General features: G+C 38.2%; 1 protein-coding gene across 1 annotated transcript; it reads right to left on the bottom strand.

Annotated features, from left to right (window-relative positions):
* Positions 1 to 1,534: 1,534 nt before the first annotated feature.
* LOC309824578 (FRAS1-related extracellular matrix protein 1-like) lies at positions 1,535 to 40,925 on the bottom strand (the record flags this gene model as incomplete). The annotated part of the gene is made up of 11 exons (XM_082657537.1): positions 1,535 to 1,544; positions 3,360 to 3,445; positions 12,569 to 12,697; positions 12,877 to 13,041; positions 13,315 to 13,362; positions 14,052 to 14,290; positions 22,311 to 22,383; positions 24,949 to 25,078; positions 33,784 to 33,928; positions 34,646 to 34,847; positions 40,461 to 40,925. 11 exons carry the CDS (start codon positions 40,923 to 40,925, stop codon positions 1,535 to 1,537), a joined length of 1,692 nt encoding a protein of 563 aa, XP_082513663.1.
* Positions 40,926 to 72,089: the final 31,164 nt, after the last annotated feature.

Raw genomic sequence — 72,089 nt, forward strand, 5'->3', positions numbered from 1 at the left:
GACTGAATTTCTTCAGTCACTTTTAGTTTCTCTCAGGGTATTTTTATAATAAAACCTGCACCAAAACTTTGGTCCACTTAATAACTCCATTTTGATTCTGAAGTGACCCTGGTGCTCATATAGCAAGTCACATGTGGCATAACCATATTTTTCAGGGATTATGAAAAGAGGAAAATTTTGAGTAAATGGTTTAGAAATTAATTTTTAATTTCCTGTAATTAAACCTTGATTTCAGAAGGGAGTCCTTGCAAGGCTGCAACATGCATCACTGCTACAAAATGTTTCACTCAGCAGCCATTATAAATTAATAAGGTACCTTTTCATTAGAGAATCAGGTTAACATGGCATTTCTACAAATATTAAATATTTAAGGGCTCAAAATTGTATCAAAATCCTTTCTGAGAAGATAGGCTTTCAAGAGCTCTGTTTTCAGTATTACTTTTCTTTGTTCATCAGCACAGTTCATTGGGACACTTTTGAGAAAGTCATATTTTTCTTCCATATGTTAATCATCATTCATATATGCTTTTTATTCCAAATGTCCTTGAGAAATGCCTGTCAGTACTATAAACATGAATGAAGAGAAAGGCTCATGTTACTTCAAATTTCTCATGACCCTGTAAAGCTGGGGAAACCCAATCATTTACTTTGGAATGGTGCACCATTCTTATTAGAAAAGGAGATCTGTCTTGTGAGTAGTGATGGGTAGACCTCTGAAGGACAGGTAGCCCCTGAATTCTTACCTGAACTAGAGCTTTGCAGATGAGTTTCCATCTGCCAGATTCTTCCATCTAAAGCCTTCCTTTTTCACCACAGAGAATTCTCCTTTTTATCCACAGCCTCTCAGCTTTCACATGTGAAAGGGCTCCAAAGGGACAAAGCAACCCTTTGCAGTTCAACCTTGATTTAATGAACTGGCAGGGTGAGCTTCCCTCAGATTGAAGTAGTAGAAGCACCTGCAATATAGATTTCAGAATGGACTCATTTGAGGTATTGGGACCAAAAACATCCAAGGACCATGAAAATCGTATTGACTGAAATATGGAGTGAGGTCTCCGGAATAATCAAATCTTGTGCCATATAATACTTGGGGTTTTATTTTGGAAGGTATTGAGATGCAAAAATTTTATCTCTTCCTATAAGTAACATTCATTTATCAATCTTCCCGGAACTATTTAACTGTGTTTCTTCTTTACTAGATAGAATCCTTCAAACACTATGATTAAAAAAAAAAAAAATGTACCCGTCAGTCATGACACCCTGTTTTCTATTGAGCCATGTGCACAAATCCTGGAAATAAATAGGTAAGAAATCCCAAGTGGGCACCTGTAGGGCCAGGTACATTTAGAGTTTCCTGGAGCACATATAATTGTGAGATCTGCCCTTCTTACAGTCCTTTGTTTGCCATTTTCCTTGTCTTTGAACCAAAACACAGTTCTTGCCAGGCTTTGAACGTTGAGGAGGCCCTCTCCTCCAGTTGGTGAAGGTCACAGGTTCACCGCCGATCCACTCCCAGTGGCCAGCATGCACTTGGTCATTCAAACCTAATGTGAACCAAAGAAGTGCGTCATAGGATTTTATTACATTTACAATTGGACAGCATATCAACCTGTTATTCGAAGTTAAGTAATCACATACAAATGTAGGCCTACGTTCTAAAACAAGGACTAGGACCTGGGAATCCTATGAGACACAAGTGAGAACACAAGGCTTTGGGGTCAGGCAGACTGGAATCCAAATCCTAGCTCCACCACTTGCTAGTTGAACATCTTTGGGCAGGTTATTTAACCTCTCTGAGTTCTCTGAGTTTTAGTTTTCTCAACTCAGAAGTGTATATCTAAATATATCCAAGCCTGTTTTGAGGATTAAAACAGATAACTCATATAAAGCTCATGACATGTAAGTGTTTAATAAATAGCAATTATTATTCATAGTATCCTACAGGCAGAACTCCTATCACACTCTTGTCTATTCTTCTCCCTCACGATTTAAATGTCTCGGTTTTTATATTTGAAAGTAGCTTACTAAGTATTATTTTTAGTCTGGAGCTTAAGGTTTTTTCAATCTGCTACAGTTCTAATAAAAAGCAGCTTTTCTCAACTTGTCTCTCTACTCCCACTGGCAGTTTTTTGAAAATTACACTTCAATGTTGTAAAGCTCTTGTAATTTTTCTTAAAGAAGCATTCCTCCTCCTGTCTTTCAGAATAGAAATAAAAATAATAGCATGAGAAAAGAATCCTCTGCAATAGGATGGCCTGGCAGCTCCCAAACCAAATTTGACCATGAAAACAGTCTTTGTTACATAGCATGTAACCCTCTCCCCACTGGTTCTCATTCTATATTTTGGGGTAGAATAAAATGAAGTATTTTTGGTTGGGAATGACTGTCTCCTCTGGACTGTTTCTTTGAATTATTGATCAGGTGATGCTATGCCCAAGGACTTTTTGGGGATAGAGCCTTGACATCAGTCATTGTGGACATAGAGAAAATTTATCTTCCAGCCTTAATTTAATACTCTCAGATGAGTTCAGAATTAGACGCTCACTGAGTATCACAGAGATTTTGAGAAGCCAAGAGTGCATTTATTGTAATTCCCTGAAATACCATACCTTTAAGGAGAGATGGTAAGAATAGTAACTTCAGTGCACCCTGAGAATTCTATTTCTAAACTGGCTTGAAAAGATTTGTATTACTGTTAAAACTGTAGAAAATATTAAAACTTCAGAAAACAAAGGATAAAATTAAGATCTATAATTCTTAACTGGAGATACAAAATAAATTTCTAACTTTTTGGCTTATTTCTTTTTGTGTCTATACATATAAGTATATATGTATGTATATCACACATACATACACTTCTTTTTTATTCTAAATTATTTCATGCTTCATATGGCTGTAGACAGTGCTTTTTCACTTAGCACCTTGCCACAAATGCAGTGCATTACATATTTTATATGCAATATGCATTCAACATTGAATGAATTCATAAACATAAGGTATTTTGTCATGTCTTTAATATTTGATGCCTTACAAAAGCATTAAATATTAAATATTCTTTCATATGGCTACACTGTAATTTATTTCACCATCTCCTATTTACAACTGTTTCTAATTTTTTACTTTTAGAAATAACATTTTAAAAATTCTCTTACTTATAAATTGAATCACATTCCACATTATTTCTTGGAGCTAGATGCCTATAAATGAAAGTATTATGTAATTAAGATGAGTTTTAAAAGACAGACTGTCCAACTGTCTAACCATTGCTTATTATTGTAAACCACAATTATTTGGCCTAAGGAAGGGAGACGTTCTCTTCGCGTTCTTGCCTTCCCCCTCAGGGCAGCGCGGATACTTGCCTATCCAAAAGGGCTTTCTTCCACTGATGTCCCAAAGCCATTGCATATGCTGCCTGGAGAGGACAGTTACAAGGCTGCCCAGGTGACTAGGTGCAAACACACGAAAATGAGAGTGTCAGTGACAAGGAATTCAACATTTCTGCTGATGTGAAATGCATAATGCAAATCAAAGATAGTTTAAAATAGAAAAAAAGCTATGTATGTAGAAAGAACCTTCCAAGATTTTAATACTCTATTTTTTTACATTAATGAGTATCTGCAGGGTGGGGTAGGTGACAGCAAAGAAAGTGATATTGTGTAATAATATCTGGGCTTTAAAGCACAAATTCAATGGGTTTTAAACGTCTTTTGAGAAAATCAACAACTGCTTACTTATATAGATTAATTACTTAATGCCAAAAAATGACTCTTCTCATGGGAAGTTTATCTCTAAATGGCATAAATTTTGCAATTTCCCAGTTAATTTGGCCAGTAAGGTAACCCAAACTATTCGGATAAAATTACTTGAAGCCGACATTTTGAGCTTTGCATGTTTAGTCAAATACCCCAATATTTGTGACTCTTTCATCCCACCCAGAGAAACAGGCTCAGCCTCACTGTCAAACCTTCGTATGTTGTGCAGAAGTTAAAGCACCTGTTCTTACAAATATGTATAAACATTTTCCCCAAAATATAATTCTATTTTTAATAAGTTTAAGGTATACAGCATAATGACTTGACTTACATATATAGTGAACTTTGATTACCACGATATGTTTAGTTAACACCCATCATTTCATAGTTACAAAAAAAAAAAAGGAAAGAAAAGAAAAAAATGCTTTTCTCCTTGTGATGAGAACTCTTGGAATTTACTCTCTAAACAACTTTCAAATCTACCACACAGCAGTGTTAACAATAGTCATCATGTTATACATTACATCCCCTGTATTTACTTATAACTGGAAGTTTATGTCTTTTGATTACCTTCATCTAACTCTCCCACCTCACATCCCTCACCTCTGGTAACCACAAATCTGATCTCTTTTTCTATGACTTTTTGTTTTTAGATTCCACATGTAAGTGAGATCATATAGTATTTGTCTTTCTCTGTCTGACTTATTTCACTTAGCATAATGCCCTCAAGGTCTACTCGTGTTGTCCCAATTGGCAGGATTTCCTTATTTTTATGGCTGAATAATATCGTGTGTGTGTGTGTGTGTGCGCACGCGTGCGTGTACCACAATTTCTTTATCTGTTCCTCTGTTGATGGACACCTGGGTCATTTCCATGTCTTGGCTATTGTAAAAAATGCTGTTATAAACATGGGGGTGCAGATACATCTTCGACATAGTATTTCCATTCCCTTCAGACATATTCCCAGAAGAGGAAATGCTAGGTCATATGGTAGTTCAATTTTTAACTTTTGAGGGGCCTCAATACTGTTTTCCATAGTGGCTTCACCATTTTACAATCCTACCAACAGTTTACAAAGGTTTCCTTTTCTCCACATCCTTGCCAGTGTTTGTTCTCTCTTGTCTTTCTGATGACAGACACTCTTAACAGGCATAAGAATTCCTTATGAATTATTTTCTCAGCTAGCTGAATTATTCCTATAAGCAATATTTGATTCTATCTAATTCCCCAACAGTGTTCATTAAAAGCTCTTTAAAATGCTTTAAGTAAAAAGCCAATAAATAATTATTTTTTTTCTTTTCTTCTTTTTCTAATACAGAAAGTCTCAAAAAAAAAAAAAAAAAAGAAACAAACAAAATCACCTTGATCTTCTTGCCTGGTTAATATCTACTGATATTTTAAAAAGCAGGAAACATCATTAGTAATACATACTTGTCACAAGTTTAGACTGTTGATTTTTTTTTCATTTTGCCTATATCTTTCCAAACTTTAGATTCATTTCTCTGCTTTTCCAGATCATGTAGAGTGAACATAATCTAACCTGTCTCTTAATGATTTTTTTCCTACTAGTACAGTAGTTTAGTTTTGTATGATGCAGTGGTGACTTCAGGGCCTTCTGAGATAGGTAGGCTCTTCCCCACTTTTCTGAATGTCCTTGGGCTGCCGGATTTCGGTTGTGTGACTTGGTTCTGACTTTACTACTTACTGTCAGCTCCTATCTGACAGTTACAGCAGATATGATAGCCAATTTTTCTCCCCTCTCTCTCACATCCAATATGGTAATTCTGAGGTGCTGCGGGTTTAGAACATAGAATATGAAATGTGTATAAAATATAGACTGAGGGAGGGCTTGAGGGGCTGCTTCAGTCAATGTGGTGTATTAGACAGAACATGGGACACCTGGGTTCCACTTCCTGCTCTGTCCCCAATTTCCTTATGGATGCAACTTCTGCCTCAATGTCTTTATCAGGAAGGAACAGGTTTTATTCAAGGATATTAACATCTCCTCCTGCTTTAAGATCCTTGAAACTGTCTTTAAAAGATACTTTGTAAAATCCATTTTAGCTGGTCAAGTACAAGTTTGATTTCCTTTTTGATGCTATGAGAAGCAAAAAGTCCCAAAAGAGCAAGAGAGGAAAACAGCTGTGTTTAGGCTACGTAAAATGTTAGACCATAGTTATTTACAAAAAAAATATTTAGGCATTTGTATGTTGATTATTTTATAAAAATACCATTCATTTTCTTTTATACTCATATACAAATAAAATAGAGAATATTAACTATATAGATATGTATATATTATAGAGATATAAAAATAAAATATAGAGACACACACAAATAAAAATCTTTTGACAGCTCTGAAAGTTGAAAGCATTCAAAGTGTAGTATTAAAAACAGAAACCTTAATTTTTTCAGCTACAGAAATAAACATCTACTTCTTTGAAACTTTTTGATTAAATATAGATGTATTTTAGACTAAATCTTTAAGGATAGGTCAGCAGGGGTTCCAGACATTCCTGTGGGAAAGCAAAATGGTTTCATAGATAACGATCTATAATAATAGAATTACCAAATGTACAATGACTGCCTAAGGAAATGAGCAGATGAGATTACAGTATGTAAATTCAAGAAATACCTAATCTAGAAGTCTGGCTCCTCTGGGCTAGAAAAATAATAAAACACCAATGGGGAGCAAAGGAGATTGGAGATAAAGATTGGGTTGAGTTAGCAATCTGATTAAGGACAAAGGATAGAGTAAAATTTGCTGTTCTTCTTGAAACACGGGTGCTGTAAATGACCATATGTAAAGGACCATCAGGTAGCAAGGAAGCCTGAGGAAACATAACCGAGAATTGAAAAATGGTCCCTGAGACCAAACAAAAACACTCTAGATGCATATTAATTCTAATTATAGAATCTAAAACCATCTCCTAAAAATATTCATGAGAAGGTAAATAGCCAGGTTATAAAATGTTGAAACTATTAATTTTACATCACAGAAGGAATCGATAATTCCCAGAGGAATATTTATTTTTCAAGAGAAAGAGGTTGGAGAAGAGGACTAAATGAACCTGAAAAGTAATGGGTGAAGGGAAGCAGAGAGGCCCATAGAATGAATGAAAACATGTTGAATGACAGGGGAGGTCTTGGGGTTCAGAGAAAAATATACTGAGGAGGTGGCCTTGTCATCCAAAAGTGTTCCTCTTAAAATGACTGATCCAAAAGAACGTGCAGATCTTTTATTTTTGTTTTAGTTTGCTTTTAATCTGCTGCTAGGCATTTGCTGGAATGCCTGTAACTAGTATTAACTGTTCTTGGGATCATCATTCTTATTGTCCTTTTGAAATAAAATGCATATTGAAGTATCATACAAAAGCCATCAGGTCAAATATTCATACCCATTTTTCACTTAAAATTTGAAAATTAGAAGCTTTTTATGATATTTTTAAAATCTCGGGCTTCCCTGGTGGCGCACTGGTTGAGAATCTGCCTGCCAATGCAGGGACACGGGTTCGAGCCCTGGTCTGGGAAGATCCCACATGCCGCAGAGCAACTGGGCCCGTTAGCCACAACTACTGAGCCTGCGCGTCTGGAGCCTGTGCTCCGCAACAAGAGAGGCCGCGATAGTGAGAGGCCCACGTACCACGATGAAGAGTGGCCCCCGCACCGCAATGAAGAGTGGCCCACACTTACCACAACTAGAGAAAGCCCTCGCACAGAAATGAAGACCCAACACAGCCAAAAATAAATAAATAAATTTATTTAAAAAAAAAAAAAGAACAATCTGCCTAACAATAAACTGATTAATTTAGGAAAAAAAAATAAAAATCTCACACCAAATATATTTTATCTCTTACACACCCTAGAATACCGTCAGAAATGGTATGCTTTAATTTCTGGACCAATATGGTAAATACATAATATGTAAGTCAAAATAGTTTATATTACTGATAGATACATAATGTCACTCTCTAAAATATGATGGAAAAACTCCAGTTGCCCCCTGAAAACTTTCTCTTGTTCTGAAAGCTGTCTCAGTTTTACATCTAAAAAAAGGTCTCAGTACTACAGTTAAAACAATTCCCTGAAACCAGAGGTTTATAAAATTAACTTCACAATGATATGAAAAAGTTAGTTCTGAAACTGCTTATAACATAATGTTTGATCTGCTATATACGATCACTAATCCTCTTGAATTAATAGGGGAGATAGAAAATTTCCATCACTATTATACTGGATTTTATAATAGTTTACTGCAGAACAAAATACCTATTTATGTATTTCTTAATACCATTATTCTGAGATTATGATCTTCTAGGTTTTTGGTGTCAAAAAACATTTCTTGTGAAATAATGGCAATTTAAGGTAATATTGTTGATGTCTTCATTTTGACAACCCTGTATTAGTCGCCCAATATCTTTTTTATTTTATTGATCCACCTAATTACCCAAATCTGTTGTATTTCTATACAATAACAACAAAATATCAGAAAGAGAAGCTAAGGCAATAATCCCATTTATTACTGCATCAAAAAGAATAAAATACTTAGGAATACCTAATGAGGCAAAAGACCTGTACTTCGAGAACTATAAGATGGTGATGAAAGAAACTGAAGATGACAAACAGATGGAAACTTATACTGTGTTCTTGGATTGGAAGAATCAATATTGTTAAAATGACCATACTACCCAAGACAATCTACAGATTCAGTGCAATCCGTACCAAATTACTGATGGTATCTTTCACAGAACTGGAACAAAAAAAAAAATTTAATTTGTATGGAAACAAAAAACACTCTGAATAGCCAAAACAATCTTGAGAAAGAAGAATGGAGCTCGAGGAATCACACTTCCTAACTTCAGGCTATACTGCAAAGCTATAGTAATCAAAAGACTATGGTACTGGCACAAAAACAGACACATAGATCAATGCAACAGGATAGAAAGCCCAGAAATAAACCCACGCACTTATGGTCAATTAATCTATGACAAATGAGACAAGAATATACAGTGGAGAAAAGACAGTCTCTTCAATAAGTGGTGCTGGGAAAATCAGACAGCTACCTGTAAAAGAATGAAATTAGAACATTCTCTAACACCATATACAAAAATAAACTCAAAATGGATTAAATATCTAAATGTAAGACTGGATACTACAAAACTCCTAGAGAAAAACAGAACACTCTTTCACATAAATCGCAGCAATATTTTTTTGGATCTGTCTCCTAGAATAATGGAAACAAAAGCAAAAATAAACAAATGGGACCTAATTAAACTTAAAAGCTTTTGCATGGCAAAGGAAACCATAAACAAAATGAAAAGGCAACCTATAGAATGGGAGAAAATATTTGCAAATGATGCTACTGACAGGGATTAATTTCCAAAATATATAAAGAGCTTATACAGCTCAGTATCAAAAAAAGCCAAGCAATCCAATTGAAAAATGGGCAGAAACCTAAATAGACATTTCTCCAAAGAAGACATACAGATGGCCAACAGGCACATGAAAAGATGCTCAAGATTGCTAATTATTAGAGAAATGCAAATCAAAACTACACTAAGGTATCACCTCTCACTGGTTAGAATGACCATCACCAAAAAGCTCACAAATAATAAATGCTGGAGAGGGTGGGGAAAAAAGGAACCCCTCTTATACTGTTAATGGAAATGTAAATTGGTGCAGCCACTATGGAGGTTCCTTAAAAAACTAAAAATAGAGTTACCATATAACCCAGCAATCCCACTACTGGGCATATATCTGGAAAAGACGAAAACTCTAACGTGAAAAGATTCATGCACCACGGTGTTCACAGCAGCACTATTTACAATAGCAAAGACATGGAAGCAACCTAAATGTGCATCAACAGATGAATGGATAAAGAAGAAATGGTCTATATATACAATGGAATATTACTCAGCCACATGGTGTGTGTATATATATATATATATATATATATATATATATATATATATACACATACACAATGGAATATTACTCAGCCATAATAAGGAATGAAATAGTGCCATCTGTAGCAACATGGATGCAACTAGAGATTATCATACTAAGTGAAGTAAGACAGAGAAAGACAAATATCATATGATATCACTTACATACGGAATCTGAAAAAAAATGATACAAATGAACTTATTTACAAAACAGAAATAGACTCACAGACAAAGAAAATAAACTCATGGTTACCAAAGGGGAAAAGAGGGGGGGAGGGATAAATCAGGAATTTGGGATTAACAGCTACACACTACTATATATAAAATTGATAAACAATAAGAACCTACTGTATAGCACAGGGAACTATATTCAATATTTTGTAATAACCGATAATGGACAAGAATCTGAAAAAAAGAATATAAATATATATACATATATATATGTAACTTGCTATACACCTGAAACATTGTAAATCAACTATACTTCCATAAAAAATAAATTTGTAAAATAATATTTCTATATTCTAAAGAAAAAAATTAATTTATCAAGAAAAGAAAATTTGTCTATTCCCTTTTTTTTTTTTTAACATCTTTATTGGAGTATAATTGCTTTACAATGGTATGTTAGTTTCAGCTTCACAACAAAATGAATCAGTTATATATATACATATGTTCCCATATCTCTTCCCGCTTTTGATGGAGAAAATATACACAATTCCTATAAATCAATAACAAGAAGACAAATGACCCAAACTACTGTTATCAAAAAGGTTACTAATGAAATTCTTGTAAGTGCTTTTTTTTAAACATATATTATTATTTCTCTTGGGTAAATACCTAGGAGTAGAATTGCTAGGTCACAGGGCAGATGCATGTAACTTTATAAGAAACTGCAAGACAGTTCTACAAAGAGGTTGTACCATTTTACAATTCCACCAACAATAAATGAGAATTCCATTTGCTCTACAACATAGTCTTTGTGATTTTAACTATTCTAGTGGGTGTGAAGTGGTATTTTATTGTGGTTTTAATTTGCATTTCTCTGACATCTAATGGTGGTGGGCACCTTTTTTCATGTCTTTATTGACCAACTGTCTCTCTTTACTTGTGAAATCTCAAAGTCAATTGCTATTTTTTTTTAACATCTTTATTGGAGTATAATTGCTTTACAGTGGTGTGTTAGTTTCTGCTTTATAACAAAGTGAATCAGTTATACATATACATATGTTCCCATATCTCTTCCCTCTTGCGTCTCCCTCCCTCCCACCCTCCCTATCCCACCCCTCTAGGTGGTCACAAAGCACAGAGCTGATCTCCCTGTGCTATGTGGCTGCTTCCCACTAGCTATCGGTTTTACATTTGGTAGTGTATATGGTATTTTATAAAAATCTGGTTGTCACTGATTTGTAGGAGATGTTTATATTTTCTGGATTTGAGATCTTTATCAGATACATGATTTGAGATGAGCTTTTCCCAAATGTGGTCTAACCTTTCATTTTCTTAACAGTGTCTTTAGATGAACATAACTTTTAAAATTTGATGAAGTGCAAAATCTGACTGATATCCACCAGCAATTTATCTAGTCTCAATTTCTAGCCATGGAAAATATTAGTCTAATTGAATTGCTTTGGATAATATCCAGGGAGGCAAAAAAGGAGGGTCAGAGATAGTTACATATGCATTTTTAAAGTCTGCCTCAGCTAGATAAATTTTGTTGTCATTATCTGACCACGAGTCATCTTTCATTGAGTGTTCTGTTATCCAATCACCCTTTGTCCAACTCGTCTGGTTTCATAATCATCAATGCCTCTTACATTGTTATAGGCCTGATGCCATAAGACTTTTCATTGCTATATATTTTCAAATCAGTGGGCAGGAATTACTATTTAATAAATCTAGAATCTGCAACACTGCTGACTCAGAGAATCTCCTTCTGACTTTCTCCAAAAGTTTAAGGTAGAGAGGCTAAAAAATAGAACTGTGATATGGGGATATATGTATACGTATAGCTGATTCATTTTGTTATACAGCAGAAACTAACACACCATTGTAAAGCAATGATACTCCAATAAAGATGTTAAAAAAAAATAGAACTGTGGCAATGGCACAGTTTTATCATAAAAGAGCTAAGTCAAAACACATTATTAAGGTCAGCCCAAATCCATTCTGAACTACAGAGCTCCCTCCAAAATCCTAAAACAAAGCCAGGTAGATATCAGACACTCAACGCTTGAATGAATGAAGCAACATTACAGTTCCATGAGAAAACAGAGAAACATCAGCAAAGAAACATCAATCAAATGTGAAACAGGGTTTCTTACTGTTCCCTGCAAGCTTGGGCGGCTATGATCCAGGTGCCCTTCTGCTCTGTGATCAAGGAGTGGCAGTAGCCTAAGTGATGGTGCCACCCAGCTGGGCATGATTTATCTTCCACCTGAAAAATAGTTGTCCATGTTCACATTACAATGGTCTTTACAATCTAGAGTCTGTTCTCAGCATAGAGAGTCCTATGAGTCCCCTAATGTGAGTAATTTTGTCACCAGAAAGGAGGTCAGCCTTAATCCCAATCCTCTACTTTGAGAAATGCAATGGCTTTTTATGGAACACACTGGTAAAGTCAGCAGTGTTTTAATTTTACACTTTGACATTATGATAATTGAATAAAATAAGTAAACATCTTTTCAAATTGTATTGCTTAACTAATGTGTTTTGTGATTTTTAAAATGCCAACTGGCCATCTTTTCCTCTTCACCTTCGAAGTGTAACAGAGCAGGCCGAGGTAGCAGGAGTGGACAGGGCACTCCCTCTCTCTCAGCTTATCATGGGACATGCTGCAAGTACAGGTACTTGGCTGCTCGGCCTGTGTCCCACCTTGGTGTGAGGGCTCCAAGATTTCCAGGCAATTCCATTGCACTTATACAGCTTTTGGAGGCTTTCTTCAAAGTGGAAGAGTCCCTTTAATTCCAGTGTGCAGTTCTTTGGAAATGAGGGCAAACGGTCCTATGGCAAAGAAAGGTGATTCAGACTTGATGTAAGTTGATCACACTTGTACCTCTTTTAGGTCATCCTTTGTTGAGTAGCATTTGTGTTGCATCAACTATCCCCAAGCTTGAAGGCTGTTTTATGACCCAGAACGCAGCTTGTTGTAAAGTGAATAGGAAGTGAAGAGATTTTCATACCTGTTGGGGGAAGTGTGAGCCGGTTGTGGATTCCTCCTTATCTGCTTGAGGCAGTTCTGCCACTTTGATTGTCTTTTGTGGCTGACTAACAATGGATACTTTGGCCTTACTTTTGTGAGTTGAGGAACTGTCATCCTCCAGTTTCAGGGAAATCATTCCATGATACTTGAGGAAATCAACAAACAACAATAAAGAAAAAATAAACACCAAGAGAGCAAACAAAAACATTTGTTGCAAAAATGAGCAATCCAAAAATTGGATCAAAACAAAAAGATAAAAGGTGTATTTTTTTTTCTGACCACCCAAGCTTCTAAAACAAATTTCAAAACATGTTTTTAAGAGAAATACATAAATATAACAGTTATGAAAGGTAGTTTCACTAAATATTTTGTATCCATAAATACAAGAAATTTAGCAATTCTCTCAGACTATGCTTACATTGTAGATGATGTCTGTTCCATTTCTATAAACAGAGGATGGATGGACCTGAAATCAAGAGAGAACAAAATATGAAAAAAATTGACTTGAATAATAATTAGCAGTAGGGTAAAACCCTTCCAATAAGATATTTTTAATGACTGAGAAATTTTTAAACATATATTTTTCTTAAGATTTTCCATGCCTAAATCATTGGAATTTTTATAAAATCACTGGACCTAATGGCACTTTATCAATGTTGACTCATCTATTCTTAGTCCCAGTTAGAGAGAAAAAACATCCTTATTTTTTTGGTACATCTATACTACACAGAGGTCCAAGAAAACACACACACACACACACACCCCCATGAGTGTGTGCCTGGTTAGAAAACTAGGCTGATAATGTCAAAGCCATTGTTTCCACACCCAAGTAGATCATTTAATCTCATTCTATTTCAGCGTCACTGGTCATTCCCCATCTGTCTTGATCACAAAAGGAACCAAAGCAGAAATCATATGGATGAGTCAGTACATCTATCACCTCAGTCAGTACAATAAATGAAGTAGGTCGGCATTATGATATTGGTATACAAAAGGCACTTCATGATGGTATAAGGAACCGTGAAAATCACCATGGCCCTCAGTCACTGTGAGAACCAGAACAGCTTCCACAGTGTTTCAGAATACTTATTAAGATCTTTTGATCCTTTCAGTATGCACTCCACACATCAAAACCAAAGAGGTCCCCATCCTTACTCTTTTGCCATTCCCTTGGGTCCTAAGCTTCATGACAGAAAGATCTTCAGAATCAAAGTCCCGCAGGGTGTCTCCCTTGGCGACTGCTAGCTGCTTGGAAGACGGAAGGGGTCTTCTTTCCGGATGAAAGGAACCAGAAGTGGTGCGTGAGGAAGCCCCTGGGGAGAACAGCCTCCAAATGCCCTTCTCCCATGCATTGGGCATGTTTGCATTGAAGGCATATGAAGGATGGCACTGTCCTGGAGGCGCACAAAATGGCAGGTCAGTTCATTTTACACAAACAGATAAGTGATCACATGGAGAAAGTCCCTGGAGCAGCTTGTCATTAAACTCAGACGGATGATTTTCCCACCAGATGTTGCCTTCTGCCATTTGCCAGAAACCCCTTTACTCTTCATCAGTGTTCATCCAGAAAGGCTGTGCCCTTCTGCACATCTACAGGGTGACTATAAGTCATGAAATTGATTTCACGAACCACAGATGAAAATTACTGTCGTGATTTTATAATCATCCCTTCTACCTGGGCAATAGCCTCCCTTCATATTATAGAACTCCTCCATATTATCGGGTTTACTCCCTGATCAAGTATCATTGCACAAACACTTTAAAGTGTTCATCCTTTCCCCAATCTCCTAGAGGGAGAAACTGGAATTGTTTGAAGATGTCAGTGAAATCAAGTTAACAGTTATAAAAATGAGCATTTAACTGTTACAGAAAAGATCCAGTAAATCTTAATGGAGCTCCTTTGATTAGAAATATTGCCAATTAGTATGAAAAAATGCTAAACCGAGCAGCCTCGTCTGGATACTTTACACTTCATGCGTAAAGTGTGTATTTTATGTATTTATGTACTTAATGTGACCAGAAAATTCTACTGAAAAAGAAATGAATTTGGTGAGGTAAGGTGGTATGGGAGAGATGCTATGGTAAAGGAAAGAGGATAGTGTCTGTTTTTATTATAGGATGAGAAAGAGGAGATAATAAATTTCAGGTAAGAAAAACATACAGCCTGTAGGGCGTGATGTGTCAAAATAGGAAGGTGAGACCAAGCATAGTAACTGGACACTTGTCAACTGCTAAATAGACAAGTAAAAGGTATTTGGCAGGAAAAACGTCAGAGCACCAAGACTTTGGGCTGCTTTTTATTTTATTTAGTTCACACGTTGCTCTTTAGCATATACTATCCAGGACCTATTTGGCCGTGCAACCCAAGGTTATTAATTAATATTCTCCAGCTGCTCCTGAATCCCCAAGCCAGCTGCATCTTTCACATCTATTTTTCTCCAATTCCTTCCTCTCAGAATTTTCGGGGTCACGCTACAGTGGGGACTCAGATTTTAGGCATTAAGAGCTCTCTTTAACAGAGGAAGATAATTACAGCCCTATAAACTCTGGGGGGAAAATAATTGTCGATAGATTCTCAGCGACATTGTTTCCCCCTTGGTGAGAACAACAAACGGGTGAGGAAAAAAACAACGAAGCTCTGACTTGTTGCTTTTCTCAAAACGGTCGTTCTTAGCAGGAGGAAAACCACATGAAGCAGAAACCAGAATAAAGGGCCTACATCACGACTGAGGTTGCTTTCTTGACAAGAAATTAAGCATTTTGATTTGAAGGTGTTATCAAGCACACTGGCTGTTGAAAGCAAGCAACTACAGTGCCAGGACTGCTCCTGATTTCAAGATGAGGATCAAAAGAATACCTCCTTTTGAGTCCAAAATTTTCACTGCCGTTTTTGTCTTTGTGCCAAGAACCGCATTCACGGGGGAGTTCAGAATTACTTCAAAGACCTCATCATCTTCCTCTAATCCGTCATAGGTAATTGCTATATTCCACATCTTAGTTGACATTCCTACAAGAAGTAAACATTTTAATTACTCTTTAATTGCTATTTCAATCACCTAGGTGTCAGAGAAATATATTAATTAACATGTCTACAGCTAGACTGCAGTAGCCTGAGTGAGCTATTGTACCGCTACCAACTCGCTGAAGTCGTGCTGTTCTCCTAAATAATATTAAGAGACCACATTTGTTCCTGGACAATGATGTTTCCCTTTAAATGCAAACACTGTAACAAAAAAAGCGAGCTGCATTAGGCAAGGGATGAACAGAAAATGGTGAGCAGTTGAGATCTAAGACAATTTTTTCCTGACCTGCCCCTTCTCTCCTTAAGAATAAACAAGTACTGCAATCTTTAAATCTTAATAGTTTGAAAAACCTTAAGATGTTGATGCAGACAGTCAGAAGTGATTATTGGATGGTACTTCATGCTATTCACAGAAATGATTGATTTCTAACGACAGCTGCTTCCATCGGCTGCCCTACTTCCTGAGATCCTTCTAGCCCACAAATGCTTTTTCTGATGATGTAATACTCAGGAGTTTGATATCCTCCTACAGAGAATTTATAGGCTGGGGGGGTTCTTGAAATAGACAGAGTCAATTTTTTTTTTTTCTTTCTGTCTGCCTCTGTTCATGGAGTTACAATCAAGCTTGGTTCACAGTAACTTTGCGAACTTAATGCAAAAGAGCTTTGATGTTACAAGCATATCCCCAGCTATCCTGTCACCACCAAGATGGGACACAAAGCAACCCCAAAACCACAAAATATTAAAGTGGGAAGAAACTGCTGAAATTGTCAAATCTTGACCAGTTTCCATGACGTGGATAGCAGGACATCCCCCATGGGTTTATTTAGAAGAGTTGGCAGGAAGGAAAGAAAGTATTGTTTAGGGAAGAAAGATGGCTCAGTTTTAAGGGGAAAAAGATAAACTTATGGTTTAACCTTTGAGGACTAAGTTTTGAAACTTTATTCTGTGTCATTTACTCATTGGCTATTTGAGTGATTTTATTCCCATAAACCCATCTATATAAGCAATTAAACATTTTTTTCTAGTCTTCTCATCTGAAAATCGGATTCTTTTCTCCTTGCAGGTTGTTTTCTACAGATGTATTTTGCAGGTTGTTTTCTACAGATGTATGCCTCTCAGTTGTGCTAGCTAGATGATGGCCTCCTTCTTGAAGGTATGTTGCTTATAGAGTTCATCATGGAATCTAAGTCTCATCAATCCCCGACAGAATCCAATGGAAAGAGGAAACTGTTCACTTATCCTACTCTTGCCTGCACTTAGAGAGAAAAATTAAGGGTCTTTGAAATAATTTTATTTAAAAAAAAATAGGCTGACAGGTAAGTTGTTAAGCTTTCAGTATCCACTGAGTTTTTCTTTTTTTTTGAACTTTTTTTTTTTTAATGTTTTCAAGTCTCATCCATGTTGTAACATGTATTAGTCCTTCATTGGTTTTTTTTTTTTTTTTTTGGCTGCGTTGGGTCTTTGTTGCTGCGCGCGGGCTTTCTCTGGTTGCGGCGAGCAGGGGCTGCTCTTCGTTGCGGTGCATAGGCTTCTCATGGCGGTGGCTTCTCTTGTTGCAGAGCACGGGCTCTAGGCACACAGGCTTCAGTAGTTGTGGCTCGCAGGCTCTACAGCGCAGGCTCAGTAGCTGTGGCGCACGGGCTTAGTTGCTCCACGGCATGTGGGATCTTCCCAGACCAGGGATTGAACCCATGTCCCCTGCATTGGCAGGTGGATTCTTAACCACTGCGCCACCAGGGAAGTCCCTCCACTGAGTTCTTAAATCAATTACTTTCATAGCCTTTACAAAGACAAAATTTGAAGCATTTAATATAAACTACAGAACTCCCACCTCGTGGCTGGATGAATCAGTCCATCAAAATATATATTTTGTATTATGTGCTTGCCTTTGGTGGATGCTAGGGAGAATACTAGAGGTATAACATAAGGAAGCCCTGACATAAAGGAATTTAAAACCTTCTTGAAGAGACAAGATGTAAATACCAAAAAAGTCAATTATTCCAGGTTGTGTATAAGTAGCTGCCATAAGATACAGAATAGATGGTAAATACTACGTGTATGTGGGCTCCAGACTTGGAAGGACCTGGGAGGAAATGGGAAAACAACAGAAGCAAAGTCAGTTAGATAGCAAAGCAGAGACCTTGATCAGGAGGGCTGAGCAGATTACCCGGCTGGAGTAGAGAGGTCACGCCAGGGAAGAGAGGTGGTAGGTATAGCCAGACTGTAGAGAACCCTCGACACTAGGTGGGTCAGACTCAGACTTTAAACCATAGGCAACAGGGAAGGCTCTTGAAAATGGATGTCTTAAAAACATGAACCTGAAAGTGGTATGTGGGAAGATTTAGGGGCCCAGGCAGACAAGCAGAGAGGCTAGAAGTTGGGAATCCACGTAGGCAGCTGTTGTAATAAATTGGCATGGAGAGAAAAGAGACTTGACAATGAAGAAGGTATATGAATACTAAGGTTTTAATATTCAGAGAGCTGTTTTGACTCTCAAAGCCCATAAAGTTAAGTGTTATTCAAATAAAAATCCAATACAAAAAAATTTTTTTCCCCAAGCCCCAACCATTTGCCTTCTTATTTTAAGAACTGTTTAATAAATTATAGTACCCCTTCCCCCCACTGCCCCACCCACCCCCCAAAAAACCTTAAAGTTTTTGTAAAACCTTATGAAGTAGAACCAGATGGTTAGAGAAGATCTATTCCAAGTTTCATTTAAGTACTTTTGATTGGTTTGCTGCATTTCAACTTTGTTTATATGTCTACCAGGTAGGCACACAGGACCTCCTTTTTTAGGTTAATGAGATTAGAAATCAGAACTTTCTTAGTTTTTCTTTTTCCTTCCTCTCCAGCCTTCAAGGTGCAAAGTATTTGTGAAATCACGGTGATTATAAACAATTTCAGAAGGCATGAACTGGCCCCCTGTTCCCATGAAACAAAAGGTGCTGAAGAGGAGAGAGAGGTGTCAGGTTATGCAGACATAGCCCACTTTACAGAGTGAGTTAATTCCTGGATATTTTCCTGCAAAACACATTTCACGATTGAAAGACATATTCTCAATGTTTTTCAGCAAATGCCACGTGAGAGAGCTGCTCTTTGGAAAACACTCTGACTCAGGCACAATGAAGTCTTAATTAAGAATGCAGCAAACCTCTGAAGAACATTTATTTTAAAGGAAAACAATCATTTTCTTAAGAATATTTGCACTTTGACTCAAGATTATTCACAATAGCAGAAGGCAAGGTAGTCAGGGTTAGCTTTTGGTTTGGTACAAAGCTGCAAGGCAAGCTTACTTGAGTGTAGCTCACTAGACTGAAAAGTCCCTCAGTTTCTCTTCAGCTCCCTCCAAGAGCTCTCAAACCCTATGATATTCCACTGTCTTTGATTTCTCACTCTCTGTTTCCTCACCAATCATGGAAGCTGCTGTTTTTAAAGAAATGAACAGATTGCTTTGGGTGAAAGGGGTGGGAATGGGGATGAAGACACCAGATCTGAAAGAGGCAAGGATGAACAAGATGGGAGTAAATAAGTATTTACAGGACCTGTGGACACGGGGAATTCTAACATTCTCTAAAGGAAGACATCAGCTTATGAAACAGTTTCTGGCTAATAAGTTCCAAAGTAATGAACACCCAAGTGTTGTTTCTTTTTCATTTATAAGCTATATTTATTTATTTCCTTAAAATGTCTAAATAGGGACTTCCCTGGTGGTCCAGTGGTTAAGACTGCGCTTCCATTGCAGGGGGGCACAGGTTCAATCCCTGGAAATGGAATTAAGATCCTGCATGCCGCACGGCGTGGCCAAAAAAAAAAGTCTAAATAGGGCTTCCCTGGTGGCGCAGTGGTTGAGAGTCCACCTGCCAATGCAGGGGACATGGGTTCGTGCCCCGGTCTGGGAAGATCCCACATGGCACGGAACGGCTGGGCCCGTGAGCCGTGGCTCCTGAGCCTGTGCGTCCGGAGCCTGTACTCCACAACGGGAGAGGCCACAACAGTGAGAGGCCCGCGTACCGCCAAAAAAAAAAAAAAAAAAAAAAGTCTAAATAATCTCTAAAATTATGACGATTTAGACCCTCAGAAGTCTTTAGTATCTACTGGAAGCAGCAATGTAAACTCTTGAAAGCAAATGGTCATTCCCTCACCCAGTGGGACTTGCAAGAGTTAGCTTCCAGGAGCTCCTCCAGTGTGGTATCTTCTAGTCCCTATCAATCCAAACAGAGAACCTGGTGGGCTGCTCAAAATCCACCAAAAGCCAAAATCACTCCTGATCTTGTGACAAACAGACCTCAAATAATAAAGGTGATATATGACAAGCACTCTTGCCTCTTGAAAAGAGGAAAGGCCGGACCTGCCTTAACATGAAGTACATAAAGAGCACAGAGCCAATGCATCAAATCCTTTCATCTTAGGGTTGATCAGAACCAGAGCCTGCAGCAACCCGAGGGTAAACTTCAAATACGTAACAGGAATAGCTCTTCTCCTCAAGGGTGGTCAGTCTGAGGGACAAAATTATGCAAGTCAGAAACTTAAATATCACAGGAAGGAGGCCAATAACAATATCGGGATTGTTCCATGTCAAATGTAAGGCTCTCTGTTATAGGTTGAGTTGTGTCACTCAAAAATCCCTATGTTTAAGTCCTAACTCTCAGTACCTCAGAATGTGACCTTATTTGGAAATAAAGGCATTACAGATGTAATTCAGATGGAGTCATACTAGAGTAGAGTGGACCCCTAGTCTATGATGACTGGTGTCAGTATACAAAGGGGAAATTTGGACACAGACACAAACAAGGAGAACATCCTATGGAGATAAACGCAGAGATCGGGTGATGCAACAGAAGCCAAGGAAGGCCAGAGATTCCAGCAAAGCACCAGAGCATGGAAGAGAGGCATGGAACAGATTCCCTCTCAGCCCTTAGAAGGAATCAACCCTGCCCACATCATGATCTTGAACTTCTAGCATCCAGAACCATTAGAAAAATAATTCTTGTTTTGAAGCTACCAGGTTTGTGATACTTTATTAGGGTAGCCCCAGCAAACTAATACAGTCACTAAACATCGTACAACTTGTGGTGAACTGCAGAAAGGCATTTCTTTTCTACGTTTAATGTTTTTTTTTTTTTGGTTGTGCTGGGTCTTAGTTGTGGCAGGCGAGCTCCGTAGTTGCGGCTCACCGGCTCCTTAGTTGTGGCATGCGGGCTCCTTAGTTGTGGCACGTGAACTCTTAGTCGCGGCACGCATGTAGGATCTAGTTCCCCAATGAGGGATTGAATCCAGGCCCCCGCACATTGGGAGCGTGGAGTGCTAACCACTTCGCCACCAGGGAAGTCTCCTCTACGTTTAATATTAAGGTTGTCAGTTTTGGAGTGGTAATGGTATTCAGACCATTTTGTTTTGCCTTTGCCCAAAACTTCATGTGTCAGTGGCAGACAATGGCTAAAGTCTTGATTGGATGGCCTGTTCTCAGAATGCAGAACACCTCCTCTGCAGGGGAGCAGAAAGCCACACGCCCTGGCTGCTTCTCAAGGCCTTTTCCTTTTGTCCCTGGACAGGTGATCTAGGTCCATTCCATACCAGAGGGAAAGAGAGACAACCATGCAGTGTAGTGAGGGAGAGCTACTGGTTCCCATCTACAGAAACCAGGGAAAGGGGGCATTGCTCCCGCCTTGGTACTTAAGGCACAGTTAGCCAAATGAATGTTTGTCCTGCAGTTTAAGTCCCCTTCTTCTGCTACCAACTCCCCCAGGAAGTCTTCCAGGATTTTCCTTAGCCAGAACAATGGCACATCCTTGGGGTCACAATGTACTCTATTAGTGAGTTGTTTTCATGTCTATATTTCTCACAGTATAGAACATCCTTGAGAACAGGCCCCATGCTTTTGTATTCCCTTTTGCACCTAGCAAAATTTTTCCAAACGCTTAAAACAAAACAGGTGTTATCTAATTAAATAATAATTTCCCCTGGAATCTGTTCATATCAGCCTATTCCAAGAGAGATAATTTAGAAATGACCCTTTAGGAATCCACATACTATAACATTCAAAAAATTTCCATTAAAATATGAGGCAATTACATTATTTCAGCTTTGTGTCAGACCTCTGAATAATTTTTTTAAATGGCATTTTTTTCTGGATTTTTGGATGTTTGCCTTAATATTTTATATATTTTATTTGTTACGATCTCTCTTCTCATTTTAAATAAATACTCACTAGTAATAACATAAAATATGAGGGGCAAAGCCTCAAGTACAAACTCATCTCTCTGGGAGAGGGGGTGATCCTGTGCCCTGAGGAGTTTCTAGTTGGCTGAAGTTGCATAATAGTCTGTCTTTTCCACCATCTCCAGACTTTCTTACAAAAACATGAAACAAAGTGTAGACGCAAAACGTACCTGGGTCAAACTGAATCAGCTTAGATGGAGTCATAGTGAAATCCTTTCCAGCTGTAGCTGACACTTGGTTGACCTTAAGAGGGGAAAAACAAAATCTTTTTTTTAATAAAAATAAATATTCTGTAATAGAAAAACATCTAGTCTGATCTCATACTAGACTAAACTCATGCTCTTAAATCTGTTTTTAACATTAAGTGGTTTTTTTATTCTAATACATCATTTTTGACCCATCTTCCTTAAAGTTAACTTTTTCCTAGACTAATATCAATGGAAGTAAACATAAAACTTTATTTTTTTCTTCTCCTTTATAAATGATTTGGTTATTGGAGAAAGTAATGTGAATTTTAAACAGTATATTTCTCTTTGTTGCAAATATCATTTTATTTCATGGCCTTCCCTCTACCCCAACCAGGTCCTAAAATAATGCCTTGGAGGAAAGGGAGAAGGGCAGTGAAGAGAAGGAAAAGTGGGTACTGCTGACAAACGGGGTGCTGATCTGTCAGCCAGCTTGGAGGTATCCTGCGAGCTCAGGGCACTGAAAGCCTTTAGACCAGATGAACTAAAACAAGTCTGGTCCATTTTCGCATCTGGATGAAACCATTCCTCTTCACAGACATGAATGAGGGCTCTGTGGGGATGACAGTCCTGGGGAACAGCCACACAAAGGCCATCCACACCCAGAACCAAGGGCTTCAGAAGCTCCTTCAAGTAAATTGTAAAAAAAAAAAAAAAAAAAAAAAATTGGTCCAGTCTAAAGAGACAATTGGCTGACCCCTTTTTCCCATCCCCCAGGGCTAAAGAACAGAGGTGATTTAAGGGCTCTGACATCTCGTGCCCTTAACTTCCCCCAGAGGAGCCTAAATATGTGTGAAGAACACATATTTAGTTTGAAATATGGTTGAAAAGGAGTTTGAAAAAGCAGCTTCAGCTGGTTTGAAAAAGAGGTCCTTGAATGAGATGTTCAGGAAAGTGAGTTACTCTATTCCTTCATTTTCTTACAAAGGGATGAAGGGCACAAGTAAAAACTTGCAAATTCCTATTTCTTTGGCCTCAGACATTATCTGCACTTCTAACCAAAGGCCCTAACATGTGTCAGTGGTCTGCAGTGGAAACATTTTGCTCAAGAAGAGTACTGCCTCCTAAGCTCCCATTTCTTCTTTCTCCACAATGCCAAGGCTCCTCCCCAACAACCTTTCCCTGTGGAAAGGCAGCTCATTGCACACCTGTACCCATCATATGCTGGGAGTTACATTTCCCCATGTGGTTCTTGCACGTGCAATTACCTAGTATTTACCACCACTGAGCTTACAGAATCCTACGTGGGAAAAGGAATGGGCTGAGTCAAGGTGGCTGCAGAAATGAGTCCGGTGCAGGTGTGTGATTCAAACCAGGGCAAACAACGTAGGGTAAGAGTGCTTTCTTCTCCCTCCTCCCAGCCAAGCAGCCAATAGGCTCCAGGCTAAAGCAGCAGGCTGTGCTGTAAGCAGAGTGGTCCCTGAAGGACTCGGGCTGTTTGCGAAAGGCCTGCAGACTCAGCTGGCAGCTTCACTGTGTGCACTCAGCTTAAGCAGACAAAAGGTTCCGTCACACCACGTCTGTTGTTTCTACCTGGCATGGTGAACGGTTCTGTGGCCCGAAACTCCAGACTGGAGCATATGGTGCTTTTTATGGAGGACCAGAAGAATATTAGAAAACCATCCAGGCGGGTTCTTTCTTTTTCCATAAACTATCTACTGGGAAGGTAGAGGGGATACCCAGTTATCTGATGATTTAACAATAATAAAACACCCCAGATCAGGGGAAAAGACCCTATGCCCACTAGAAAGATAAATACTGAGTCTGGATATAGTAGGATTTATGTGCACGAGGTTGTGAGGGTGATTTGAACTTATTATTGTAATTGAGACTTAACTGAGATGGCATTTTTTTCCCAGAAGCTAGTATCACTGCTTTTTTCCTTAGATTGTAGAGGGGAATCTTTCAGGCTCATTCACCAGCATTCGTATGTACAGGATTTTCATGTTCTCGTTCACGTGAAGTGCAATTTTTATAGTGACTCCTAAAAAAATCTTTCAATTCTAGAAGCCATAGGTTGTGCTTCACGGCCCATGGCAGTGTAAAGAAATAGCAGGTGACTAGTCCAAAAATAATTATTGAAAATTCCTTATATTTCAGGATGCCTGTATTGATACATGGTCTCTTAATTTTGCTTGACTTGGGTGAAGCTTACAATAGGTGTGTTCCCTGATTTTTTCATCCACTGAGACCACAGGAAATGGTCCTGGTGCATACTAAGAGAAAGCCATTTGGGGACTTACATTTGCCTACAACTCTCCTTTCCAAAGCAGAGTTTGGCCCAAGTTCACTAGGTTGGATAGATCTCCCTTGTCAAATCAAACTTCAAGAGTTAAAGACCAGATTTAAAAACTAAAAATGGGTTAGAAATATCCTATCTAGGAGCTAATGCACCTAGATAAGTGATGGAGGGACAAGGAGGTTTTGTACTTAGACTCTTGGGAATAGTGCAACACTCATGCAGTTTGAAATTTCCTTAGTTACTCTGAATTTTTCTAAGGAAATAATCAAAGGCACCAACCAGCAACCGAGGTTTTAGCTTGAAAATTGACAGACTTGTTACCTTTACACTCACAAAGGCCGAGTCCATGGAATATCCCTTTCTGGTAATTTCCAAGGGCAATACGCCCACATTCTCACAGACCTCATATTCAGTCTGTGACCACTCGATATGAGACCACTTCAGTTCCAAGCTATGCATGTAAGGAAAAGAAGAAAGAAAATCATGAGAAATGCATAATGGATGCCTGGGGGGCTCCTCTGCTGGGTAGCAAGCTGAACCACTGGTCCACACTGGGAGACAGAAGTGGTCCATCAACCTACACCAATGCTACAAGCTCCTTACACTTGTTTGGGACGTTTTAGCTCATAAAGAACTTTTACTGTCACTGTCTCATTTATTGCTCTTAACAATGCTGTGATGTAGAGCACGGATAAGAATTCCATTTATAAGTGCAGAAATAAGGTTAAAAGTCTATCAGAGGTCTTACAATTATTAGTGATAGAAAAGAGACTCCTACTTGCATCTTCAGAAGGGAAAGGAGCAGGTGTTAAGTTCAAGGAGAAGTTCATTTTTGGAAAGGACATTGATATGAAATCTTCTCTCCTATCTTTTGGCCTCCTTCATCAATACAACAAGATCATTTCCAGGCACAGGTCTTCTCTGAACTTGGGTTCAGTTTAATAACGAGATATCTTTGAGGATGTGCCTAGGAGTTAGAATGTGCATGTGTTTTAAAGCATTATCTGTCCCTTCCTCTGTGCGTATAAAAGGGCTACGTTAATATGTACCTTGGATGCAGCTATACAACTGAATAAACTTGCTAAATACAGGGTGGTCTTTTTTCCCCACGCTATATTTAGTGAGCCCGACATTTGATGGAAACTGACTTCTTTAATCCTCATGGCATGGAGAGGGACTTTTTCTTTTCTTTTCTTCAGAAAAGAACACTGAGCTTAGAGAGGTTAAATAACTACCTCGAAGGCAAAAAGCTATGACAAAGCTAACAGACAGCAGAGATGGAATCCCCAGTATAAATCTGAAACCAAATGTACTATTCCTTCTCTACCAGTCTTCTTCCCAACTGAAGTTCTTCATGACTCTTGTAGTCTGAGCTCAAGCAGGGGACTACAATTTTATCTTTACCCTGAAGTGTTTCCCTTTCTGAGGTGAGAAAACTTGAAATGTTTCACCTGAACATTTCTCTTCAAATATGTTCTTACATCCTTTACCCCCTGTAACCTTTCAGCAATAAAGACATAAGCAATCTTCACTATGATCATCTAACCCACTTCCATTGCTTGTGCTTTATTCATTTCCCTTTCATTCTCCATTCACAAAACCCTCAGTGGTTGCCTTACTATATTCCCAAACTTTCACTTAGATTCAGGCTCTTTCCTCTAGACTTTTAAAGTTACTTTACAATTTTCTTTTCCTTTCAGAACTAGAAATTCTGGGTGCTACTATGTAGAACATAGAATTCACAAATTTCACAGGGCTCTCCAGACTTTCCTGTAGATCATTCATATTAGAGAGTAAGTTTATCCTCTAATAATCACTGTATGTCCTTGTACCAGTCATGTGTCACAGTCACATCCTATAGATTAAGTTCACGAGCGAAACAAACTCAGTAGCACTGTCTCCTACTCCACCAACCCTGGGCCAGTGGGACAAGGGGGAGAGTGGGAGTGTGGAATGGATTTGTATGAATGTTTATTCAATCAATACATATGAAATTTATTATTATTGGCATGCTGGGCTTCACAAAGTTTTGACATGAAAATAGGATCCTTATATTCAATAGTATTCAAAGACCCCTCATGGGTCTTTGACGCAACTGATTTCAAATCAAGACATAAAGAAATAAGAGACTGCTTAAAGAATCACAAGATAACAAGCAACAAGGATAAATGCTATAGAAATAACATAGCATATGTTATGTTAAATATAGTTATAAATGCTAATAGAAATAACACATTGCAAAGAGTTCCTAAAGGATCCAGATAAATGAGAACGGAGAACAAAATCAGCGAGAGGGATTAGAGAAAGATAAAAGAGGAGGAAACGGGAACAATGGGAAGGGGTGAAATAGATACACAGGGATGGATTTCAGCTAACTCTCAGTAAGGTTCCAATGAGTTTCAATGTTCAACCTTCTAAGAATCCATCCATTGCTAATGCTAACCATGACCAGCAAAAATTCATCAGTGTCACTCTGCAGGTCCAGGTGACCCCAAGGCCTAAAGTGAAATGTGATTTGATTGCTGATCTAGATCCATAAGGGGACCATGCAGAGTGTTGTTCAGCTTCAAAGCATTAAGGGTCTTGGTGTCTGGGAAAGTACATACATAACCCTGATACACCATTAGAATGCTTCATAATGCTTAGAGGTTAAGATTGTCATTACACAATGTTCTACTTTATTTTCTTAAAACTGCTCCCTACAAATAATAAAGATCTATTGAAAAGCCATGAAATTTAAGCCAGGCTATATATTTTCCAGAAAAATACTTAAGTCACAAAGCACTTGCATACCTAGAGGATATGTGTGACACATGTTTTGAATGTGTTTTTTGTTTTCTGCAGTATTGTATTGAAGAAGATCTTTCTACACTGAGACTGCAGTTGCTAAAACTCTACACAAACACCTGAAAGAAAAGTAAGAGATGTAGTCAATCACTTGGGAATTCTCCCTGAAAGAAGCCACACAGACGTATGCTTGGTATCATGTAGGTAACAAGGTGCAGGACCCCATGAAAGAAATGTGGGAAGCTCTGGATTGCGAGGTGTCATGCAGACAAGAGTTGGTTCAAATCTTCACATTTTAATGATCCCTCCCTTCTATTATCACAAAGTAAAGCTCACTCTAAAGTCAGAAATTAAGTTTATAGATACACTTTCTGTGAAGCCCACAACGCAATCATTTCAAGTCACTTAGCAGGACATGAGAACTCCTTAAGGCCCTAGGTCACGGCTTCTCAAACTTGACGCTATCGACATCTGGGACCAGATGATTCTTTGTGGTGGGAGGCTGTCCTGTGCATTGCAAGAAGTTTAGCAGCATCCCTGGCCTCTACTCGTGAGATCCACCAGATTTAGCCACACCACTCCCCTCTGGTTACAACAATCAAAACTGTTTCCAGAACTTTCCAAATGTCCCTCATGGGGAAAGTCATCCCCAGGGGAGAAACGTTCCCTAAGTGACTGTGGGGACTCAAAACAATAGAACATTTTATTTAATGTATAAGCTAAATTTTGGTTCCCAACAACTATCGTGAATGAAAGACACGGGATGGAGGAGTAGAAATTAAACGGGATGGGACTTCCGGTCCCTCTCTAACTCTAAGTCAAGCACGAGAAAATCCGTTTAATCACTCGATTTAAAATTGCAATCCGTCCCCAGAATCCAGTGTCTGTGATCCCCCTTAATCTGACCAACTTTCATTTTCCAAAGTACGTATCGTGTATACCATACTATTTAATTTACTTAGGTACCAAGGAACTTAGCTAAGTATTTAGGTACTTAGCTCCAAGTAAACAGGGGTCTTTGGTTCACTGATGTATCACCAAGTCCCTTCTAGAGTGACTGAGACATAGTAAGAGCTCAATAAGTATTTGTTAAAGGAAATAATGAACCTTGTTTAGCTTCCTGTTTGAAAAGCTAAGTTGACCACTGAAACTTTTTTTCTCCCCAGCCCTATTAACGTATTTCACACAGTCTGAAAAAACAGCTAGACTAGATGATCCTCACGTGTTTTTTCTAGCCCTGACTCACTCTGGATTCCTTAGCTCCTATTGGACTAGAGAGAAAGGTGGCATTGGTAAAAGAGCATTCTATCATAAAGCATGATTTCTTGTTTTCTAAGGCCTGTGCACGCTTCTCAACATCAGACAATGTCTAGAGACAGCTTTGTTTTTCACAGTGGGAGGAGGGTGATACTGGTTATTTAGCGGGTAGAGGCCAGGGACGCTGCTAAGCATCCTTCAATGTATAGGACACCCAACTCACCCTCCACCACTGCCCCACAGCAAAGAATTGTCTGGACCAAGTAGTCAATAGTGTTGAAGTAGAGTCAAAAATATATACTTTCTGATATTTTATTCTGTGGCTACTCGGTTCATTTATATGAAGGAACAATGGACCAGAAGAACCAGTTGGGATTAAAACTCTACTTTGGGATATGGGACATTAATCCAGGTTAACAAGGGTGTGTAAAAAAAGGACTTGGCTGCTCTATGCCTCAGTTTCCTCACTTCCCGAAGCGCAATAATAATGAGTCTGTACTTCAAAGAGGTTAAATGAACCTTAATGAATACTCATTAAGTACTCTGAGCTTCTCAGTGAAAGGTTTTATAGTAGCTAAAATTGTGATTAAATTATTCTTATAACTAGATCTTCACTTATAATCAAGTAGCACATGACTTAAGAAAATAGAAATGGTAAAAAATAATTTTCCAAGTGTTCAATCTAAGACGTCAACTCAAAGGGGATGCTATTAAGCTCAGTAAAAATGCTATGAACACCTGCACTTTCATATTTGTCTTTCTCGCATGATAATGGGGAAACAGTGTTTAGCCGGGAAGCAGCACAGCTAGTACCCCAAACAAGTGCTTTGGAATCAGACACATCTCACAACCACTTATTAGTGTGTGATGATGGTCAGTTAGTCTCTCTGGACCTCAGTTTTCATTATCTTTAAAATGAGGGGAATCATATTCACGTCAAATGATGCAAATTAAAATTTGTTAATATGTATAAAGCACCTGTACACAGTGGGTGTTTAATAAGGGCTATTTCCTTTCCCTTCCTCTGTGGTTTCTTAGATCTCGTCTGGAGATAAATACTTTAACTTCTGGCTTGCAGGTAACATGAAAGCCGAACCTAACTAAGAGTTTCAAACTCTTCCCCTACAATGTGTTTCATAAAAGCTGCTAAAGCATTGCCAGGTTCGCCTGCTAGAAATTCCTTTTCTTTTTTGATTTCTTTGGCTCTTCTCTTTTAAGGCCAAGGATGAGTAACAGAACAGCTAGAATGAGGGTAGCCAAAGGCAGGAGAAGAATCAAAGTGCTTAGAATCATGAAGCAGCTACTGAGTTATGCAGAACTTCAGCAAGGGTCAACTTTTCTTTTGAAGTTCACCTTTTTGCAGTGGGCACAAGAAAGAGGTCAACCCTGAATGCATGTTAAGAAACTGGCTTGGTCAGAAGTCAGCTATATTCTGTGGTCTGCAGAGGTGTTTTACGTGGTCCTGTGTAACTGAGTTTGGGTGGTATGCAGACCACCTTGAGATTCACATCAGACTAGAGAACTGTCGTGGGCATATGAGCGAATCACGCCAAGGCGTGAGCCGATAAGATGAGCACTCACGTTGAGGTCAGGGTGCACTGTGGCCTCTGCCACTCATTCACTCAGTGACTTCTGGCCAATTACTTAAATGCTTTGAGCCTGATTTTCTTATCACCCTCAGAGGATTGTGTTTTGTAGATTAAATTGGACAACATATGTAAAAGCGCCTAGCACAGTGCCTGAAATTTTGGCACTTAACCAAATCTAAATCTTGATGCAAATTTCCATGGATTTCAGTGTTCTAAAATAACTTCTATTTACAATAAAATGTCTCCCAAATGTATCCCTTGAAAAACTTGTTTCATGAGCTATTCTGGGGTAGGGTGGTCTTGGTTCTATAGTCAAATCAGGTTGAGATATCTTGTATACTATACCCCTCTCTCGAAGATTCCCAGTGCATACAAGCATCTTCGTGACTCTAGCATTTGATGCATTAAGCAGCCCGCAAGCTAGCTAGCAATAACTTGATTACATTAAGATTTGCAAACACTATTTCTAACGGAATATCTACTGACCCTTCAGGAATGATATTCTATAGAAATGCTGCCATGGCAAAAACTTACTAGCAATCAAGATTCTGGGACAATTCCCCCTGAACATGTGTCCTTCTTGTTCTTTAAAGAGCCTCCATTTTGCTCCAGATTGCACCCACCTGTCTCTTCAGCTGTGTTATAGAAGGTCCCACCCCTTTAAACATACAGAATATTAATCTGTTAATACCGTCTAAGCCAGAAAAGAACACAAAGTTCCACAGCATTTAGCTGATTGATTAACAAGCATATGGATTATTCACTTTGTGGATCAACGCAGAGTCAATTTCTAACTAGAGATGGGCTTGAGCTGGCCACCAAATGTCTCTGGGATCCTTCTTCAGTCAATTGTTGCCCCCTTGTGAATGAACAACAATAGTAATCACCACCACAGGTCACATTTGTTAATGACTTTAAATATAGAAGATGCTTACATATGTTTTACCTCATTCGTTCCAGTGAAGAAATTGTAGTACTGCCCCCACTTTACAGATAAGATAACTAAGGTAAGTAAGCCTTGACCCGGGTCAGTGGGAGAGCCAAGGCTCAAACCCTGTTCTTTGGCTCTCAGTCCAGTGGTTTATTGTGTATTATCTGTCCCATAACCCCCAGTGCCTTAGCCATGGAGTACACACTCATATTGAAATGTAAATGTAATTTACATTTAAGGTCTTGAGGAGTAAGTATTCCCCCTTTCTTGTTGCTTTGGTGGCCAAAGACTGGAGAGAAAGAAGTGAGCTGAGTCTGTTGCTTCTTTTCCTATAGGCCGTTTCCGCACACTCATTAAAAGTGGGCAAAAAGTCCTTTAGCGCAGTGAGGAAAACCATGGACTCAAGAACCATACTTTCTGGACCTAAATCTTAGCTCCTTCACTAGCTAGGTGTATGAGCTTGGAAAAGTCACTTCCTATCTCCTTTTGCCTCAGACTCTTCACCTGTAAATTCTGGATTATGATAGTACCTAACTTAAAGATGGTTTTGACGATTAAACGAAGAGCAATGAACTAGAGCAGAAACCTACATTGTAAATGCCTGTGATTTATAATGTATGTGTAAGTAGCTTCCTGCTGGTTGTCATGGGAAGACAGACCACTATTCATAACATTTGTTTCCTGCTGGGGAAAAAAAGTTCTTCTTGTTCCAAAAAACATCTACTTACAAATGAGGTTAGGGCCAACTATATCCTTCAAAATTTATACAGATAAGCACTGAGCAGTTTCCACCTCCCCCCACCCACTCTAGAGGAGACAACTTAATATATGTCAGATCAAATCAAAGTTATTTGGGATTAACCATCAGTAGGCATATTTTACATTATATTCCACTGGTTCCAATCATTACAAGCTGAATTAGAAACAACTTCAGCGTAAGTACCTGAAAAAAGGTATCCAGTACAAGTAGGAGCCTATTTTAAAAGCCTCAAGTAAGGTTATAAATTCTGTGATTCTGCAATAAGTTTGAGGATTATTTAAAATCATAAATCATCTTCAAAACAATGCCCTTGGTAACAATGAGGACTGAAAAGGGTATGTAGGTGAAGCAGTATCAATCTAGCTCTATTTTGGGAAAAAAATTCTCTGGCACCTATGCTGTGTTCTCATGTGGAAGACCAGCAGTCAGCATTTGATGAGTAGCAAGTCTGATCAATATTCTTAGGTTTTTTAGTTGAACTATTAAAAAGCAAGTGAAATCAATTTATTAATATTTTTGGAGCAGGATTTAAAAAAAAAATTTCCTTGAAAATTGGAAGACATTTGTCTGAATTGCAAGTAGGTGGGCAGCTGTTTTACTTTTATAGGGCCATGATTGTATTTTAATGTCAGGGGACAGGACTTCCTTGCTCATACCTATTTCCGAGCTTCTTGTACTGCACACCTAGCCTATAGTAGCCGCTGGGTAAAAATCTGGACCAGGTACTGCAGGCAATAGAGGTGGGACCCTGGGAACATGTTTTGTTAAAGACGTGTTTTTCTAACAATGACTACAGAGACCTCTGCTGGCAGATATTGGGACTACAATTCAGGATTAGAAAGAAAAAGCAAGAAGGAAGGGAGCAGAGGTGAATTTCTCAATTTTTCTTTTCTTCCTTTGTCCATATTCTGTCATAAAAGCCCCGTAAAGGAGCTGTCCTCACTTATGGGACGTAGTTCGACTAGGATAAGGTAAATACTAAAACTAGGATAAATGAACAACTTTCCTTCGAGGTGACTGGGAAGGGTATCAAACTTGAAAGAAAAACACTGCAGGTGGAGAACTGGGCTATGATTAACCTTTCTGTGATCTTCTGACAGCTGGCAAGTTACTCAAGGTACACCTTCCAAAAAAGTTTAGAATAGGGACCTGGTGAGTGAAACTACTATGGTCTGTGAATATTGTTAATTTTGAGGGTTTGTTACTCTGGTTATGCTGAAAGACATACACTTTATACAAATTCTAAGTATCACTTAATATCTCCCCAAGTCTGTTTTCCTCTTTGTACTGTCTTCACCTTACCTATGGTAGGTTTACTGACTCACAAAAGCAGTCACTAGTTATTGCTTGGGTTTTTGGGAAGAGAAGATGTTTTGCTAGCATTTCCTGACTTCCTCATTCTTCCCAGTTCTAGATATTTTAGAGATTTAGATTTAGGAAACTGTGGTTACTAACACAGTCCTAGAGTGACCTCTTGCTGCATGGTTTGTACATGAGCCTACAAGCTCAGTCCTGGATGCCAGTGAATCGTCAAGACAGAAACCTCTGTGGGTGTGAAAGGATATGCATTTGTAAATGCATGCATAAAATGAATGACCCAGTTAAGTTAATGAACTTAACTTTTTAACGTTTCCATATTCTGTGAAGCTACTGGCTTTCCCATTATCAAGCAGTAATAGAAGTTTCCCTCTCCAAAATCAATTCTATGAGCTTGTGAAATAATCTATCAATTTGTCCTCTTAGATTCTGATTAAAAAATAACATTTCGCTTTCCTAATAAGATACATTCTGGACATTATATGCAGGACTATTGAATAAGCAAAAGAATTTACATTTGAGGAGTGGCAGAGTTCCCCGTGGGGTCCATGACTTGAAATTCTATGGTATCTGAATTTACTTCCAAAGATGGGTTTATGATGTAAAGAACGGTCTTACTGTTTAAGTCCTTTTGGCTAAATTTCTCATGGATAAATTCACCTACAAAAAAGAAGTAAATGAGTTTCACTGGTAATCAAACAAAATATTAGGTAAGAGCTGATACAATTTTATGGCTATTTTATTTCAAACTCCTCTTTAAAAACAGCCAAAGTATATTTTTTAAAGAAATTAATAAAATGTAACTATCTTAAAATTCAAATCCAATGAACTTAAATTAGGCTTCCAAATTACTTTGTCTCAGAAATATTGTACCTTAAATATGAAAATAGAGAGGGAGTAGGAAGATATAGTAATAAAATCTAAAATTCTGTGCCATCCTGTTTAGTGACATATTGTGATCATTGTCTTCATAAAGCAGAAATAAGATACAATCCAGAGAAAACTTACACCAAAAAAATTGTTTTTAATGAACTTACATCACCTTGGAATTCATGACAGAAAAAAATGAGTCACAAATATGAATTTGGTCCTGACAATGTGTGTTTTTGTCAATATATTACGATCTGGTTATTGAAAAAAAAGTTGTAAACAATAAACAACTGTGTATCAGTATTTAGTTCTCCCACTCAAGATGAATTTAGGAAAACTCAGCTTCAAACCCTCTTTAGCACCTATATTGATTTATAAACTGCATCTATCAGGAAGCCCTGGGGAGTGTTTACCAAATGGGCCTGCACTTAATTAAATAACTGTCTAGCATTGCCAGCCACTGGGTATTTTAAAATGAGCAATTACAAGGAGTAAGGAAGGCAGTACCTGTTGTTGTATTCTCCAGATGTCCATGTTGGGGGCCTCGTAAAATCTTAAAGATAATCTGATTGCCATCAGTGTCGGGGTCCGATGCCTTCAACACGTGGGAAGTGATGTAAATCCCATAACAACCATTTTTCAGGAGCCCCACTTGAGAAGGGGAATGCAAATGTGTGATGTGGGGGGCTGCTTTGTCCACCTGGTCCACCTGCATGATCAATAATTACACACAGTGTTATACAAAGGCTTCTCATCCCTAAGCAACACAGGGCTTTAATGGTTCAACGATGACAAACGCTCCTGAATTTCAGATTCCTTATTGGTTAATTTCTGCTGAAAACTATCTCATTCACAATATTCTCAGCAAATATCATAGTGCCTGGAAGAGAGGCCAACTTTCTACTGTAAACTTTGACCCAGCTTTATTTATTTGTCCACCGTTTTACTACCCCATTAGGACCTAAACTCCCTGAGGGCAGATACATGTCTTTTTCTCCCCAACTATTCCCTGCACCTGGCACAATGCCCAGCTATAACAGAAGCTCAAGAAATACTTGTTGAATGAATACATTAAAACTGACCCAAGAATTGTATTGCAAACTTAATATTAGTTCTACAGAAGGATTTCCCCTTTTTCCCAGTGTTTGGTGACTTACAGAAGAAAACATGTAAGGTTTTACAAATGCATTGAACATTTTTTTTTGTCGTGTCTTTGTTAAGATAGCAAAAACGTTGAGTAGAAATAAAAATACCTCAGTAAAAAAAAGTGAAAGGTGCTTATCTATAGGCACTTGCATATTTGTTTTATTGACAGTGAGAACCGGGTAAACAGGTAGACTCAATCTGTGAAGACTGTGATGGGCAACTACTCCTGAGTGAAAGAGATATATAGTTTCAAACACTACAAAGGGCCTCATTCAGGTATCCTATGGAGCTCAGTCCCTCTTCAAAATGACTCTTATAGGTTACAGAGGGAACATTTTAGGATGAATTAGCACAATTCATCACTGATACCACAAAAGAGGTACAAGGACACTGGTACTTCCCTTCACTCCTAATCATTCAAATTTTAACTTTATTTACCTCAAATGATCCTCTTGTAATTCTACCAAAGAGTGTCAATGATAAGACTATATATATTTTTGTGTATGATCACGTGATAAACTGCTATTCAGCTATTAATAAGAAAAGGAGGCAGGACAAACTAGTAACGAAAAATTCCCACAATTCAACGTTAACTGGTAAAAACCAAAAAACAAAACCCAGCGAGTTGCCGAATAGGAGACAACTACACTACCATTTTTGATCAAAACAAATACATATATATGTTCATACAGACAGAGACAAAATTCTGGGAGCATTTGCACAAACCTGTTCATTTGTCTTGGGATGAGGAAAAATTACCGCTTCTCCTTTGAGTATTTCTGTATGGAATTTTGTAACAACCAAAATTTTTTTTCCTTTTAATTCGGCAAGTTGCTTTTTGATTAAAGAACATAATCATACCTCATGTTGGTAAATGTTTGGAAAAACAGACATTTTTATATTTTGCTGGTACAAATGCAAATTAGTGAACATTTTCTGGAGATAAATTAGACGTATATGTATATTAAAAATGTGCACATACTGTGATCCAAAATTTTCAGTTTTTGAATGCATCCTACAGAAATACATATGTACGCAAATATATATATATATGGATGTTGACTAAAATATAATTTGTAATAGCAATTAACAAAAAATTCCATAAAACATAAAAGTCCAACAGGGGATTTATAAAACACCTCTGCCTGAGATTGAGTGCCATGCAGCCTTTAAAAATTGTGTTTTCAAGGAAGATTTAATGACATGAGGAAATTTTTATGAGTGGAAACAGGCAATATGCATAAAAGTACATATAATATCATCCTTTTTTTATTGCAATAAAAGAATGCAAGGAAGCCACTGACAGCAGTAGGATGACGAAGGGTTATTTTTTTGTCCTTTTCTGTAGTTTATGAACTCTTTACAACAATTATTTTATAAGCTGAAATAGCAACAAACACTTTCAAAAGTTAGTCATTCTCCTCTCCTAAAAAAGTGTGGATAGCACCCTCAGAGCTGTGAGGTTGGGTGGGAGGTGGAGGGTCAAACATTTATCATGGCCACTGGGGGAGAAGCTCCAAGGTGACTAGTAGGAAGGATGGTCAATGTCAAGAGAGGAAAAATACAAATACTTCAAGCCATGTAAGTAATACTCAAAGTTGGTAAATACTTGAGTATAGGGATTTTTTTTAATGTTATATTTTCCTTAAAAATAAAAGTATTACAAAATGAATAAACGCCTGTTGTGTTCATTTGTTTTTAAAAAATTGTTAATATCTACACGCCGGTTACATGGTCCCCTGTTGTGTCTTCAGTCCTACTTTGTGTTAAAATCTATTCTAGTCTTATTAAATTTCTAGTTTCTTCAAAAGCAGGTCTTTTGGATCAGTATAACAGAAGCATTTTAAAATATTGGAGTATAAGACATTTTTTAAAAAAGGCTACATCCTTATGATCACTTGTGTTGGATTTACTAAAAATCATCTCACACTTGCCTAAACCTTAGAAAGCAGTGATGCTGGTCCTTTCTCCCTCACCCCCACTCCCATTGTCTCCTTTTAAGAAAGATTACAGGAATCATTACACCAAGACTGCAGAATCTTAGTCAGATATCTGGACAAAACTATATTCAAAAAGAAACACGCATCACTACGTTCATAGCAGCACTATTCACAATAGCCAAGACATGGAAACAACCTAAATGTCCATTGACAGATGAATGGATAAAGAAGATGTGGTGTGTACACACACACACAATGGAATACTACTCAGTCACAAAGAAGAACGAAATAATGCCATTTGCAGCAACATGGATGCAACTAGAGATTATCATACTAAGTGAAGTAAGTCCGAAAGAGAAAGACAAATACCATATGACATCACTTATATGTGGAATCTAAAATACGACACAAATGAACCTATCTACGAAACAGAATGAGACTCACGGACATAGAGAACAGACTGGTGGTTCCCTAAGGGAGAGGGGCTGGGGGAAGGATGGAGTGGGAGGTTGGGATTAGCAGATGTAAGCTATTATATACAGAATGGATAAACAACAAGGTTCTACTGTATAGCACAGAGAACTATATTCAATATTCCATGATAAACTGTAATGGAAAAGAATATTTTAAAAAAGAAGGAATGTAAATATACACATAACTGAATCACTTTGCTGTACAGCAGTAATTAATACAACACTGTAAATCAACTATACTTCAGTTAAAAAAAAGACTGCAGAATCTTGGTCGGATAGACATGATTTCCTACAAAATGAATGTCAGATTAGTGCCTGCTGGTATCAGTTTTGTGTCTAAATCCAGTAGCTTTGCCCTCAGTTAGCCAGGTTGGGACCCTAACAGTAGTGTACCCATGCTTAGTAGACCTATTTGGACCAATTCATCCCTCAGTGGTGGTTGACGTCTTATTGTCTTGCCAGAAAAAGCTCTTAAAAGCAAGAGACTGAGGAGGTCACTCTCCTGCACTGCTGGAGGGGTGAGTCATTTCCTAAATTGTTTGACTTCTTGGCTCAGAGACACCAGGAAGTTCAGGGGAATTGTGGGAGAAAGAGGCCTTCCTTGTGAGGTTTTTTGTTCGTTTGCTTGCTTGCTTTTTAACACACAAGGCAAGGAAACCCTTGTACTTTTAATGAAAAACCTTTACAACATGTATTGAATATTTCCCTATCAGTAAATTCTACAACTTCCAAGAGATAACTCTCCTATGATAACCATGTTCTTTAAGATATTATTGGTGTTGGGAGAAACCTGATTTAAGTTCTGGTACTCTCTTCAAACTATACCCCCTTTTCCCTCTCTGTTCTGGAGTGTAGTGCGGAACTCTTATGCCTTCACTCAGAATTAGTAACTCCTATAAATCTGCAACCAAATAGACCAGAACATTATTCCAGGTTGGGCAGTACAGTGACATTTCTCTACATTGTGTGGGGGGTCAGGGGTCAAGAAAAAGATATTAACAGACTGAAGAGTGGGATGAAACTAACAACAAGTAAAACATAATTTAAAAAGAAACAGTAATTTTACTATGTACAAAGTACTTCTTACATACTGTACCAATATTACCAACACCTTCTCTTTTCTCCTAGTACATCATAATTTCACTCCACTTTCTGGACCTCCCTCATGCCAAAGATTCATCTTGTATCCACTCCATGTGATCATAACTCCCCACTTTCCTCCTCAGATCCCACCTTAGATAAAGACTGTGATGGTTAATTTGATATGTCACCTCAGCCGGGTCTGATGTCCAGTTGTTTGGTCAAACACCAGCTAGATGCTCCTGTGAAGGCATTTTTTTGTTTTTTAGATGGGACTAGTATTTCAATCAATTGCCTTTGAGTCAAGCAGATTACCCTCTATAATGTGGGTGGGCCTCACGCAATCACTTAAAGGCCTTAAGAGAAGACTGAAGTCTCTTGAAGAGGAAGGAATTCTGCCTCCAAACTGCCTTTGGACTCAAGACTGTAACATCAACTCCTGCTGGAATTTTCAGGCTGCTGGCCTGCGCTGCAGATTTTGGATGTGTCAGACCCCACAATTGCGTGAGCCAATTCCTGAACATAAATCAATTGAATCAATCTTTCCCTTTCTCTTTTTCTCCCCCTCTCTCTCTCATAATCTATATGTATATAAATTATATACATCCTCTTGGTTCTGTTTCTCTGGAGAACTCTAAGACAGAGATGAAAGAGCAAGGGAAAATTATTATTATTTTACATAATCGGAATGTATCCTGAATTAAGAGACAGATTTACATCTTTTTTTGCTGTTGGTGGAAGTGTGTAGAACAGGGTGAACTATATCCAAGGAGACTGGATTCAAGGCTTTGAGAGCCAGAACATACTTGATGTGTTTTGACTAAAAAAGAAACACACATTATGCCCTCCAAGAACCATCGTAACAGTCAACACAACTGTGGCAGCGTAGTACCACAGAAAGGACACAGTATTGGGGATCAAAAAGACTTGAGATCTTTATGTGTGTTTGACCAAACTTTTGAACTCCTGATCATCTATAAAATGGAGGTAATAAAACTTAGTTCATTGGATTTTTATAAAAATTAAATGAGATTTATGGAAAGCGGGTCCGACCTACAGTTAACACTCCAAAAATTGTAGCTGCTACCGTTATTATCCCCACCATTAATACATGTGTAATATTGATGCTGCTTCGTAAGTTTCCATGTGTTTACTTGAAAACCATTAAAATGCCAGTAGATAACACAGACCAAAAGGCATCAACATAATAGTGTAGCTAGATGTTGTTACAGTAATCACAAGAGATAGAATATCTGATATATTTCAGGCAATATGCTAGTACCTTAGACACCTAATCTTATTTAATTCTCACCATAATGTGTAAGGATTGTTTCTCAAAGAAGGCAAAGTAGAATCAGAAGAGTCAAAGAACTCTTTTAAGGTCACACAGCTATTAAAATGTTTAAAACAGAAATTCCAACCTAGGTGTGTCTGACTCCAAAGCCCATGTTCTGTGGTCCTTTCTGTACCACCACTGACTCCAAAGGCCAGTCATTAGCCCGTACACAGGGAGCACAACTGTTTTGTTCATATTAACATGCCTGGTGCCTTCCTTAGTGCCTGGCACACTGTAGACACACATTACACATTTGAATGAAAGAAGGAAGGAAATAAGGCAACAGTTCTCCTGGAAGTCGTTCTCTCCACATCTCTGGCCAAGGACCATGTATTTGTCATACTTGCCTGGATGGTGAATGAAACAGGTTCTTGCCACCTTGTCCCATCCACAAGAAAGCCTTGGTTTGTCCCATCCGTGGCCACAAAAGTAAAGCGGTCGGTGCGAGAGTGCCCTCCCGAGTGCCTGTAGGTCACATGCCCGCTGTCCACGTCCAGCTGAGTGAAACTGTGTGGAAGCTGCATTGTCCCCCGCAGGTAGAGCTGGCCGTGTCGTGGAAGCTGGGCCAAAAGGAAGGTGAGGTTCTCCGCTGGAGTGTCAGGGTCGGTCAGCTGAAGGAGGTCAGGGGAGAGGAGACCCGTGGCCCCTTCAGCCAGTCTCAGCCCCTTGTTCCTGGTCACCACGGGTAAGGCTGTGTCCACAGTCTCCAGTGTGATCTCAAACACCCCAGGCTTGGTCTGCAGTCCATTGCTCACGATGAATCTGGCAAAGAGAGGCAAGGTAGCCTTCAACATGGATTCTTGTGTCACCATCTACTGGAATGAAATGATAACAATACACACCTTTACTAAAGGATATGTCGTGTTGGGACGAAAATGAAAACTCAAGGGTGGCTCTTTCAGGAGGACACTATTCTATCCATTAAACCAATCACTAGGTAATGCACAAATGGACCATTCTAACTCCCAAAGTATTTTTTCATCAACATTGATGGTAACTCACATGATGGGGCAGAGTGTGCCAATGATATTTCTCAGGCTTGTCAGTACTTAATGTAATTCCTTGCCCCAAATAGGAATTTCACATCCTTTCAGATCCACTGCACTAGTTTGAAGAGTACACTCATTTTATATATATAGACTTTTGCAACTGTATTTTTTGGTGAGAATTTAATAAGCTAAACTTTTTTTTTAAACATCTTTATTAGAGTATAATTGCTTTACAATAGTATATTAGTTTCTGCTTTATAACAAAGTGAATCAGTTATACATATACATATACTCCATATCTCCTCCCTCTTGCGTCTCCCTCCCACCCTCCCTATCCCACCCCTCTAGGTGGTCACAAAGCACCAAGCTGATCTCCCTGTGCTATAATAAGCTAAACTCTTAAGACTGATCATTGGAAGCTCATCCAATAAAATGCTGAGTGGGCTAAATTTGGCTAATTCACTCAATTCATATACTTTTCTTTGAGCTTCCACATTTGCCCCTGACAAGATATGGGGGAGAGCCATTAGATAACGATTATTCCCCTGCTTTAAAGAAAAGAAAATTAGAGCACAAGGGTTCAGAAACGTGGCAGGAGATCATAAGGCAGGTAGGAGACAGAGCTGGGACCAGAACCCAGGTTTTCTGACCTCACACCTTTTGCTCTTACAGAGTTTTTAATAAATGCTGGTTTAGCAGTCCACTAAGAAAGAGTTGTGGTGCCTGAGTACCACTGCAGACCTACAAAGAGAAAACTGAAATGATACAAATCCAAGGTGAGCAAAATCTTTCTTACAATCGCGGGTTCTGTGATACCATAATGTGCTTCTGATTATACTGATCACTAAATCACATTCCACCCAGCACTGCCAATCTCAAAATTAAACTAATTGAAATGATCTTTAGAACATTTCAACATGTAATTTCTATTTGAAGGACAACTGAGACCATCATGGAATTAAGCCCACAGAATGCACTATTAAAACTCCAACAAGTTAGGAAATCACTACTCAAATGGAACTGACACATTCACCGTAGGCCAAAGAAATGTACTTTGAAATAATCACAGAGTTGTGTCTATTCGTTTTTCTCCATGTACCAGGTGCTTGAAATATTCATGGGGGAGAGAGATACTCTTATATTCCATGGATGTAAACATGTCTAAAACTGTTGCAGTGGCATATAACATTAAATTATATAATTTACTTAGGAGGTTCTTTTTCAAAACTAGAGAAGATATGGGGTTTATCTTTACTAATCTGACAAATGTGACTACCAAGTTTTTCATTCTTTACAAAATGTGTCTTATCCTCCAGGGTTGGAGGGTTGATGCTTTGCTTTTGAACATGAGGGAACCTGAAACCAGGTTGTGTGGGCGTCATGTAGCAACCAGCCTGCCTGAGGCGAAGGACTCAGGGAAAAAAAGCAGCTGAACAAAACGTAAAAGATGAGTTTGGCTGATACAGATTTTGCTTTGAAGGCTAGGCTAAAAATTTTGAGCTTTCAAATTATCTAGTTGATAAGACTGCCTACAAGGAAAACAGGATGTGATGCATAGAAATTCTTGTCTAAAAAGTTAAAACTGCTAAGTGAAGTACTACAGATAAAGCACATTTTTGACATTTCACACACCTTGTCTTGTAAAGGATATAACCTGGTTTTGTCCACAGCATTATTTTTACAGTTTGGAAAAGAATACTGAATTAACTTTAGAATTGTAGATTGAGCAAAATCACATAGCTTCCTTAAAACAAAACAATACATTTGGATAAATATATTCTAAGCAAAGAGGGCAATTTCATTGCTGGATCATGAAGTGTTTGCAAAATTCATTATTTTTTAAAAAAGGCAAAAAAAGCACACCTAGAAAAATATTTGTGTGTGTACTTCAACTTTTTACTTACTAGTCACCTTGACAGTTTCAAAGATCAAGCGATATACATGTTTTAGGTACAAAAATCATGGTCTGTTTCTCAGGGGCAGCTTTTCGTGGAATTATGCCTTTATTCCACTGTTTTCCTGTTAACTTTTTCATGTTTCCTCCCTGGAGCCTATCATCTGACCAGAGGTAAAATAAGGAGACTAGGCATTCCCTCAGGGCCTCCAATTTCTCCTTTTTTTCACTTAACCCCTCCAGAAACACGTTTCATGCTTCCAACTTTGCCCTCTTTCACAATAAAGTGGCTGTCTATTCCCTACCAGATCCCTATATCAACACATGCTCTTGTGGAGAGTTTTAAATTAGCTATTTAGAGTTGAGCAAAAATTTAAGCCAGAGGACATGTATTTCTAGTATTAGCATTAATTGTGGAATTCAAGTCTTTGTGCCCTGTTAAAAGCAGGTCAAATACTGGTGGAAAAGGAAGAAGAAGGAAGGGGAGAGGCAGCCCTCAGGGGCAAGGAGGTGAAGGGGGAGGCCCAGCGACTGCCACGGGCTCATCGGAGGCAGTCATTTTGAGTATCAGATTCTGACTTTCTTCCCTGGAGACTGAATTCCAAAAATGCCCAACAAGGTCCTCCAAGCTCAGTCTCGAGGCGGCCGCATTTATCCGTGTGTGTGTGACCCATGTGGGGGGCACTGAAGTTTTCTCCTGATCCAGGTGGTCCATCGCAGACTCCTCCCTGCCTCTGACGGGCATTTGACCATGTCGGAAATCGGCAGCCTGCCATCAGACAGATGGGAATGAGGGCGAGCGGGAGAGGGACCATGTAAGAGTAAGAAATATGTTTACTGAGGCCAGCGTTCCCAGCTGGGACCCCAAGGCAGCTGTCTGCACTGACTGAAAGCTAAGAAGCCAGCGGTGAAAAGGACACAATGTCTCAACAGGACTGGATCACACACATCATTCCACCTTCACCAGTAACAATGCAAACTACTCACAGGCAGAGAACATTATCAGAGAGAGAGAGACAGGGAGGATGGTCATGGTTGGCTTCCCAGTTAAAAAAAAAAAAAGTCTAGCAGAACCAGTGAGACAAGGTCAGTGCTTCGTGTCTACAAAGGTTGACCAGATGATCTTACAAATGCTGCACTACCACCCCCCTCAAAAGAAACCTTCCAAACATATTTTCAAGTTCTAAAACAATAGTGCCATTGCTGTTATGGCATCCACTCCAAGCTTAAGAAGCTGGTGGTATCGAGGGAGCAGCTCCTTCTGTGGGTCCCATTTCCTTTATTACCACCCCCCTCCCTTGAGAAGAGACATAGCCAAGATGACCACTGTCTCATGAAATTTGGGGAATGACTCTTAGATTTGTCTGGGGTGCCTGCCTGGTCTGATTTCACCATCACCATGGTGCTTTCAAGCTTTCTGCATTTCCTGGCAATAGAGTTGGCTGAAGAATCTGCCATCTGTCATGGCATTTAAAAGATAAAAATGGAATCATAAATAGAGCCAGTTCTTCAGGAAAAAAAAAAAAAAAAAAAAAAGTCCAGCCGGCATGTCAAAATGGAGGACATTAGCATGTTCTTTTAGTCCCCGGCTGCTAGCAGCTGAAGTCAGCTTGCTAATCACTTGGTGTCATCTGTCCCAGAATGCGATGCCAAATCTTTCTTCCAGGCCAGCAGCACCAAACAATACAGGAGAAATTTATGATTCACAAAATAGTTTTGCAGAAGGTAAAAATCTGACCATGAAACTCCCCCGTTTAATTAATGCTGCCATAGCTTACATTAAAAAGAGAAGGGGGAAAATTCTCTGCCGCAGAATTTATCTCTTCTACCCAGCCAAATTCCTTGCCAGATTTAACAGCAAGCAACATAAATTTAGGTGATTAGATTGGTTGCATATATTTAATTTTTAAAAAGCACCATAATCACACTTTCATTAAAACAGGCTTTCAGCTTTGGTTGAGCGCCACTTGACAAACAACACAGCAGTCGATGACTGGGTTAGTGAAATGACAAGATTAAAAGGAGGGTCTTCAGCAGATGCTAGGCCCTTCCACTATAAATATGTAAAACTGCTGGCCAAACGTCAGAATGACACATTGAGAAGGTTCCTTCCCACAAGTACAAATTGTCCACAAATTTTTGGTACAACCAGGTATAATGGAAAGACCTCTCCAAAATGAGATCTCAGCCCAAGTTCAGCTCTGATACTTACTTATGTCAATTTAGGTGACTTTCTTTGTCTCTTGGAAACTCAGTTTTCTCATCCATAAAATGGGAGCAAGACACCTCTCTCAAGGTGGTGGTGTAAGCCTTAAGGGGAATGATATACACACAAGAAAGGGTCTAGAACACTGCCTGACTCATTACAGGTGTTCAAGCAATACTAGCTTTCCTACATATAAATGAAGGGATTGGATTAAATCAATGCTTTTCAACCCTTGTTGTTTGTTTACTGTCTCTCTATGGACCTGTTCCCTAATCTTAAGTCACTCAAACACCATCATCACAATTGTTGCCATTTTCTAGTATTACCTGTACTCTTATTACCTACTGTTTTGTTTTATATCAACTCACTTTTCTGCTTAAGTAAATGTACTTGAAAAGAAACCTTTTAAATACTAAAAGCTCAAAGTTTTCACTCATAAAAACTTAATCACTACAAATACTATAAAAATAAATACAGGAAAACAAACTGGTTTTCATTCTAGCTAGATATTGTTGGCCAATGGCTTAGAGCCTGAGGCCTGTACACTCTTTGCTAAAAAGGGAAAACAGTTAATATTGAAGAGCTGCTAAGTACATATGAGCACAGGCCTAAGACTTCCTTCTAGAAACAGAAGGATAGAGAGAATTAAAAGGGAGTAGTTTCCCACTCTTGAATCCCTATTATTTATTGTCTCCTTCCTGTACCAGCCCACATCATTCTGCATCTTTGTATCATTGATGGTACTAATCACTCATTTTAGGAAATAGAACCACAGATTTTTTGCTAAAAGAAAACCTTGCCCAGAAGCTCAGTGTGCAAAACAAACTAAAAGTCAAACCACCAAAAAACTAAACCAAACAAAGTTATCTCAGAAAACTGGGATGTGAGCTGCAGAGTCCCACCAATTCAGCCCCTTCATTTTCTGTCTCTGGGAGGCCCTCAGAAGCCTCCTGTAAATCTTCAAACTCCTCAGAACATACTTGGAACAATGGACTGGACCAGACTGGAGATGGCTAGTCCCAATAGCATCAGAATCACCTAGAGAGCTTTTAAAAATACAGATTCCTGGGCCTGAAACTGGACTTACCAAAGTCGCCTCTCTGCAGTAAGGCCCAAGAATTTGAATTTTTTAAACCTCTCAGGTAAGTCTCTTCAGAATCTAGAAAGTTAGACATTCCTGGGATGAATGATTTCTAAAACACCATCTAGTAGGACTCTCTCTGCATGTGAATTAGGAAACTGTTATTGTATCACCAATCCTCACATTAGGGATTTTGTTTTTCATTTTCAGCTCATCACTACCATCTGATTAAGACCTAATTGTTATTTCTCAACATCTTTACATGTTCATTCTTTGGCTTCACCAGTAGGATCTCTGGTTTCTCCAATACAGTCATTAATGTCTTCAACAGACTCTCCCATAGGCATTGACGGGGGGAAGCAGGAATGGACAGGAACAAGAAGTCCCAGAAATGGGTATCAAACGAAAAGCCCTGAATCTGGTAGACCTAGGTTAAGTCAAGAAGCATCCACCCTCCATTTAACAAACAGGAAAAACAGAATCATCATTGCTCTTTATACCTTCTTTCCTCCAAGATTAATCGTAGTGGTGTAAAGATTGGAGAGAAAAAAATGGGGCCAAGGAAAGAATATAGTAAACAATGATAACAACAAGAATGACAACAACAATAGTAACAGTAAAAATAGAAACCAATATTTATCTTGTTCTTCCTACGTGCCATGTATTGTTTCCAGTACTTTATGTACACAAGCCCATTTAAACCCCTCAGCAACTCTCTGAGGCAGCTAACATGAGCATCATTCCTTTTCATGGAAGAGTTAATGCGAGCACAGGAGAATGTGTGACTTGACGAAAACCAGAGATGTGATGTAATGAAGGCAGGAACTGACCCCAGGCCTATGCCTTCCCAAGCCAAAGAACCAGTGGGAAAACTATTCCCCACTTCCGACGTTTCAGTTAATACTGAGCAACACTCAAGCACTGAATTCGTTATTGAGAGAGTGACCAACCAAATGATTATCTGCTTGTTAAGAACACTTGTCAAGGGAAAAAAGAAGGTATTAGTTCAAACTCCCCTGGATTTTTTTGTTTAACAGTTGAACTATCCAAATCATCTTTTCAAATCATCATTCCAAATGCCAAAAAGGGAAGCAAAATCATCTTTACTGACATTTAAACACTGTTTATCATAGCAGACATATTGAATTTAGATAGATAAGATATATGATAGAGGAAAGTGGTATTTGGACACGGGTATATCAGTGTAATTGATAGTTTATGGGAGCCGTTCAAATAACCCAGGAGTCTGCGACATTTATGTTATTTTATAGCATTCTTTTGAAGGCTGTTTTCTGACATGGTAAAAATTATACTGGAGGCCAGAAGTCCTATGTGTATGGAAAATGAATCAATGCTCTCAGGGCCTCCTTCTTTTTTTTTTTTTTTTTGGTACTTGGGCCTCTCCGGCTGTGGAGCACAGGCTCCGGACGCGCAGGCCCAGTGGCCATGGCTCACGGGCCCAGCCGCTCCGCGGCATGTGGGATCTTCCCGGACCGGGGCACAAACCCGTGTCCCCTGCATCGGCAGGCGGACTCTCAACCACTGCGCCACCAGGGAAGCCCCATGGCCTCCTTCTTAATGGTAAAATTCAGGGTTAGATGTGTACCATGGTCCCCCAAAGGCTAGTCTAAGATTTCCGGGTTCTCATCCCAACCCTGAGGTCCTTGGGGAAACTCAAGTTCAGCCAGCTTTGAAAACTGCTAAATGATAGATCCTCTGCAGTTTTTCCTGCTTTCTGTGACTGGAAACAGATTTCAGTATTTTAAATGAATGTAGACCTTCATTAATGTTGTATCTTTGCCTTTTCAACAGATTGTTATTCCTTCCAGTGATTTATTTGATACAGAATCCTTGAACAGGTGCACAGCCCCCAATTATAACACGGTTTCTATGGGGAAATACGATCCATTTTATGGCAACATGATTTATGATGTAGTTACCAGAACACATTGTGTCAAAAGGCACTGTCTGCTTATGCCAAATGTTTACTAGCAAATTCCTTTCCCTCAGATAGAAAAACATACTCAAAAAGAGGTAAATTACTTTTCTGCAGCTCTCATTAGCGGGGATCCTCAGGTCTTCACATGTCTCTTCATGGAACAGCTTGCACTGAGATCTGCTTAGGTGTTTATTTTTAAACAACGAGCCCTAATTTCTTGGCTGGCTGCTGTCATTTTAATTGTGCACCTTTCCCTTTCATCCATCGAGGGAGTGGATGAAGAGCATACTTACACCAGAGCTGGAAAAGGACCCATTTTTTCCCTCCTTTGTCTTTCTAAGCACTAATCTAAAGGAGTTCTGAAAAGTTTCCTCGGGGCTCACCTGAACGTGTCTCTGTGGGCAGCTGCCGTGCTCTTATGTACGTAGCAGACTGTCTGTCCTGCTATGTCCATCTGGCTGAAGCTTGTAATGGGGACCCCAGGATAGTGGACGTATTCGACCTGGCCATATCGCGGTGGGGAGGTGATGACGTAGAGAAGTTCCTCAGGCTTGTCTGTTCCGTCCACAGCAAGGAGGGTGGTGGTCATCAGGAAACCTCTGTCACCTTTAGACACCGAAAGTGGTTTTGCCCGGATGACAATATCACCTGCGTGGCAGAAGAGGTTGTGGTCAAGAACCAAATTTTTAAAAATAAAATGTCCAAGGTGAAGGTAAAAAGCCAAGGTCAAACTGTGCAGAAGTCAAAACTAATATGACATAGCAAGATTTCTATAACAAGGATGAATAAAAGAATTCAGCCAAAGACACGAGCAGATATCACAAAGAAGGCGTAACAGTATGGCCAACAAAGGCACAAAAGACGCTCAGTCTCATGAATAGTCACAGAAATATAAATCAAGATCACAGTAAGTTGTCCTCTTGTAACCCTCTGATCGGCAAGGATGTAGGAGCCTGATGATACCAAGTGTTGAAGAGGACGTAGAATCTTGCATATGAGTCTGGTAGGAGTGTAAACTGGTACACAATCTGGAATTATTTTGTAAAGAGTTGGATACTCACCTGTGCCTTGACCCAGGGATTACACTCCAGCTGCATGCTGGAGAGAAACACATGCACTTGTACCCAGGAGATCTGTGCTAGAATGGTCATGGCAGCACTGCTTGTAACTGAGAACAATGGAGACAACCCAAATGCCTTCTAAAAAGGTGAATGTATAAACAAACTGTGGTCTATTCATACAACTGAATTTTGTACAGTAGCAAAACAGATGCACTAGAGCTATATGCAACCACACAAGATGTAGCTTATTAACATTTATTAGCTGAGTGAGCAAGTCCTAGAAAAGTATAAACAAAAGTAAGAAAATTAACACAAAATTCAGGATGGTGGTTCTCACTGGACGTTGGAAAGAGCACATAGGTAGATGTTTGATACTGTTAATATTCCAGTCCTTGTATGTGTGGTGGCTACATAGGTGTTCTTATGTTTAAAAGACTGTATGAATGAGTGTCTGAATGAGCAAAGGAGAAGAGGATCACACACAGACAAAGGATACAGTGTTTCACAAACTAAGGATTATAATCCAATTTTGCTCACCTGAGGTTCATTAAAAAAATCACAACTAAAATACTATAGAGTTTCTACTTTGTACAGTTACAGGGTTAAGGTATTGTCATATTTCTCAGGCTATAAATGAGGAAACTAAGGTGTAGAAATGTTAACCAACTTGCTAATGATTACACAATTATGAAAGGTGGAGCTTGAATATCTGACCCAAGAGCACAAACTCAAACATTTTATTATTTTGCTTCCTTTCTTTAGTATATAAGGAATTCTTGAAAATTAACACTAAAACGGTGAATATCCAAAAGGAAATGTGTGTAAAATAAATGCCAAGTCATTTCTGAATTAAAAATACAGTCAATAAAATCTTGAAAAGATATTTAGTCCTATAAGGAAATAAAACATCAAAGAGGTATAATTTTACCCCAGTGTTTCTCAATGAGGGACAATTTTGCCCCCCAGGGGATATTTAGCAACATCTGGAGACATTTTGGTTATCCTATCTGAGACGTGCTACTGGCTTCCAGTGGGTAGAGACCAGAGATGCTGCTAAAAATCTGATAATGCACAACAAAGACTTATGCTTCCAAAATGTCAATATTGCCGAGACAGGGAAACCCTATTTCAGATGATCAAATTGGTCTTTTTTGTATACTATGCTTTTAACTCAAAATGCTATGCAACTTATGTCCAACCTAAGAATCAATGACCAACCTAATTTTAAATCAAAACCTGAGCCCCAGATTCTTCAGAGGGAGTCAAGATGAATATATCAACGAAGTAAGAAGAATGAACAAGGCTGGGGAAATAAAAATCATGCACAGGAGGTTTCACCAGGAGCAGAAGATACAGCTGAGTGGAGGAAGAGCATCTAGGTTTAGCCTGAACCCAACTTTTCAGCACTGTAATGACAGAGTATGGATCAGGGTCAACTATAGACAATGTCCTTCTCAACTTCTCTCAAAGATGTCCATGTCATTTTTGCCACTGCACATATCAGAAGACACAGCACAATGGGAAGACATAATGTTATTTACAATAGCTCCCAAATGGAAATAACCCAAGTGCTCAATATGCTAATATTAGTGTTGATTTAGTCTAACAATTCAGTATAGTTTCATTTAGAGATGAACAATTATGGCTATAAAGTTACACTGCAAACTGAGAAAACTGATGCTAAGGAAGGGAGGAGGGAGCAAGAAGGGAGGGAGGGAGGAAGGAAAGAGAGAGAGAGAGAAAGAAAAGAAGGAAGGAAGGAAGGAAGGAGGGAAGGAAGGACAGCAACAGTGAAGGAGGAGGGGAAGGAGAGAACACTGTACAGAGATAAAACACCACTATGTTTAAAAAAGAAAAGAAATTATGAACTTCTGAAAATGTTAACAGGTTAATGTATCTACCTAATGTAAGTTTTCACAAATACTTTTAGAAAATAATCACGTGTCAATTATAGCAGAGACTAGTGAGGCACTCACCAGTCTCAATGCCTTTTCTTCCTGGATGCATTGCTCCAGTTTCTACAGCCCAGACTCCTTAATGTGGCCCGTGACTGCAGTTCAGCCACAGGTACCCTAACTCCAAGCCTAGCCCATGAAATTCTCTCATTATCCTCCATATCTCACTCTCAAAGTGACTCCAAGGACTTCCGAGACAAATGATCCCCTAGCAGGAAAGAATCTCCAGGTGGCTGCTTGGAACAGAACTCTCCTCCACCATGCTAGGGAATGCATCTCGGTAAGGCAATGACAGGATAACCTGCCCTAATACATTAGGTGCATTTTATTTGTATTACGTTTTGCCTGGACAGATACTTATGATGAATGCAGTCTTACTTTTGCAGAGAGAAATAAATGTGTACAGTAACACATAGCTTATCTGAGAGTCACTTATTAGACATCTTCAAGGAAACAAGCAAATAAAATATATTATTATACAGCCCCAAAATAAACATATGAAAATCAATCAAGCTAGCTTAAAATTTTTCTTAAAAAAATTCAGAACTGTAATTTTACCATATATATGAAGTAAGACTTTTACTGTACCTAAGCATCCAATTTAATTTAGCTCTGAGCTTCCTGGCAGCCAAGGCAAAAAAAGAAAGCACTGTCAATCAAGCACATACTGAGGATCTAAGACTGTGCTTGGTCCTGGGAATATATAGATCCTGGACTATACAGATGAATGAGATAGGATCTTTACCCTCCTCACATAAGCTCTAAGGAAAAGTATGGGGTAGTGAGTGACATGTTGGGAATCAAGGGCTTACACTCTCCCTTGCTGAGATTCCTTTCCAGTATTTTTTTTTCAATCTCTTCCTTCTGCCATTTATGTGTTGCTGAGTCCTATCATGCAAATGGTCTTTAATTAATTCAAGAAGATAATTATCTTACAGCATTCTCCCTTGTCCCTGAAGAGTATTGTCAGCACTTCCAAAGTGAACAGAGAAACAACCTCCAACCTTTACAATAACAAAATTCCTTTCTATTATTTTTTTATTTTAAGACACATTTATTTGTATTTCCTTTATTATTGTTGTATTGAAAATATTTTTCCTTTCAAACTCTGTTTTCAAGTAATAACTCAATCCCTGAAGATAAAACTAGAGTCATCACATTGATTTGGTAAAATTTTACTTAAAGCTTAAAACCCTGACAGTTAAAGTAGCCTGTGCAGCCTGTGGGCAAGGCTGGGTTTTTAATAGGCTTTTTGAAATACTGAAAATAACAAATGAATTGGCTACCCTCATAAACCTCACAGATCACAGGCAAAGCAAGTGAGGAGTCAAAGGATCAAATCATAAATGATGGAATTTCAAGATAGAGGATGGAAGGAAGAAAGGAAAGGAGGGAAGGAGAAAGGGTGGGAGAGAGGGAAGGAGGGAGGGAGGGAGAGAGGAAGAGAGGAAGAGAGGGAGGGGAAAAGCTTTAAGGGCTTACACCAGCTCACTTCTGGTTGTAAAAGTTGGTTCCAATAAACCCTGACAGACATGCTTTACCTTTTCCCATATCCTTGATGGTGATGTGACAGTCAAATGCAGGGGACCTATTGTCACCGTCCCAGAGGTAAAAAGTGAAGCTGTCTCGGTTCTGGGAATCCATTGCGCCGGTGTGTGTGTATCTCAGCAAGTTCAGATCCACTTCTTCCTGAGTGCATTTCATGCCAGGATGGAGAGGGACCCAGTCCCTCCCTATCTGAAAGGTGTCAGAATTAGTCAGCTGCCCAGGGTTTTTTTCCCCCCACGTTGTGTCAGTGGACATCTTCCATATCCTCTGAAAACTTCCAATATGAATGATATTTCAGGAAAACTCTAGATTTAATCTTTTGCCATTCTGCATCATATTTTCCATTTAAAGAAATATATTAAAACAATTTCAGGCCTTGGGGAAAAAACGAGCTTTAACCAAAGGATTTTTGACAAAGTCTTGTGGCAATTCAACTGCAGTGCTATTTCCAAGGTATTTAACACAAGCAATCATAGCTGATTAAGTATTTCAATTATTGAGAGCAGGTGGGTAATCGAGCTGTTGGAATTGATTCTTTAAAAATTAAATGTGTCTCATTTGGGGTTTCCTTTTTTGTTTTTAGTTCTTATCATTGTACAACTAATAAAACCTATTATTTCATACTGGTTTGTCACTGGGCTTATCTGAAGTAGATAAAACATAAATAGAATGGGTGTATTTACTGTCCACACAGTTTTAGGCTTCCAAAAGACCAAAAATGATCAAAGTCCCTATCACTCCCTACATTTATACCCTGAGTCAGCACGAAAACAACTGCAAATATCATATATGTATTATGTATCATGCTCTTCTAATAATAAGCTGGCATTAGTTAAGCATATATTCTGTACAGAATTCAGTGCAGAAATTGTGGCATTTTCAATTAAAAGAGGTCCTTATGCTGAGGGAGAGCTGACAACTGAGACTATTCGAAAATACAATAATAATAAATCTGTCTCTGATTAATAATTCTACTGTTTTCTCTTAAAAATGCATAGCTTTCCCTAAGAAGGGCTCATAAAAGTCATTTGAGGTAATTCAAGCAAAATGTCATCTTAAAAATTTACTATATGATATTATCTTGTGCTTTTCCTGTCTGGTTTAAGAGACTATAACAGAAATTTAAACGATTTTTTAAAAATTTCCTCTGTCACATTATTCCACGTGCCTTCTCTCCCCTCACTGTATTACCACTTCCCTTTGTCATTCTATTTGATAAAGTTCCCTCCCTTTAATGCTTGTGCCCATCTGATGTTTGCACACAGGTACGTTCTGCCCCAGTGCTCACTGGGTGAAAGTTAATTATAATAATTAAGCACATTGTTTGTCTGCATCATAAGATCTGTTTGTAAATTTATTTTTTAAAACAGATTCTCTTTCAGGTTTTAAACCAAACGGCCTGCAATTCTATTTAATGTTTTTCTTTATAATCTTTTCCCAGAAAGTAAATACAGAAGATGATATCTTTTGCTCTCTGTCATCTCCATCTAATTCCCCACTTGCATTCCCAAGTGTGAGCTCTGACTTAACAAAATCATTTGCAAGCCCCCAAAGAGGAAGAAAATAAGATTCAGTCTCAAGGTGGGGAAAACACAGGAAAGTCAACCAGAAAACCAGGACGCGTGAGAAAGTCCAGGAGGCCTGGTCCCTGGTCTTGGAGAGACTTGGAAAAGCCCTAGAGAGCAGGGAGAGAACTCTGTGGCACCATATTGGGAACATGGACCCATCTGGATTTTCTCATAACCAAAACACTTCAGTTCCCATGTCACCCAAATGTGTGAGCTGTCACTGCATTTCTGCTTCATTACTCTTTGAAATGAAATAAGGACACAGCTGCACCTCAATTTAAATCTGTGATTGCTCTTCACTTTGATTCTCTATGGTGCCCACAATCTAAGACAATCAAGCTGTTCTACGCAGAATGAATCCTTGCTGCTTTTCTCAGGCTGTACCTACATTACATTAAAAGTTAAGCATTCAGTCAAATAATCACATTGGAGACGGCTGGTGGTTACTGTTGCTAGCCTTAATCCACCATTCAGACAGACATTATGATGGAATACTCAAGTGACCTTCTCAAGTGACTGATCTCTAATTCGTACTGGGTTGATTCTTGGACATCACACACACACAGTCTGAATCAGACTGGTGAGCAGCATTTGTGAAAAGACTATCTTTTCTCCATTGCATTACCTCGGCTGCTTTGTCAAAAATCAGTTGACTCCACTTGTGTGGGTCTATTTCTGGGCTCTCTATTCTGTTCCATTGATCTGTTTGTTTATTCTTGTACCAAACCAACACTGTCTGGATTACTGTAGTTGTATATTAGTCTTGAAGTCAGGTAGTGTCAGCCCTTCAATTTCATTCTTCTATATTGTGTTAGATAGTCTGGGTATTTTGCCTCTCTAGATAAACTTTAGAATCAGTTTGTTGATACCCATAACAACTGCTCTAAAAAATAAAGTCTATCAGTAACTAGATAACTTGCTTTACCCCAGTAACTCCCTATGCTCCAATTTAGGTACAGTCCCAATGGGGAAGGAGCAATGATGAACCTTAATTTTGGTTGAATTTACCCTGAATTGAGGAAGTAAATTTAGAATAGTGTGAGCTCTCCCCAAACTAGGAAAATTAAAATTTCTACCTCTGAGCAAAATATGGCTATTACAGAATAACTTCAGTTATAGGAATCTGTGCATTCAGAAAATGTATACCTGTTACATTCATTTTGAAAAATAAAAGTAAAAAGGCCACTAACCTTAAGCTGAAGTTGCCCATTTTGGGGAAGACTTTCAAATACGTAGTAAATCTTCTCCCTGGGGGAGTCTTCATCTATGGCTGAGAGAACTGCACTAGAAATAATACGAGTTTCACCCATATTCACTGTAATTTCAGCTTTCCTGTAAAAAGGAAGATGTCTGGGTTGATATAAAAAATAGAAGACATCACCTTAGGAGGGGACACTGATAATGACTATTACAGCGTTCAACCTTAAAAAATTAGGGAATGATATTCAATATCCAAAGTACTGAAAATGATGGGTCAGATTTGTAAAATATGCTTTCATTTCACCTTACATGTGAAAGTCCTAAGGACAATTAGTCAGCAACAATGAGTATGGCACGAGGTAATTACATACTTCTGTCTACTTGTATAGAACTTTATAATTTTCTGTTAAAATTTATTTTATGAACTGATTTTCTTTCCAAAATTTTATCTGATACAACAACAGCACCATGAAGTAAGTGGGCTAGGGATTATTGTTCTAATTTTACAGACAGGAACTTAAAGAAATGAAATGACTTATTCACGGGTGTTCTGGTACCCTTTATGATAGACCATTATGAATTTGGTGATATTTAGGTAATCTGTAGCCCTCTACATTACTCTCCTCCTTGGTGATGTTCTGGGTAACTAGTGTTCTCTTCACAGTAATTCATCTTTTCCAAATGCTACAGCTGCCCGGTCAGCTCCTGGCATCTTGAAGAGAAGGCTGGGACAGAGAGCAGGTGCTGCTTCTACCATAAATGCTGCTGCTATGGGTTTTGTGTCTCCTATAAAGGGCTGCTGCTTTCACAGCCAATATGGCTGTTTTCCCTGGTCCTACCAAAGGGAAGAAGAGATTTCTTTTCACCTGTGTTTCTAGCTCTTGGTTTTGGTCATCACACATGGCCTGTGTCCAACTTGACTTTGTTTCTGAGAAAAACTGGGAAGTTTCCTTGGGATTTAGATTAAGGACATTTGTGTAGCATCAACTGGTCATTCTCAACAGCCTTCCACTCCTCTGCTGACAAGCCATTGCCCAAGCACCTCAGTTCTAACCTCTTTTACTAGGTTTTTCTTGCCTACTCATAACTGACATCTTCCCTGGCCATAGGAGATGACTTTTGCCGACCTCTTTACTAGAGAATATTAATCCTATCATTTTAGAAGGCTAAAATGATGGTTTAGGGCTTATGGAGATTAGTGGTGGGCATTTTTTTTTTTTTTTTTTTGGGTCGCGCCACGTGGCTTGTGGGATCTTAATTCCCTAAACAAGGATCGAACCCGGGCCCCTGGCAGTCAGAGCATGGAGTCCTCACCACTGGACCGCAAGGGAATTCCCAGTGGTGCTTTTTTTTTTTTAAACACATGACTGTATGGAAAGGTCTCTCTCTTTTTTTTTTTTTAATATTTATTTATTTGGCTGTGCCGGGTCTTAGTGGTGGCACACGGGATCTTTGTTGCCACAGGCAGGATCTTTAGTCGCGGCATGCGGGATCTAGTTCCCTGACCAGGGATTGAACCCGGGCCCCTTGTTTTGGGAGCACAGAGTCTTAACCGCTGGACCACGAGGGAAGTCCCCCCAGTGGTGCTTTTAATATAGAAACAGATGAATCAAAACAGGAAGCCAATACAATGAAGATGATAAGGAGTCTGGTAGAAAGAAAGGGTCAGAATTAAATTTCAGAGGGTCCAAGAGAGAAGAAAGTATGTCATAGTCTGAGTTACCCTGAAAGGGACAAAGATCTTGGTGCAGGTAATTTATTTGGGAAGTGATCTCAGGAACAAGCGAGAGGGAGGGAGGAGTGAGGAAGGAAAGGAGGAAAAGGCAATGAAGGGTGTATTTACTGCTCTGGGGCTCAATCCTGCTGGGGATCCTTTGGAGAGCCATGTAGAATATGCCTCAAATTATGCTTCAGAAGGATAGGAGGCTGGGATACTTATCTTCTCCACTACCTTTCATAGGTGGAGGGTTGCCCTCAAAGTATTCTCCCCTGTGCCTGGACATGGGCTGAATGAGCCACTGCTGCTTCAGAGAAAGCCCAGAGGCAAAAAAGCAGAGCACTACAGGCACTTAGATGGGGCACAGACAGCGTGCAGGGTACGTTCTGTCATAGCTGCAACTAGAATCAGAGGTGGACTAAGGGGGTGTAACCCCAGGAGCCAAAAGCACAGCATCTAAAAGGAATATCAAAGGAATGGTGTCAGATGACCTAACAAGGTCCAGCAAGATGAGAAGAGCCATTAGATATGGTGGGAAATCCAAGGGTAACTTTTAAGGGAGGTTGGAGAGTGGGCAGGAATAGAGGAAGCAAACACAAGCTATTCCTCCAAATAGTCTGGCACTGAAATAAATGAGGGACTGGGTCATCGTTGTAGTTTTAGAATGAGAATACCTGCTTGGAATAATGCTAATAAATGACACTCATGAGAACTTAATAGGTATAGTCTCTGAAGTACCTTTACATATTTTAATTCCTTTAATCCTTTCAACAACCACATGAAGAGGATACTGCTATTATCGCCATTTACAAAGAAGTTGACAAAGAGGTAGTGAGAGGTTAAGTAACACGTTCAAGGTCACACCACCGATAAGTGGCTGAACCAAGGCAGTCTGGCTCCAGAATCTGCTCCCTCCACCACTAACTATATCCCTGTGTCTTATTAGCAGAAGGAATGAAAAGAGAGAGATGGAAGATGCGGTAGGGAAAAAATAATGGAGCAAGTTCTGGGAGAAGGCGAGAGGTGATATACCCAAGGACACATATGGAAGGGAAAGAAGAAAAGGAAAAAAGAAAAGAAAGAAGAAGGAGGAATTTCGAGGCAAAGTTAGAGGAGCTTTGGTGATTCTGTAGATGAAGCTATGCCAGGAAGTTTAATAGCAAGAACATAGCAAGAAATAGTAAATCAGATAGGACTGAATGAGTGCCTTGTTAAGTTATTTTACCTTTCTGGTCTCAGTTGTCTCAGTGAGGATAACGATACCTACTTCACACAGTTTTGGTGAGGACTTAAGGAACAGCTATATGTGAAAGGAGCCAACGTACTGCCACATAGTAAGCACTTAATAAACACCAGTTTTCACCTCTCCCTCCTTTTTAGGTAAAATGAGGTCATCAGAAAGGAGGTTTCGTAATACCACAATATCCTTCATATTTTCATTTTTATAAATCAAGATTTACCAATCCAACATTCCAGCTAGAGAATAAGGAAATAGAAATTTCTATTGAATACTCCTTGTCAAACTCATATCTGAGATGCAATCCTCCAAAAAACTATCTCCAGTATTTCCCATAATGCTTTCCAAGGGCCTTGGTGGCCCGTAGGGAACAGCAGGAGAATTGGCAGAATAAGGAAGGGATTTGTTTAAGGTCCTGTTTTCTGCAAAGCGGACGAGACTTTGGGAGTTTACACACTTCAGGAAATTGTTCGCTTCCTGATAAAGACTTGGACTGTCTACTCAATGCCCCTCACTGCTACACCATTAAAATGGTCAAAGAGGTACCAAGAAGCAGACAATTCTCTCCACCCAGCACCTGAGAAGAGTCGGACTTCCTAAAGTTCTAACCTTGGACAGTTCTGTACAGTTTCCAATAAAAAGAGAAATGGCTAGAGCTATAGAAATATAATTGATGAAGACTCTGTACCCTATGACCAAACTCTGATCAGCTACAGAGGGAGACACCGAGAAAGTCTGCAATTAATAATATCAGTACAGAATTTTTAAAAAGTGATCATTTTGACAACAGGTGGCAAGGGGGCATTGATCCCTATGGAACACAGCAGAAGACTGGAGGACAATGAAATACCAAGATGATGAAAGAAGTGTCAGTGATATATTTCCCTCAGTCACTCTTAGTTCAAAGTTTGACCAAATCCACAGTGAGGACTGTCTGCAGTTAATATTACCACACTTTAATTGAATCTATATATTAATTACACTCTGATGTGTGTGCATGCATGTATTTAAATATTTAGTACACTGTTCATTCTATATTGTATGTTTGGTTATTTTGAATTATTGACAAGTAAATAAAACTTTTAGAGGAAAATCAAATAACTGAAAGGTGGAGAAACCATAATTTTAAAAGACACATGTATCCCAGTGTTCACTGCAGCACTATTTACAATAGCCAGGACACAGAAACAACCTAAAAGTCCATTAACAGAGGAATGGATAAAGAAGATGTGGTACATATATACAATGGAATATTACTTAGCCATAAAAGAAACAAAATAGTGCCATTTGCAGAGATGTGGACAGACCTAGAAACTGTCATACAGAGTGAAGTAAGCCAGAAAGAGAAAAACAAATAACGTATAATGTCACTTATATGTGGAATCTAGAAAAATGGTACAGATGAACTTATTTGCAAAGCAGAAATAGAGACACAGATGTAGAGAACAAACTTATGGATATCAAGGAGGGAAGGGGGAGTGGGATGAATTGAGGGATTGGGATTGACATATATACACTACTATATATAAAATAGATAACTAATGAGAACCTACTGTATAGCACAGGGAACTCTACCCAATTCTCTGTGGTGACCTAAATGGGAAGGAAATCTAAAAAAGGGGGATGTATGTACACATATAACTGATTCACCTTGCTGTACAGCAGAAACACAACATTGTAAAGCAACTATACTCCAATAAAAATTAATTTTTAAAAGGCTAATTTGAGAATTGTTAAGGAGAAGTTATATTAACTAATATTTGCACCAAAGGTTCTAGGTGCCTGACTAGGTGGGGCAAGTTGTAACAGGCAGGAGCTGTCAAAGACTTGTTTCTCTCTTGAGGACACACATTCCATTTGCATCTAGTCTTCCAGACCTCAGCATTTTATACAGAATTTGAAAGGCACTCTTTTCAGGTAACTTACTTGCTCATCACTGGTTTCTCATCATTAACTGGGGTGACCTCTACAGAAATGGTTTTAAGTGTCTTATGTTTCCCATCCGACAACTGGATTGTAAAGTCATCAGCAAGGCTCTCTGAGTCATCATGCAAATACATCAACCTCATTCCTGGAAAAAGGGAAAAAAGAGAGAAAGTAAATCTTTTTTATGATCGAACCACTTCAAAGCACGTCACAGATAATTTGTTTTAACCTCCAAGGCATTGGTATTAGCATTAGCTCATTAATCAATACAATAAGGTTGCATTGATAAATGCATAAATCAAACTGTTTTATGAAGTAAGAGCACCTGTCCTCGTTCAATAAAAGTTCCTATTTAAATAAGTTAGTGTTTGATAAGGATCTTATTTACAATCAGTGAGAAAGTAAATATTATTTAGTAAACTGCAGGAGAACAATGGTGACAGAGTGTTTAAATGAAACAGAAAATTAGTTCATTACATAGAGAAATTCATAGTTAGATCCCTACCTCAAGCCAACAACCAAAATAAACTCTAGATGAATCAAAACTTAATTATAAAACTATTTTTAAAAACCTATATAACATTTATATGGAAATGCAAGAGACCCAGAATAGCTAAAACAGTCTTGGGAAAAAAAAGAACAAAGTTGGAGGACTCACATTTTCCATTTTCAAAACTTACTGCAAAGCTACAGTAATCAAGATAGGGTAGTACCGGCATAGAATAGATACAGAGGAATCTAATAAAAGAGAGCCCAGAAATTAGCTCATACGTATCTGATCGCTGATTTTCATCGAGGGCACCAAGACCATTCAATGGGGAAAGAGTAGTCTTTCAATAAATAGTGCTGGGACAACTGGACATCCATAGGCCAAAAAAATGTAATTGGATCCCTACTTCACACTATATACAAAAATTAACTCAAAATGGGTCATAGACCTAAACACCAAGAGCTAAGCTAGAAAAGCTGTTCGAAGAAAACATTTGTGACTTTGGGTTAGGCAATGGTTTTGCAGATAAGACACAAAGTACAAGTGACAAAACAAAACGACAACAAAAACATAGATAATTTGAACTCCAAAGGAAACCATCAAGGGAGCAAAATGACAACCCACAGAACTGGAGAAAATATTTACAAATCATATACCTGATAAGGGAGGATCTAGTATCCAGAATGTATTAAGAACTCTAACAACTCAATAGTAAAAGACAGCCCAGTTACAAAATGGGCAAAGGATCTGTGTAGACATTTTCCCAAAGAAGATATAAGAAGATATATAAATAGCCAAAAAACCTATGAAAAGATGCTCAACACCACTAGCTATTAGCGAAATGGAAATCAAAACCACAAGGAGATAGTACTTCACACACACACACTAGGATGGCTACAATTAAAAAGATAGACAATAACAAATGTTGGTGAGCACGTGGAGAAAATGGAATTCTTATATGTTGCCGGTAGAAATGTAAAATGATACAGCTACTTTGGAAAACAGTTTGGCAGTTCCTCAAAATGTTAAACATAGAGTGACATATGACCCAGCAATTCCACTCCTAGATATATAGCCAAGAGAAATGAATATATAGTATATACCCATATAATAAACTTGTACATGAATGTTTATAACAGCATCATTCATAATAGTCAAAAAAGTAGAAGTGACCCTAATGTCCATCAACTGATGAATGGATAAATAAATTGTGGTATGTCCATACAACTGAATATTATTTGGCAATAAAAAGGAATGGAGTACTGACTCATGCTACAATATGGGTGAATGTTGAAAACATTATGCTAAATAAAATAAACCAGTTACAAAAGATCACATATTCCATTTATATGGTTTCACTTATGTAAAATGTTCAGAACAGACAAATCTATAGAGGCAAAAATAGGTTAGTGGTTGCCCGGGGTTTTGGGGAGGGAGGGATGAGAGTGACTGCTAATGTGTATTGTATTACTTTTTTGGGGTAACGAAAATGTTCTAAAATCGACTGTGATGATGAATACACTAAAACCCACTGAATTATACACTTTAAATTGGTGAATATTATGGCCCATGAGTTATATTTCAATAAAGCTGTTTTAAAAGATTTGGAAGAAAATACAAATAAATATCTTATTCCTGGATGTAGAAGATCTTCCTAATATAAAAACAAAAGAAAAATACATAAAGAAAAATAACAATAAATTTTACTACCTACAATTTTGACTTCTGTATTTAAAAACATGAATTAAAGGCAAATAAAACATGGAAAAACTTATTGTAATGTGACAAAAATACAAAGCATCAGTATTTACCAATCCCTTATTAATCAATACGAATTGATGGAAAAATGGGCAATGGATATTATCGGGAAATTCACAAAAGATGAAACATACATATCTGGTCAATAAACATGAAAATATGTTCAATCTCACTCAATCTAAGAACTTCAAATCAAGATAACAATGAGAGACTATTAATGACCGCCAAGTTTGCAAAGGTTTTTAAAAATAATATCCATTATTGATTAGGACAAAAGGCATACCCAGGCACGTGGTAGCAATGGTATTCTTTTTCCCGAAAAGTATTATAAATGCTGACTTTTCTGTACCGAGCAATCTCATTATAAAAATTTATTCAAAAGAAATATTAAGAGATGGGCACCAAGATTTATGTTACATAAATATATGTAAAATATGTTTATTGATATATAACTTATAATATCAAAATATGAAGTTATCTGCATATTTAAAAATAGGAGATAGTTGTATAAAATTACAGTGCAGTATATCCATATAATGAAACACTGTAATTATCACAAATCATGTTCTCAATATTTAAAAGGTAAAAAGATGCTTATAATAATTGATAAGAAAAAAACAGATTACATAATATGGTAGTTTTTAAGTTCTGTATGTTTGGTGGAGGCAGAGGTTAGAATACACTAAAGTTTTTTTTTTTAATGTAGCCATAAATGAACCAAAAATAAAATACAGGTGAAAATCTAATCTCTGAGAATGTCACCAAAATATTAATTTAGATGAAAATTTTTTTCTTCAAAATGATCATGTAGTGCAAACTTCACACAATATGCATACAATACTTATTTAACTTAATAATAAACAATGAATATTATTTTTTTAAAACTGACTTTTAAAAAATTTGTTTATTTTATTTTATTTATTTTTGGCTGCATTGGGTCTTCATTGCTGCACGCGGGCTTTCTCTAGTTGCGGCAAGCAGGGGCTACTCTTCGTTGTGGTGCATGGGCTTCTCATTGCAGTGCCTTCTCTTGTTGCGGAGCACAGGCTCTAGGCGCACAGGCTTCAGTAGCTGTGGCATGCAGGCCCAGTAGCTGTGGCACACGGACTTAGTTGCTCCGTGGCATGTGGGATCTTCCCAGACCAGGGATCGAACCCATGTCCCCTGCATTGGCAGGCAGATTCTTAACTAGTGCGCCACCAGGGAAGTCCCAAAAAACTGACTTTCCTGAGAGTAAAATTTGATTTATTATTTCTTTTTCCTTGGCCTTAAATTTGAAGAAAATATTGTAACAATATATTGTATTATTTCCTACACAGGGTTATTCATTTGGTAATACCATCATTTAAGCTCTGGAATTTCTTTCTTTGCAATTGATAAAAACTGAGAAGTATGTTAATTAGCTTTTTCAATTCAAACATGATATGATATTGTGCAACTATTGCAAAATAAACTTTGGGGCAGAGAGCTCTAGTTGGGGAAAGGAAAAATTTAAAGACAGAAAAAAATGTGGAACAAGTGCTAGATAAATCAAACACAGAGAAGGAAGAGTTTGGAGTGTGCAGGTGGGCTCCACAGGGAGGTCGATAGTGAACTGGTTCTGAAGGCTGGTACTGGGTGGCCAGGGGAAGGAGAGGGAAGGACCTCTCAGGCAGGGTAAACAGAATACATGAAGGCAGGGCAGGAAGGAGAATGCAAGTAGGCAGTGATTCTAGAGCCAACACACTTTTCTCAAATATTTAAAAGCATTTATATATATATGTTAAATGGGATAAGATCAATTTTTCAGAAAGAGTAATGAAAGAATAATTCAGGCTGCTATTCCAATGTGTCATTTCCTTAAAGGGCAAATTATCTCCTCAGAGAATAATGAGTTATTATATTTGTTCTATATTTGTTTCAAATGTGGATGTTTGGGCAGACAAATCTCTTCAATTTAGTTCCACGATCTCAATAGTTTTAAAAAGAAATTTTATTATGACATTAAAAGCTTGGGGTACGGCTTCCCTGGTGGCGCAGTGGTTGAGAGTCCGCCTGCTGATGCAGGGGACACGGGTTCGTGCCCCGGTCCGGGAAGATCCCTCATGCCGCGGAGCGGCTGGGCCTGTGAGCCATGGCCACTGAGCCTGCGCGTCTGGAGTCTGTGCTCCGCAACAGGAGAGGCCGCAACAGTTAGAGGCCCGCGTACCGCAAAAAAAAAAAAAAAAAGCTTGGGGTAAACTACCAAAAATCACAAATACCATTTTTATTGATGCTCGAAAAGTGAAGGAAAACATATTATTTCCTTTTCAATTACCCACTATCTCTAGCTGGGGCTTCATGCCCTGCATTAATCCAGAGCCCAGAGAAAACCCTTGAGGGATAATGAATGTAGGTGAATGCCATTTCTTCACTTCCTCTTTCTGTGATTTATTATTATCTTTCCTGGGTTAAATTATTAAATCAACAACAACAAACAAACTGAAATGAAGCGTGATATACCATTCTTGAGAAGTTCCATAGAAAAGTTGTAAACAAGTTCATGCTTCTGGCCAGGGTTGGGTGATTGCTTATACTGAGGCAAGTCTTTGCTAAACACCCCGTTGATGAGGAGGCCATGACGTGGCTTCTGAGTGACGCTGAACAGCAAGGGGTCCTTGGGAATGTCCCGGTCAACAGCATTAATGATGGAAGAATCCAGCTCTCTCATCTGACCCTCACACACCTAAACAAAAACAGGAAAGTCAGCTGCATGCTAAATAAAACCTGTCTTTCTTTTGGCAAACTGCTCAAAAAATAATTTTAACATATCCTATATAATTTTAAGATACCCATGCAAATTTTCCATGAGATGTGTGTGTAATGAGTCCTAAAAAGAAACTGCTGGTTCAATGTGACCTTCGAAGACAAGAACAAATCTATTAATCTTTCTCACATTTTTCTTTTGAAGATTTCAAAGCACTTTATTTACATGAAGGACTAAAGGAGAGATACATAGAATCTCATATATATATTTCATAACTCAAAGGTTGGGGGAAAAAGCAACCAAAAGGATGCTTGCTTTCTGGAAGTCACCAGGTATAGACCCTGCCTTCAGACCCTAACCTGTTATTTTAATCTCCTGGACCTTGTTGCTTTCATAATTCTTACGTTTCTGTTTTAGAAATGGCACAAATATCTGCTATGCACACTGGGGGTATTAGGTGTTTTTAACTTTTGTCATTGTAGTAAAACCTTCTATGTTTCAATTACAGTCAACAACAGTTGAGAGGATGCTTTTGGATGCACGATAGAATATATTTTAATTCTGGGTCCCTCATCTCTTCCCAGTCTTCACACCTCTAATCTTCCTGAACGACCCTGCACCCCACTTCAGGTTTCATAATCCTTTAAGCATAAAGAGAACTGAATGTTTTTCATTTCATGTAGGATCTAGTTATTTAAAACCATCAGTACCATTAGTACCACTGACACGGTGCTTAGTCATCTTTATCTTCTTTTTCTCATAGCAAGGGAACAAAGAAGTATTTCTGTTTCCTATTGTGAAATATAGCAAGATCTAAATAATATGAGTGTATAAGTTTAACATGTGCTTATTGGGCATTTGCAGTTCACTGGATGCTGTGGGAATACGAATACTCTAAAGGATCAAAGTCAGATGAGAATGTGACGGCCTGTCCATCAATAACTATAACACAAGGAAGAAAATATCTAGTGCTACTAAATATGGATAAACAAGAAGTGCAAAAGAGTGGAAGAGCCCAGGAATGTCTTCGTGGCTGAGTGGACATTTTAGCTTTGAAGAAGACATACGGTTTAGATTTGTGAAAATGGCCTTTCCCTTCAGCCTCTCTTAAGGACTTTGAAGAGAGCCTTTCTGCAACCACTCTTCCCTGAACGTGCATAAAAAAGAATCATAATATCTGATATGTGGGCTAAAATTATGCTGGTTTTCTTATTAAAAACTGAGATGGCATCATAATTTAATACACAATGATAGAATTAGGGAATCATCTTTGATGATAATTTGCCTTTTTCTCCAAAAACTTTCATAAAGCAACTTAAAAAGATGTTCTAATTATCTGTCTTTATAAAGCTTGGGGCTCCTGGACTCACTGTATGGCAACCTTTCTTATTTACAAAATGCTAAATTCATTCACAAGATGACTGGGAAATTTTATTGAAAAAATGTGGGACTCTTTTTTGCACATTCAATTGTTTATTGAGATTATAAAAAATAGGTTTAGATCAAGAGACGTAAAATACAGAAACTCACTAGTAGACAGCTTTGAAATGGATTATAATAACTTAAACTAAAACCTCAATTTTTTCTTTGCAAGTTGCAGCACAACTTGATGGAAGCCCAGCTAGCTACAAAATAAATACACTTTTTCACAAGAAGGCAAAATAAATATGACTATTTTAAAAAATCACTTGAAGCTTAAAGCCAGCTCTGCCAATAACACATGGGGCTCCATATTTGTTACTCTTCAACAGCTTCTCTAAGGAATGCACAGGAAAAAAAAAAAAGCATGATTGCTTTCAGAGAAGAGCAAGAGACAAATTCCCAGTGGCCTAATTATTTCAGAAACCCCAGTCTTAGACAGATACAAGACAATAGAGGTAGGTATAGAAGGAATCATCTGTAATTCTTTTCTCTCTCTCATAATTACTGAAGTGCCCTCTGGAGAAATCCATGTGCCAACAGAAGAGGAAAAGCAGGAACTGGCTCTTAAGTCTCATCCTGAGGTGGCTTTCATATACCATTAAGATTCAGTAGAAAATTAAAATCAAATAAAGACTTTTGCATTTAGAGTTTGATGATCTTTAGCGCAAAATAAGGCAAGATAATGGTTTCAAAATAGATAATATGTGCTTTGGTCAATGTCTGAAAAAAGATGACAAACATAACAAGACTAATATGAATGACACTATTTATTAAGGGTTTTCTATGTGCCTGACAATCATGATTGTCATGGCTACCCTAAACGAAGATTTGATACACGTTTTGCAGATGAGCAAACAGAAACAAAGAGAAATAACTTACCCAGGGCCCTACAACTAGTAAAGAGCTACACCAAGTCCCTCTTACTCCAAAGCCTGTGCTCATTCATTTAATCAGGATTTGCTATGTGCATGTCTGTTTTAAATAACTGTATAAACATTAGAACTGTTTAAAAAGGATTATATGCTGATATGAAAATATTTACAATATACGTAATTAAGGTTTTTTTTTTTAAGTAGAGAGTAGGGTATAGTATGATCCCTGATTTGTAGGTAAAAACATACAGAAAAATCATATACACACACACATATCACTGGCATGTGCACAAATTATTTCTGTGGAAATTAATTACTAAAACCTCAACTGATGGGGAGTGACTATGGGTAGGGGCTCTTGAAGAGGGAGAATTTCATACTTCACTGTGTATGCTTCTCAACATTCTAACTTATTTAACCATAGATATTTATTATTATTTTTTAAGACAACAGTTGTTGTCTCAGCAGTGATATGCTGGGCCATTTTAAGTATGTCTGAATTTTTAAATAAAACTAACAAATATTATTATATAATATAAAGACATTTTCAAACTGCATAAAAATAATGGTCCAGATTGTATTTTTTCATTTCATATATCTTTATAAATAGCTGTATAAAAAAAGATGCCTGTGATTCACGAATTAAGAGCCCTTGCTATTATAGCACTGGTTAAGAGGGCACTCTGTGGAATCAGAGCACCTGGGCGCAGATCCCCTACTTGCTACTTACTTCCAAGCTCTGTGATCTTGGGCCACTAACTTAACCTCTTAAGCCTCATTTTTTGCAGTTATTAAATGGCAATAATAATGCCATCACTCTAAAAGCCTACTGCGAGGATTCAATATGAATACATGTTAAGGGTTTGGAATAGTACCTACAGCCTAGTAAGTACTACATTCTCTATATATGCAACTATAATTGTAACCATGCAATTGTTATATGTTAGCAATTATTATTATCATTACCAACATCACTATTATTAGAAAAATACTTTTCAAGTGATTGCATTACATAACAGGTTACTGCCTTCTCTACTTCTCATCAACTTAAAGTGTTAAGTGCACACAGACTAATGTAAATGGGCTAGGTGAAAATAAAAATTAGAAAATGATAAAAGAGAAATTGAAAATTCTGATATCTTTCTTACAGTAACATTCCGCACTATAAAATCAGGAGCTTCATCATTTGTGGGGTTGATTATAATGTAAAATGGTATCTCCAAGGAGCGTCGTTTCCCATCAGTGACATACACCATGAACTGGTCGGCTGTTGGTTCCATCCTCAGATGCCTGGACTGCACATAGTTAATGTGTAAAGCCTTCATGTCTTTCCACTGAAACGAAGCTAGAGCACACCAAGATGGAGCACATAAATAAGAAAAACGTTTTTTTCCAAGTTACTGGTCCTTAATCCTTAATCCAATAGCCTATTTCTCAGCAGAGGAAATAAGAGGTCATAGCAGTTGACCTAACAATCAGCTTCAGGGGCTGCTATAATCACTATAACCATCAACATAAAAACAGATATCCATAAATTATAAGGAACAATTAAAATTTTCATGGAGAACGGAAGGGCAATAACTGCTAACTAGGATTATAGGGACTTCATGACCATTCTTTATATACTTGGAATGAATGTCAGAGAGACTTTCCTTCCCTTGATTAAAACCAGTGTTCCTGTGTGAGCAGTTCTTGTCATGCTTGAACAAGAAAGGAACCATCTCTTTCATATAAAGGCAAAACAAGAGTCCATCAATCATCTGCCTACTTGACTACATATCAACTGGTAGGAATGAATGGAATTAACTGACCTGTTATTTTGGTATTCTGACATTGCCTTAAATCAAAAGATAAAAATGCTTTGTGTTGTGTATGAGTCACAGAAGAAACTGCATAAACTTTAATGCAATTAATCTTTCTTTCTTCCGACTTTATTGAGACATAATGCACATATCATTGTGTGAGTTTAAGGTGTATGACGTGTTAATTTGAAACATTCTATATCACAAAGTGTTTATCACAATAAGGTTAATTAACATATCATTCACCTCATATAACTACTATTTTGCTGTCGTTGATATGATGAGAACATCAAAGCTCTACTCTAAAAGCAACTTTCAAGTGTATAATAAGTATTGTTAATTATAGTCATCATGCTATACCTTAGATACCCAGAATTTATTCATTTTATAACTGAAAGTTTGTAGCCTTCAACCAGCATCTCCTGCAACTCCCCACCCTTACCCTCAGCAACTGGCAACCACTATTCTACTCTCTGTTTCTATGAGTTCAATATTTTTAGATTCCACATATAAGTGAGACCGTACAGTATTGGTCTTTATCTGTCTGATGAATTTCACTTACTATAATGCTCTCAGAGGTCCATCCATGTTGTTGCAAATGGCAGCATTTCTTTCTTTTTCATGGCTGAATAATATCCTAATGTATGTATGTGTGTGTGTGTGTATATATATATATATATACACCACATTTTCTTTGTCCATTCATCCATCAATGGACATTTAGGTTGTTTCCATATGTTAGCTATTATGAATAATCCTCTAATGAATATGGGAGTGCAGATATGTCTTTGATATCCTGTTTTCATTCTCTTTGGATATATACCCAGAAGTGGAATTGCTGAATCATACGGAAGTTCTATTTTTAATTTTTTGAGGAACTTCCATAGTGATTGTACCAATTTACATTCCCAACTAACGGTCCACCAGAGTTCCCTTTTCTCCACATCCTCGCCAGCATTTGTTATCTCTTACCATTTTGATAATAGCCATTCTAACAGGTGGGAGATGATATATCACTGTGGTTTTAACTGGCATTTCCCTGATGATTAGGGATGATGAACACCTTTCCATGTACCTGTTCCACCATTTGTACATCTTCTCCAGAAAAATGTTTACTCAAGTCCTCTACCCATTTTTCAATCAGATTGTTTGGGCTTTTTGTATTGAGTTGTATGAGTAATTTATATATATTAGATATTAATCTCCTACCAGATATATGGTTTGCAAATATTTTCTCCCTTTCTATAGGTAACTTTTTCATTTTGTTGATTGTTTCTCTTTCTGTGCAGAAGCATTTTAGTTTAATGTAGTCCTACTTGTTGATTTTTGCTTTTTTGCCATTGCTTTTGGTGTCAAATTCAAAAAATCATCATCAAGACCCATGTCAAGGAGCTTACTGCCTCTGTTGTCTTCTAGGAGTTTTATGGTTTCATGTCTTATGTTCAAGTCTTTAATCCATTTTGAGCTAATTTTTTTTGTGTCGTAAGATAGTAGTTCAGTTTTATTCTTTTGCATGTGGCTGTCCATTTTTCCCGACACCACTTCTCAAAGAGATTGTGCTTTGCCCATTGTATATTCTTGGCTCCTTCATTAAAAATTAATGACCATATACGCATTGGTTTATTTCTAGGCTCTCTATTCTGTTCTATTGATCTATGTATTTGTTTTTATGCTAATACCATACTGCTTTGATTACGATAGCTTTGTAATAATAGCTTGAAATCAGGAGGTGTGATGCCTCCAGCTTTGTTCTTCTTTCTCAAGATGGCTTTGGCTATCTGAGGTCTTTTGTGGTTCCATACAAATTTTAGGATTGTTTGTTCTATTTCTGTAAAAAATGCCATTGGGATTTTGATAGGGATTGCACTGAATCTATAGATAGCTTTGGGTGGTATGGACATTTTAACTCTTTCAATCCATGAACATGGGATGTCTTTCCATTTGTGTCTTCTTCAGTGTCTTTCATCAAGACATCAGTTCTATGTCTTATGGTTCTTGGCATATAAATCTTTCACTTTCTTGGTTAAAATTATTCCTAAATATTTTATTGTTTTTGATGCTATTATAAATGAGATTGTTTTCTCTATTTCTTTTTCAGATAGCTTATTGTTCATGTATAGGAATACAACTGATGTTTGTATGTTGATTTTGTACCCTGAAACTTTATTGAATTTGTTGATTAGTTCTAACAGTTTTTGGTGAAGTCTTTAGGAATTTCTATATATATCATCAGCAAACAGAAACATTTTACTTCTTCCTTTCTGATTTGACACCCTTTATTTCTTCTTCTTGCCTAATTGCTCTGACTATGACTTTCAGTACTATACTGAATAGGCATGATGAGGGTGGGCACCTCTGTCTTGTTCCTTACCTTAGAGGGAAAATTTTCAACCTTTCACTGTTGACTATGATGCCAGCTGTGGGTTCTGCATATACAGGCTTTATTATGTTGAGGTATGTTCCTTCTATACACAATTTGTTGACAGTTTTTAATCTTAAAAGGATGTAGAAATTTGTTAAATGTTTGTTTCTGCACCTACAGAGATGATCATAGGATTTTTGTCTTTCATTCTATCAATGTGGTGT

Source organism: Grampus griseus (genome assembly GCF_964374135.1).
Source record: "Grampus griseus genome assembly, chromosome: 6".
Lineage (NCBI taxonomy): Eukaryota > Metazoa > Chordata > Mammalia > Artiodactyla > Delphinidae > Grampus > Grampus griseus.